General features: G+C 38.9%; 1 protein-coding gene across 1 annotated transcript; it reads right to left on the reverse strand.

The window, feature by feature from the left end:
- Nucleotides 1-21797: 21797 nt before the first annotated feature.
- Nucleotides 21798-32396, reverse strand: LOC140014622 (uncharacterized). The gene is made up of 4 exons (XM_072065695.1): nucleotides 32205-32396; nucleotides 23035-23639; nucleotides 22862-22917; nucleotides 21798-22771 (listed from the first exon to the last, which is right to left on the reverse strand). Exons 1-4 carry the CDS (start codon nucleotides 32394-32396, stop codon nucleotides 21798-21800), a joined length of 1827 nt encoding a protein of 608 aa, XP_071921796.1.
- Between the last annotated feature and the right edge of the window lie 39693 nt (nucleotides 32397-72089).

Consider the following 72089-nt stretch of genomic DNA (forward strand, 5'->3'; position numbering starts at 1 on the left):
AGTACCTTGTATATGTTAAATGGGTACTTAGGCGAGGGTTTACTTTATCTCACTCGACCAAAACCCATCCTTTGTTCTTGATTTAATATGTGAGAATACATGCCTTGTGTTGAGTATCACCCTTTTGCTGTGTGTTGTTGGGGTGATTACATGATTTAAGTTGAACCCCTTGTGCTGTGTGCTGTTGGGGTGAGTACTTTGTTATGTACTTTGTTGAGAGATATCATCTATTGAGAGATTGGATATCTTAGGGCTTGGTTCCAGCCCGGTTCCAAGGGTAGACGGACTATTCGAGCCAGTCGGGGTTTGGTCGAAGTTAGTTCCATGCTAACCTTGGGATTTCGTTCTTTGTTAAAGCTTTGATTAAAGTTAAGTGATTTTGTTTCGCTCGAGCTGCTGTGTGCTATTGACTGGCCAGCGGGGAGTGATAAGCTGAACGGGGAAAGTAAGTGGAGTCTACGGACCATGAGTATTTTGGTGGACGGAGTGTCAACAGGCGTTCAAGCTCGAGGAAATGAACTGGCTTTGAAGCTACCCATATCCTACCATTGTGATGTTACATTTCTGTCTATTGATGTGAAATATCTTGGTTTACATGTTTATTTGGATGTGATTTTACGTTTTACCCCTGATTATTCACTAAGCATATAGCTTACCCCATTCCATTTGTTTTCCTTAACAGGGGCCGATGCGGGAAAGCTCAGGAAGGTGTATAGACTTTTGGTTTATAGAAATTAATTTTGCCCTAGTACTTGTTATAAGTGGATTAGTAAGATGTATATATTTGTTGTGGTGGTTATAGTTAGTAACTTTTCTAGGATTTACTTTCTGGTACTAGTGGTATGTATGGCTTGATATAATAGTTTATATAACTTTTGAAGATGTAATAGTGTATATAGAACTTTCTTTTAGCGTGAAATTTATTTTATCGTTTTTGGAATCGAGTCCTGGCGCGAGCTAGGCAGGCGATCCGTTAAGCCCTTTGGTACACCTCCGGGTACGGTGGGGTCGTCACAGGTTCGCTAACCTCTAGGGTACGCCCTAGGGGAAGGTGGGGTCGTCACAGGTAGTATCGGAGCCTAGGTTTTATTTGGTCTGGGTAGAATGAGTGAATTGTACTTGATATGGCTTATGTACGAACATCTAAGTGTGAAACCCTAGAGAGTAGGTGGCTAATTTAGCTTTACTTGTTTGAATTGCTTATTCTCATAACGTTACTTGTGCTGTAGGCAATGGAAGGAGATGGCGAGAATGGGAGTGCTGAATGATCTCGGCGGGTGCTTAGCTATCAGGAACATCCAGGAGGGCCGGTACTTCAGTGGGCCCTGGGACGTGGGGTAAGGCACTGTGATTGCTGGACAACCTACACATGTCCCGATAGGGTGGTTCTTGCCATAGAGGACGAGAGGGAAATTTTGGCCAGCGCTAATCGTAGCGCCCAAACTGAGATCGAGCACCTGAGGACAATGCTGGGAGAGCAAGGTGCTAGAATTCGAGAGCTCGAGACTTCTATTCTCAAGGAACAAGAGCAAACCAATGCTTTTCAAGAGCAAGCACAGGAAGCCAATGGTCGCCTTGTTCGAGTGGTGAGGGAAGTAAGGGATTGAACTGATAACATTTTAACTAAGTGTTGGGCACTTGTGGGGGAAGTAGTACAGATGAACTTGGCCGGGGAAGGTTAAGGGTGTGACAGCCCCACCTCTCCCTAGGGCGAACCCTAAGGTATCAGCGGACTGCCTGCCCAACTCTCGTCGGGACTCAGTCGTTCAAAGTACTAATAACACAAATGAAACAGACGAGATATCTTCCAAGCAAGGGAATGAAACCCTGATTGAAATATAATCACTAATCCAACATTCAGGTTTAGTATTTAGATAACTAATTGTCTACTACCACTCCATACTCAAAATAACATAGCATAAGTCGAACTTACGGATACAAGCTTACCAGTCTGCTTAAACAAAAGTTACAACCTCAAAACACAAGTACAAGCAAAATAAAGCTAAGAAAGCTCTTGATCAAGTCCCTTCCCGATCTGTTAAGGAAAACAAAGGGAATGGGGTGAGCTAAAGCCCAGTGAGGTTCCAAATAAAGAAAATAAACACATAACCACATAAGGTCACAAAGTAACCAAATAAACACCGTACAGTAAAATAACAGTTTAATCACAGTTCAATTCAAGGATACGGGTGGCTTTCAAAAGCCAAAGATCCACTTGAGCTTGATCATAATTGCCTCCTGTTGACACTCCGTCAACACTTGTATGCACAGTATATAGGGTCCGTAGAACACCACTTTCACCAATCTCCGTCCACCAATCAACGCCCTACCGGGCCCGCACGCCACAAACAGTAATTTGGTAATACTCGAGTATACCAGGAATCCAAGATTCCAAAGAAACAGTATCAAGTCGAGGATTTTACCACTGGTGGTGCTGGGCAACACAACAAGCAAGCACAATGGCTATACTTCACCAGGGACCTCCAAACATCAGTCCCCAAGGTTTATCGGCCTTCTCGACCAAGCCCTTGCTGGCTCGATACAACCGACTCACCTAAGAAATTGGGTACCCAAACAATAGCAGTAGTTGATGGGATATCACCCAAACAACTCAAACACAGTCATATCTAAAGAAATCACATCTCATAATAACAGTATACAGAGCCTCATTGAAAAACAAGGGAGGTCGAGTGCGATAAAGTACACGCTCGCCTCCATTTTATCAAAATAGTATTTGGCTCCAACAGTCACATAAGGAATATAAATGCAAAGGCATATAATATGTGATTTAAATCCTAGGGTAAAACAAGTAATTTGGAGAAATTGTGTTTTAAAGTGAGGGTTCTCACAAAGGGAACGTAGCTTCTAGTGACTCAGGAGCCAGCCGCACCTGAAGAGGTGGTGGAGTCGGCTGGATCGGTGACAAACTAAGTTAGAGATTTAGGGTTTGGGGTTTGTACAAGGTAGCTAGGACATAGTATAGGATGGTTGGGATGACACGTCACCTTTCTTGTTTTGCTTTTCATATTGACGTGTTACGGTTGATATATATATAGCGTACTCTTTTGTTCTATGTCCTTTGGTTGCTATAAGTACTTGTTTTTGCTAGGTTGATATGTACAGTACTTCATGACTTGACATGTGTATTGCTATTATATATATAAAGAAAGTATGTTATTTTAAATATGCTCTATTATTTTCATTTTCTGATTTGAAAATACTTTTATCAAGCTTTATAGCTGCTTTATTTTGCTTTGTAACCCTGTCTTTTAGCTTCGAAACAGTGGGTTTTTCACCTTCATCCGACAATCGTAGCGCCTTTGGTACCATTACCGCAAAATGACGTCAAAACTGTTTTTCTGGTTTTGAGCTTAACTTTCATTTCCTGACTTTTCCCTAGCTTGACTTGTACTAGTACTACTTGGAGCTTGCTGAATGGCTATTGGATGAACTTGTTGTTGTGTGTGTACCTTTGGGTTGGAATGAGGAAATAATGAAGCCATGATGGCTGGAAAAGTTAGCAAATTCAGGGGAAGTGCTGTCCGAACTTTGAAGGGATTTGTTTGCATTGAGTTTGTGATCTAAGACTTGGATTTGCGCAAGGCAATGTTATATGATGGATGATTTCTGAGCCATGGAGGTGAGTGACCCTAAACTGTTTCCAAAGTTATTTTTGAAATGTTTCTTGTATTATTTACTCGACGGCATCTCATGCGTGCTTGCATGTGAATTCATGATATGATTTTGGCTTCAATGAGTTCTGGGAAAGTCTTGTGCTGGACACCAACGTCTCCACTCTGTTTATGGTTCATGTTCATGTTTAACTGGAGCTCAAAAAGGGGCTCCCTCTCAATGTTAATGTTAAATGATCTATTTGAGCGTTGGGTGTTCAAGTGCAATGATTTCACTGGCTCACGAGAGCAATAAACGTACATTTGATCTTGGAATCATGACATCATTGAAATGCATTATTGTGAAATATATTTGATGACTGCTTTTACTGGTTACTCGCTAAGCTTCTAGCTCACCCCAAAAATATTTTATTCCCCTCCACAGGGCTCAAGGCGAAGGAAGGACTTGTAGTACTTATTCACATGTCTGGATGGCCTATATCTTGTACAGTTTTGATTTGGAATCATTTTATGTATAGTTGGGAATTGTTTCCGCTTCGCTTATGACATGTAATTTTTGGAGAATTTGATGTATATTGGAGATATTTGAGGTTTATTCTTGTAATTCATTTGAGAATTGTAGTGAAAGACTGAGTCCCGGCGAGAGTTGGGCAGGCGGCCCGCCGAACCCTCTGGTTCGCCTTAGGGGGAGGTGGGGCTGTCACAGAGCGCACATAAAGACACACTCGCCTAGCCAAAATCAAGTCACAAGTAAGCTCAGCATGTCACGTTTTTCATGCATTTCAAGTATTTCAATTCAAGATACAGGTCACATGTAAATCAAATTACTTGTACATACATAAATGAGATATCAAAAGTTTAGTCAAGTTAGGTCAAATGCAATAAAGTACACACATGCCTAAAAAATGATAAATCGAGTGCCTAGCAATTTTAGCAACATGTAGTTGGAACACTCACCGGTTCCGAGTTATGCTCGTGTTCACCGCCAAACCCTAAGAGCAACCAGGAAAAAATATTATTGTCCAACCATCCAAAGTTTAGGTGAACCAAGTTCACATCTTAGACTAACTATGAGTCAGAATTCAAGTTGGCCTCCTAAATTCACAAGGGTTCAAAGGCAAATTTGAAGGTGCAAATGTCACGACCCCACCTCCCCCTAAGGCGAACCAGAGGGTTCGGCGGGCCGCCTGCCCAACTCTCGCCGGGACTCAGTCGTTCACTAAAGTCCTCAATTGAATACAAGATACAATCTCAAATATAAATCAAATATCCCAAAACTTTACATATCAAAAGCGAAGCGTCCACGCTTCCACTGCGCCACTCTGATCCTTGATACCAACTATTATACAGGAGAAAGTCCAAAACTAGACTATTACACAACCAATCAATTCTAAACGTTCAATACAATCCCAATATGAACCATTACGCAAAAAGGAAATCCAAATTCAAGCCACACATGAGATAATCCATGAATAAACACTACAAGCCACTCCTTCGCCTTGAGCCCTGTGGAGGGGAATAAAACATTTTGGGGTGAGCTAGAAGCTCAGCGAGTAACCAGTAAAATCAGTTATCAAATCAGTTTCACAATCGTTCATTTCAATAATGTCATTTCAATATGGAGTATCAATAATTCAAGAAACATTTACAATGGAAAGCGATAGTAACATTCATGAAAAGGATACGTTCGTTCTCCTGTCATTTCATTACATTTTGGTTTCATTCGTGCATTCATTCACCCCGTCCCTGGCTTTTGGCCAGGCTCCACCAACCTACAAGGTAATACTCGAGTATACCGAAACGTTCACCCAAGTTCCTAGTCGCCTGACCGAGTCCGCTTCTGGCTCGAGACGACCGGTAACAAGGGGCAATGGCCAGTTCAGCCCAAAAGGCTTACATTCATGCGCAAGTAGCATTCAATCATTAATCATTGAAAATTTCATATTTATTTAGGTCGAGTGCGATAAAGGACACACTCGCCTAGAAAACTCGTTTTAACAATCATTGAAAGCAAAATCAATAATAACAAGACACTGATATGCAAGCACGCATGATATGTAAGAAAACAGTTCCAACATTAAATTGGGAAACAGTTCAAAAGTAAATAATGCAAGAAACGGTTCATAAATAATTTTAGAAATAGTTTGAGGTCACTCACCTCCATGGCTCAGAAATCATCCATTAAATATCATTGCCTTGCTCAAATCCAAGTCTTAAATCACAAACTCAATGCAAACAAGTTCCTTCAAAGTTTGGACAGCACTTCCCCTGAATTTGCTTACTTCCAGCCATCATGGCTTCATTATATCCTCAGCTAGTCCCAAAGGTACACACACAACAACAAGTTCATCCAATAGCCATTCAGCAAGCTCCAAGTAGTACTAGTACAAGTCAAGCTAGGGAAAAGTCCGGAAATGAAAGTTTAGCTCAAACCAGAAAAACAGTTTTGACGTCATTTTGCGGTAATGGTACCAAAGGCGCTACGATTGTCGGATAAAGGTGCAAGATACACCGTTTCGAAGCTAAAAGATAGGGCTACAACAATGTAGAAGGCCACTCAGTCCAAATCCTAGCACAACTAGATCAAATATGCAAAATACCAAACCAGAACCTTAATTGCAGGTTTACAAATTACACTATGCTGTAATTAGTCCAACTCAGTCTATACAGGTCCGAATGCAGAAATTCCAAAGGCATATGATAGCTAGGACATCAAGCTACATTTCATCAGAAGACCTTAACCACCAAATCCAAATAAATTCTAGTAAAAACAGCCGATTACAGGCGCAGTTCGGCCATCCTGATGAACCCAGAACAGCAATAGTAAATTCGACATTTCTCACTCTACACTACTCCAAATGACCTGAAATTTTACAGGCACTTCAAAAACATCAATACCTACAACTTTCATGTTTTAAGCCAAGGCCAATTAGGCCTCTAACCATATGATACAAAACCGGACAGAAAAGGGGGTTATGAAACCCTAACTTTCTCAAATTCCTTCCAAACCCAAAATTGGTTGCAATTACCAATCATTTATACCTACTAGAGTCATTACCCCTCATTACCAACCATCATAAATAACCACAACATCATGATCACATTAAACCATAAAATTCATCAATAAATTGAAAACTTCACCAATTCATCTCAAACCAAGAAATAAGCCACAAATTTCAGCACTTTAGCTACCACTAAGCACATCTTACGCTTCATTAAGTGTAGGAGGAAGGTCAATCACCACTTACCTAGTAAACAAGAGAAGAGGAGTTAATGGACACCTTAACTTCCTTGAACACTTCCACAAAATCACTTACTAGCACCAAATGGAAGGATTTTATGGAGTAGAAACAAATTTCAGCAATTGGTTTGGATGATTTGCACTAGATGCTAGCTAAAAGTTTGAAGAGGTTTCTTCCTTCTTGAGCTCAAGGTGGCCGGCCAACATAGAGAAAGAAATGGTGATTTTTGTGGTAATTTTGTGATATTTAATCAAATGGTAAAGAAAGGTCAAAAGGTGAATAGTTGTCTTAGGCTTCAACCAATGGAAGAGTGACACTTGTCACTCCATTCAATGCATTCCTATCCCTTTCTTTTCCTCTCACATCAATCACTTCACCTCCTCTACTTATCTCTTAACACCCGATAAATTTCAACCCGTAACCGAAACTTAACCTTATTGGCCGAATTTTTCTGAACTTTCGCACTAGTGGGTCCCACGTCCGATATATATATCCTTAATTTCTCAAAAACTAACCGATACTAGAAAATCATTTTAAAACTATTTGCTCATAAACTTTATCTGGGGAATTTTTTTCTAATAAAGAAAATGTAGAAAAAGCGGGCGATTAAATAAAATAAACCCTAGAAAATTAGAAAATTTCCGGGTTCTCAAACTCATTTTTTTTCGGGGCGTCACAGCAAATCAAGGAAAAATCCAAGCACATACCAGGGCAATGATTCAACTATGGTTTTGGAGTAAAAGGAAAGCATTTGGACCCAAAAAGTGAGCAACCAAAGAGTTCCACTTTTCATTTCATTGCTGGAAATTTCCAGCAACCACACGGTCCTCCAAACAAGAAGTCCAGCCACAAAAGTCAAGATTTTCACCATAAAACTCACATTCTTGCTAAGATTGAAGTGTTTTAAGCTATATGGAGTCAAGATATATCAATTTACAGCCCAAGTTTTAGATGTAAAGTTGGAAACATCTCAGTTTCCCTCTCACGAGTTCTAACAAAAATTTCAGCAAACATCATTCCTTTGAAAAATCATAACTTGAGTTATAAATGTCAAAAAATTATACAACTTGCCCCGTTAAAAGCTAGACTCGAAGCACTAAAAATCTTTAGAAGACATCTCAAAGCGATTCAGTTCATAAATTGGTCTAAATTGAGCCACAATCTACTACAACATATCAATTTTTACTTGTGCAGGGCAGAATTATTAGTCAAATTTGCCGATTTTCTGGTGTATATATAAAATGAACCACATCTCAAATTTTATAGCGTTAGAAAGCTCTCTGAGTCTAGTTTCAAACGCAGCAAATAGAACTCAATTCCGACTTTCCTATACGAAATTATAGTCAATTTCCCAAAGCTGCTCAGAGCTTCCTGCGAAAATTTCCAAATTGCTAACAACTTGAGAAAATGAAACTTTTTTTTAACAAAATTTCACTCCCTTGGCTCAAGTTCAACATGTATTTGAAAAATTAAGGTTTAACAAAGTATCTTAAGCAAAAACTTTGCTAAAATCACCATAAAAATGACTAATATTTCCACATAGAAGCATATATCAAACTCACCATAAAGTTCCCCATCAAAGCTACTAAGGATTTCATGGAACGTACCTAATCCTTCTTCTTTATCATATAAAGAGGCATATAGCATGATTTAACAAAGAAATCCACCAAAATCCACATATAAGGCTTGTAAACTAATGATTGAACCAAACAATAAAGCTGAAAATTTTCCAGCAACAAACTATCAAGAAAAAACTTGCAAACAACTAAAATCCTCCATAAAATTCCTCCCTTTTAACTCCTATCATCCATACATCAAGTATACTCAAGTAAAAGAAGAGAAAACTAGGTTTTCTAGAAATTTTTACCTCCTTCCACACAAGACTAAAGTTGGAAATGAAACAAGAAGTCCTTTCTCCAAGAACTCCTCCAAGCTTCCTTCCAAACTTAATTCAAGGTTCTATGGAGTGGATTAAGATTTTTCTTTGGATTTCCCAAAAATCAAGCAAGAGATCAAGGCTAGAACTTGAGTTATTTTCTCTCCCTTTCCCTCTCAATATTTCGGCTAGCCATAGAGAAAAAAAGAACATTTGGATGCTTGATGAAATGGAAGGTTAGTTTGGATAAGTTTAAAGCTAGTCTTGGTCAAGAGGCTTTGGATGCTTGACAAGTGGCAAAACATAAACTAATGTCTATCTAATAACTCAAATATCTCTATTTCTCCTAATTATCTATTAACACCTCTATTCTAACAATTCCTTTTGCACAAAACTCCCTCTAATCCTTCAAATTTATCACACACACCTCACTAGTCGATTACACTAATATAATGCACTATGAAACCTAACATGTACCAAATTAAGCATGCACCAAATTAAATAATACAATAGGAGAAAAGTCATGATTCAACCATTAAAGCAATCAAGAATTTAAGGCAAGTAAGTTCAAATAAGAACTATAAAGACAAGCAAAATTTTGGGGCCTCACAATTTTGCCTCTTAAAATTTCCTTTTTTGTTTGGAGAGTATTGCTGAGTTGTGTTCCATTGAATATGATGTTTAAGAAGCTAGGGTTGTGCTTAGTTTCCAAGGAAGCTTTAATGCATGATTAGTGATTAGAAATGTAGATAATTTTCTTGAATAGCTTGGTGTTGCAAGTGTTTATAACAATCACATTATAGAGGTGATATGGATTGCAGGTTGTTTCGGGTTGTTGTTCATAATTAAGAGATGGATTATCAGATTATTTCTCATCTGCAGGAACAAACCATTGCTGGGACACTTCAAAATTAATACAAATGCAAGTGTGTCTAATAAGAAGGTTAGAGGTGGAGGACTGGTTCGAGATCATGAGGCCATTTACTCTTTGCTTTCGACAAAGAAATTGGTGATTTTGATATCTTGGCTGCAAAGAGTATACCAATCGTTCTCCCAGGGTCACCAAATCGCCCGACCGAGTCCGCTTCTGGCTCGAGTCGACCGGCAACGAAGGGCAATGGCCCAGTTTAGCCAAACGGCTTACATTCATGCGCAACTAGCATTTAATTATTTAATCATTGAAAGATTTTACATTCATCTAGGTCGAGTGCGATAAAGTACACACTCGCCTAAAAAACTCATTTTAAGCAATCATTGAAAACATATCATTCGTTCATAACAAGTCATATAATCAAGAACAAGCCACATAGTCAATGAAACTATAACAAACAAGAAACACTCACCTATTTACGCAAAATAACGTCCAAAATATCCTTCTGGATAACACCCTCAATCACCAATGTATCATAATATAATCAAACGAACACATTATGCTTCAACCATCAAAGATGTAAGTGAGTCAAAGAAAAGTCGAATACGTACTAGTACAAAGTATAAATATGGTTTTGGTAGTGAAAAGAGTACATTGAAACCAAAGCACATAAGTAAAATATTTGTAAAACTTAGACTCACTTGTAAAACTTTAAAATCGCTATTTGAGTCGAAGTGGCAAAGAAAACGTAAATACCCTAGATGGTGCACGTGGTATTCACTCTCAAGCCTTACTCAAGTCGCAAGTATATCGACCTAGTTCTCGAGCGTAAATTTAGGCAGCACGCCCTTTGTATTTACCTATTTTCCAGCCATTTATGGCTTCATTTTTTTCCTCAATCAAACCCAGAGTCATATACAAAATCATCTCATTTCAATAGCCATTCCATAGGCTCCAAGTCATACAAGTACAAAATCAAGCTAGGAGCATGTGCGGAAATGAAGGTTGAGTCAAGAAACAAAAGACAGATTTGACGTTGTTTTGCGTAACGGACACAACCGAAGCTACGCTTATCGGATTGGGGTGAAATTTATACCTTTTTGATGCTAAGACAAAGGCCTACAACTTTGATGAAGACCACTCAGTCCAGTTTGTAGTGTATCTAAGTCAGAATCTCAAATAACAGAACCAGAATCTCACATTCGGGCTTGTTAACCGCCTTATGCGTAAACGACAATAACTCAGGTTACCGAAGTCCAAAAGAGGTGATTCCAGGGGCATTGGAAAGCTAAGACATAGAAATACAACTTTCATGTTTTGGCCAAAGGCTAATTCAGTACACATCAGGGTGAACAGACACGGTTAGTGTTGTGAAATATCAAAATTGTCCACTGGACTAAACCTATGAGAGTCAGGGGTATTTTTGTCTTTTCACAGGCTACATTGCTCCGATTGAGTTGAAATTTTGCAGGAAACTATAAAAAATCATTCTATACAACTTTAATGTTTTATGCTAAGTCTAATTCGGCCTCTAACATCATAAACTGGAACCGGGCAGAACTGAAGCTTGAATTTCCAGAAATCTGGACTTTTGTTATAGTCAAGCTATAATTCACATTTTTACCTTAAAATTACCACTAATTTCTCCTTTACAAGATTATATACCATATATATACACCATATAACACTTAACCCACAAGAAATATGAGTGAATAAATCAAAACCTTAACTCAATATTCCTCCCTCCAATCATCAAAACCATTTGAAACAAGCATCACAAGCACATCTCTAACATTAATACCCAACTTAATCATGATTAATGGAGAAAGAAAGAGTGATCAGCCATTATACCTCAAGACAAGACCTTGCAAGAGTGATCCTCCACTACTCCTTGAAATTTTTGGTTCCTTAAGCTTCCCAAGCTTCCAAACTAATGATTAATCGGTTTAGTTTTTCTTGTTCTCACTTACAAAGGTTGGATTCAAGGTTGAAAATGGAAAACTCTCTTCACTCTCCTCCCTCTCCTTGCTCTCGGCCAAACCAGAAAAAAAATGATGAAGAATGAACTCAAATGAAAGATAAGAAGGCAAGACAAAAGGGTTTGGTCAAAGGGCCATAGATGGCCAACAAGTGGCACCACCAAAATCCATCCAAATTTTTTTTCTTTTCCTTGCATTTTGAGTCAACATTTTCGGCTATAAGGGTTGAGGATGAGGGACATATTTTGCAACAATATCAAGGGTATGTGGTGGTAGGGAAGTGGTAGTCAAGTGGTGTGTTCAATCGATAGTGAACGTTACCCGTCGGTTCTAGCCGTTTTTCCTTAAATCGCGTATACTAGGGTTTTATCTTCTAATTCACTAACTTATTATTATCACTTCTAATCACACACTTAATATCATCTAAAACTCACTCTTAATCACCACATTTATCACACTAGCGGGCCCCACATCGATAATGCGTTTCAAATTTAACGTCCACTAACTCATACTAGAAAAATGAATTTAAAATTGTACTTGCTTGTAAAAATGCATAGAAATTTTAATATTTCCAAGGAAAGTATAAAATGTAGGCAAAGAAATAAAATAATCCTAGTTTAATTGCCGTGCTCAACCGTACTTCCAACACATACACGTATATACATATCGTTCACCCAAATACACGTAATATCAAAACCTTCCTTTGTTGAAAACAAATGGTTAACACATTTTCACTTCACAAGGGGAAGTGAGAATAAACAAAAGGCTAAGAAAATGTGAAAATTTTAGGGTTCTCACAGGGATACATAGAGTTCTTGTTATTCGCGAACCTGGCATCGGTCATCAGGAACCGTTGATTGGTACCAATGTCTAGGCAGTGTCGTCTTCTTACATTTTACTTGCGACAGCTCGATAGGATGATGATCTTTTGAAACATGTGCAATCAAAGGTGCTATCTGTTCCAGTTGGATAGGCCTCAGCAGTATGTGTACAACAAAATGGAGAGCAAGCTGGGGTGGTTAAATCGGTTATGCTTGAGATGTTGGAAGGGCAGGCCACTGATTTTGAGTCAAATGATGAAGCTCCATATAGCTTTTGACTAGTCGCGAACTACATATTTCTAATTCTTTTGCTCTTCTGGAGCACGTTATAGATGTAGAATTCCAGCTGAAGTTGGATGAACATGTGGTATCCACACATTCATCTCCAATTGCTTCTCTGCGGGCAGGAACTGGTAGGTCATCTACTGCTACGCTTACTTTGTTATAGCATTTATTTGAGTTCAAGAGTCGTTTGGATCAGAAATTACAGAAGGCTACGGGACTGATTGATTTTGAATGTTTGAGAACTACTGTTATTGACGCTAAGTATATTCAATTGCTGAACAAATTGGGTAAATCCAAAGCTGGTCATCCTATTAACTATAATAAGAAGTTATCTGCTTTTCTTTCTCAAACTGAATCCTCGCTTCAACAACATGATTAATCACTTTAAAGCATTAGTATGGAATATTAGGGAGGTTTCTAAGAGAGACTCTTAACGGTACCTTAAGGAATTATGTCGTAATAATTCAATACGTTTTCTTATTTTTCTGGAGCCGTTGTCTAGAGTAGAATAGGTGGAGAATGTGCGATTTTTTTGCGTTTTGTAAAGGATCAATCTTTTCTTGAAGGGAAGATTTGGATATTTTGGATGGCTAATTTTTCCGAGTCTTGTCGAGAGTATGTTGAGCAACTGGTACATGTTACGCTGTCACTTAGCTCTAGTACGGTGCTCAGTGTTTCAGCTGTCTACACAAAATATACTAGGGTTGGAAGAAGAAGTCTTTAGAGTGCTATGGAGGATATTGGTTTGGCTTGTCGAGGTCTGTGGTTAGTGGCAGGGAATTTCAATGTTGTGTCTACTGTGGAGGAGAGACTTGGTAGGGGAGCCTGTGAGGATCCGAAAATTCCTTTAGAATTTCATCCCATTTCTTGAAAAATTTAATTTATATTTCCTTCTATGTTTCTTTACTTAATTAATTAACTATTCACTAGCCCTAAATTTCATAGTGATTTCATTAGTTGAGCCAAGAGTTTTACTTTTACTTTTCAAGTTAGAGTAAGTTAGGGCTTTGGTGTATTTTGGTAGTGTGATTAGTTGGTGAGGTGTGTACTAAATTTGGTGGTTAAGAGTGAGTTTTACATAGGAGGAAGTGTATGATTAGAAGTGATAATAATAAGTTAGTGAATCACAAGTTAAAACGCAAGTACGACAGAGTTAAGGAGAATAGGTTTAAACCGACGCGCACCGTTTGCTACCGATCGAGTACCCCACTTGACCATTACTTTCTTGCCCTAATCCTCTTGGTTTTATTTCATCTAATCAGCCCCTAATTAACCCTTAAAGCAGCCGAAATATTTGACCTAAAAACAAGAGGAAAAGAAACCAAAAACATGAAAAATTTGGTGGTGCCAAGTGTTGAACATCTATGCAACTTTTGACCAAGACTTCTTTGGTCTTTATCTTGGAATTTTGGACTAAAAATCTCTTCATTCCTTGCTCCTCTTGGCCGAAAATATTGAGAGAAAAACCAAAGAGAGACCTTCAACTTCAACTTCAACTTCAAGCTTGAATCTTGAGTTTCAACTGTTAGTTTTGGAAACTACTCCATAAAAGTGCTAATTAATGTGGATTTCAAGGTGTTGGTGGAGTGATTTTGGAAGGAAAAGCACTAAGCTACCAGGTACTTTGGTAGGAAACTTCATTTTTCCTTCACATATGTGTAAATTAGTGGCTTAAGGTTGTAGTTTTGGTAACTTTATGAGAAAATTTCATGGTTTGAAGTAGTGTTATGGTAATTTTCAGTTTTATAGTGAAATTTCAGTTCTGCCCTGTTTTTGGCATCAAGTTGGGCTGCGAATTTCTCCATGTTTTAGACTAAATCAACTTTTGCACAAAACATGAAGGTTGTAGGTATTTGAGTCAAATTCCTACCTGCAAAATTTCAACTTAATTAGAGTATTGTAGCTTGTGAAATGACTAAAATACCCCTGACTGTCCAAATGCCCTGTTTAACCAATAGCTTTCTATTTTCTCTGAGATTTCAATTTTTGACCATGAAAATGCATGATTTGGCTCTATAGGTCTTCATAATAAATGTAGGCCTATGCCTTAGCTTCGAAACGCCATAAAATTTGCCTCAATCCGATAAGTGTAGCTTCAGTTTTGGTCAAAATATCAAAGGATGACAAAACTGCCATTTATCAGTTCTTCTTTGAACTGGTTTCCGGCTTTGGTCCATAGTGATAAGTTATTATTTGGTTTGTTTGGTTGGTTTTCAGGCCTTGAATAGATGAATGTTGTTGGTTATCACTTGTGGTTGGATTGGAGGGTTGTTGGCTCGTGAATCCAAGCTGTACTTGGATGGGAAAAGTAAGAAAATAGGGGAAATGCTGCCCAAATTTCTATTACTTGCTCTTATGAATATTAGTGAGATGTAAGGTTTGGTTTTAAGGTTAGTTGGATCTTAAGTTACATATGTATCCTTGAATGCACTTCAATATTGGGTTAGTTGGATCTTAAGTTACATATGTATCCTTGAATGCACTTCAATAGTAGTATATGAGTTGTTTTTTACCAAGATTTAGTATCAACTAAGATGAAAAGTGTTAGTTTTATCTCAAAAACTTTGAATTACATTTGCTCACTTCAATTTGGGATTGGTTGTTCTTTCAACTACTGATTCCTGGAATTTGAGAAATGACTCAAGATTTTCCGTGACTTGGAAGTTCAAATGTTATTATTCACTCTAAAACTGTATTTTCATATTTGCACTAGTAATTTCTGGATTTTTTATGGTTCATCTAGATTTTGATTAGTTGAACCATAATACTTTATTTTGATTGATCTAGGTTTCTTTGGTGATCCGGAGTGCAACTCGGAAGGAAACTTTTGACATATCTCTGTAGACACCAAAATTTCATCATTTTTATTTTATTTTTATTCATATTTTTGTTTATTTTATTTATTTTTAATTTATTGTGTTTCCTTTTATATTTCTTGAGGAAAATCATTTTAGAAAATCGAAAAAGAATTAGAAAGAAAGAAAAACAGAAATGAAATGAAAATCAGTTTTTGTTGTTAAAAAAAATTATTAAAAAAAAAAGGATACCGTTATTTCTTCATGCCAACAGTGCTACAGTACATAAAATGCAGCAGCAAAGCAAGCTCTTTCCTCACTCTTTTCAGTTGTTTTAGCTCCGTTGGATTGCTTTAGTACAAGCCATCTGGCTCTAATCTAGAAATCTCGAATGTCTTGGGTATCAAGAACCAATAAACGGTTCCAAATGGTGATCGAGAAAAGAGTTTCATCCCATCGTCCAGCCAAGGGTTTAGGGAGTTTCAAAAGAAAATGCAGCAAGAGTGAGAAGGAGACAACTAGAGGAGAATCGAATGGCGGCTGGAGAGAAAGAAAACGAGAGAGGTAAGCAAGAAAGCTGAGGTCTTCGGAAAAAAAAAACTGAAAAAAAAGGAGAACAACTGGGGCAGAGAGTTTTGAGAGACTGAGGAAGACAAAGAGCCAGAGTGAAACGGAGAGAAAGGAAAGAGTGAGAGCAAGAGAGTTTCGGAGTGTTGGAAAGGAAGAGCTGAAGCAGAAAGAAAGGAAGCAGAGTAGAAATTAAGAGAAAAAGAAAGAACTTTGCGGCTGGGGTAGAAAGCTACGAGAAGGTTTCTTCATCAGAGCCTGGGGTTGATCTCTTCATCAAACTCAAGCTGAGGTTTTAGATCCAAAGGACATAAAACAGGTAATCCTCAACCCTCTTTGCTTGTTCGTCTCAATCCCAAGTAGAACTAGATCTGCTAAACTGAAACTTGGTTTCGTTTCATTTGATGGGTCTTTGTTAAACCAATATACATCAACGCTGCATCTGAATTTAGTTAGAACTGAACTTGCGCATGGCTGCTGTCCCTCATTGTTCCCGTTCCTTTCTCCCCTTTTTATTTTGTTCAAAAAATTTACTTATTTATCCGTGAGTTTGAGAACCAAGATGATGCTTGACAATCTTGTTTGAATCTGTGGATTTATGAAATAGACAGCCATCCTTTCGCTAATTCTCAGGTGTTGTTTGCTCTTGTTTGTTGCTTTCGTTTTATGGGTTCCTCTCGTTTCATGCCTTTATTTGACTAACTGGTCGAGTGTTGGAGTTCTCATGGATGAGTGTTGAGTCATGCCCGAAATGAAAAAAGAGACTTTGCTGGTTTGCAGATGCTAATGTGTTTCGCCATTTCTTTGTCAGTAACTTGTATGTCTACATTTCCGTCCTTGTTTTCCTTGCTTGCGATCTTCTCGTGATGACCTAGTTATGTCCCTCATGCCTTAAGGTCCTCCATTGTTGCATAAAATAGCCAATTCCATATTTGCTGGAACCATTTCTTGTCCAAATGCCGCGCGGTTCACAATTCATGAAGTCCGTAGCTTCTAAAGCTGTTACACAGCAACTCATAAGCTCCACACTCATTTGTATTTGTTAGCATTGAAGTTTATCATTTGGTTTGCGATTGTTTCAGCATATTAGTTTCCATTTCTCCAAGTGTATGAAGAAAATATTGCTGTTTTGTTTTCATTTAGCTCACCTGCTATTTCTTTTATGCTGATTCAATAAGCTGCTAAGAGGATTGCATTCCTGTGATTGCATTTTGTTACTTGTTTGGATGTTAAAATTCTATGTTTTGTTACTTAGAGTAAGGCTTTGATGTTTGGTTGAGATTAGTTGTGTTGGGATGGAAACAGTGGCAGAGCTAGGAATTAACTTTTGGGGGGAGGGGTAGAGTCTATAGCAATGATGTGAGGACCTGAAAATTTTCTTATTTTACTGGCTTAATTAATTAATTAATTCGACTATTTAAAATTCATTTATAAGGAAAAACGCCTCTATTATGTTTTTAAAGCGTTTTGTTAGAAAATTACTTTTCAAAAACTCATTTAGTTCGGAACAACGAGTACACGTTTTTCAAGACTATATTTGAATTGAGAGTGTATTAATTTTGAAAAAGTAAGAATGATCAATAGTAAATTAAGAAAAAGTCATGAGGACTCGCAAAAATTTATTTATTTTTAAACTCTTGTTACGAGTTTATTAAAATATTTAATTGCATGTTTGCCCCGAATATTATTTTCTAGTCTCTTGAGACCTAATTACATTGATCTATGACTTACTTATATTTTTAGAGTGGCTCGTTTCAAAAATTAATTTCTTGAAACCCGTTAAGTGAAAATAGTGAATACGTAATTGGAGTAAATAATTGATTCGAGGATACAATAAGTTTGAAAAATTGGAGACTTGTACATTAGTCTCAAATTAGGTATTTTTATGTTTAAGTGCTCAAGTATTAGTTAGTAATACAATCGTTATAAGAATTTCTTGAAAGTTAAGCGTTATCGCGCAAAATTGGAAGTACGCGTTTTTACGTGCGCGATCAATTAAGGGACTTAAGGCCTTTATTTTTTGACCATTAAGAGTGAATAATAATAGTATGAATATAAGTGAATTAGAGATTTAGTGCACAAGTGAAACAAATCCGAGAGGAAACGAGCACAAACGCGCACTCTTCTTAGTTGACTTTTGGAGCATTTTGGGCCACACATTCTTAGGCTTCTCAAGGGAGCATCACACCAGATCAAAACCCTTCTCTTCTCACCTCAAGTGCCGGCCAAACACTCTCTTTTCCCTCCCAAAACAGCTGACTAAACAACAAAGGAAAGAAAGGAAGAAAAGCTTCTTCATTCTTGCACCAATCTTCCTCCATTTCATCTCAAAATTTGCATCCAACTCACAAATCACTTGGAGATTTCATCAAGCTAAGAAAGAGGACTTCTTTCCACAGTTTTCTTGGACTTCATTTGGACCAAAATTTCTGTCCTAGTTCATCTAAGAAGGTAAACTACGATCAACTCTTAAAACCTTGCTTTATGGAAGTAGTATTGCACATTTAAGGTCATGCATGCATATAGGTAGCTTGTTTATGTTGGAAAAATTGTTGTGTGGGCTCTATGAACTCCCACTTTGATTGGATGGACTGATTTGGTGAATGATGATGAAATTAATGTTGGGTTAGTGCTTATATTAGTGGAATAATGTTGGGTTATTGGTAGAAAGTCAAGGAAGATGCAATGAACAAAAGTGACCATTTTACCCCTGCCATGTTCGTGCACTTTGGTGCAAATTTTTGAGGATCTAATGGCTTGTTTGTGATATATATATATATATGTTATATGGATGGTGTAGAAAGTTTCATTGAAAAATAACATGATTTGGTTGGTCAAATGTGTTGATTTCCAAAGTTTGGCAGAATTGGAAAATTTTCCCGGATTGCCCAGGCAGTCATCTTGTTTTGGTTATAACTTCTTACTCCGATGTCAGAATCGAGTATCGTTTGTGGCACTGGAAACTAGACATCCCTAGATTTCTATTGGTATAAAATGCACGTCCTGGTTCCACTTGAGTGAGCCAAACCATTCATTTAAAAATTGCTGTCCTGTTTCGTTGGTTCACTACAGGGCAGAACATGAACTACAACTTGATGCTCAAATGCGGGCTAGTTATGAACGGATTTTGAAAATGGTTTCTTCTAAGAAATTGTAGCTTTATGAATTTATTTTCCAATGCCACCAACCACGCTCAATTCAAAGTTGAATTGAGTGATTTGTGACCAAAGTTTGAAACTGACTTAGTGATGGAATTCTTCATTTTGGACTGATCCTTAACTAATCTTGGTTTGGGACTTGTTATTCGAAATTCTTGGTGTAAACCACCTACCACACACATATTGGATGAATATTAGACCTTTTCTACACTAATGATCCATGTTTGAGGGATTTTCCTTGGCCAAATGCTTGAAAACGGCAAAATGGAAGTCCAAGGCAGATTTGCCTTGGAACTCCTTAGAACTCTAGTGGTTTCGTTAATCATCTTTCCGTATGTATTTTTCTACGAAATTTTACAGAGAAATAGTCCCTATATGGTAGTATTATACTGCTAAATTTAACACTATTCCGAGTCCGTTTCGCTGCTCAACTAAACTTCCAAAGTTCATGAGTTGAGTTGGGAAAACCCTTGTTTATCAAGGAAATTCTAGTAACTTTGAGCTACCATATCTTGGTGCTCAAAACTCCGATTCTTGATCTGCTTGTTGTGTTTTAAACCTTGTTTACAAAACTAATTGAGTGACAAATTTCAGAGGCTGGTTTGTACTGTGTGAATTTTACCGAATTTTCAAAGTTGGCCAAAAACCAACCTAAACCTGTCTTCAATGCCCAAAACAGCAACTTTGAGCTAATTTTTGAATACTTTCCGTTTGGAATCATGGAAAAGTGTATTCTAGGAACTTTTAGTACTTTGGAAGAGGATTCCAACGGTACCAAGTTTTCCAATTTTGGACTTGTAAAGAGTGAGATACGATTTTTCAAAGATCTCGTATCAAAACTAAAATTTCCGAATCTTAAGGAAATGGAGCTTTTCGAATTCTCCTTTTTCCTTCGAAATTACTTGAACGTTTTATACCAGATTTCAAAGATGAAAACTCAACTGCTCTTGTATTTTAAAACCCCATCTTTGAGCCTCGATTTACGAATAATTAGGGTTCATTTTCATGAGATTTCCTTAGGTTGTGCACTAGTGCAATCTTCTTCGATAATTGGGGTTTATGAGTGATGAATCATTATTAATTACTCAGGCTCGTGCGAGGACCTTCAAGAGGATCCCACGGTGGACACTTGAACTCAAAGAGACTTTTCTTCTTGTTTACTTGGTGAGTGTCAAGTGCATGTTAAATGCTTATGTGATTGAGATATTAGTCGTACGAGTGTTATACATGATACGTAAACTTACCAAGGCGAGGGTGTACTTTATTGCCCTCGTCCTCTTTCTCGTGTAACTACGTGATACTTAATATATGAATGAATATGATTGACAATTGTACATGGATATTACGTGCTCGATTATTATTAGTGCATGAATAGTTGAAATCCTGTGAACTTGATACGTGCTTACTTGATATCAATGACTTGAAATTTTGGAAATGGAGTCGAGTGTGTACCTTACCATACTCGTTCTCATTTGAAATAAGTGACTCGTGTTTGATCTAAATTGAATCGCTTGACCTGACTTGAATTGCTTGACCTGACATGACTTGACTTCGGAAAATATGCTATGGCTGCATAAGTCGATTGGAGCGATGTCTCATCGACCTCTGAACGATAGTAAGTACCACACCGATTCGGGTGGGAGGTACCTCTCGAATCGTCTCAGAACCACAAAGCATTCTTAGTCGATTAGAGTGATGTCTCATCGACTTCTGAATGATAGTAAGTACCACACCGATTCGGGTGGGAGGTACCTCTCGAATCGTCTCAGTACCCTAAACCCCTGAACGATAGCAAGTACCACACCGATTTGGTGGGAGGTACCTCTCAAGTCGTCTCAGAAACATAAATTGAATAAGTGAAGTGCTATGAATTTAATTACTTACCCAGGTGACGGGGTGTCATCACAATAATGTATTGAATTGAACCTGGGGCAAATCAATTGAAAAATTAACTCCTGAGAGCTCCTGCATCCTACTCCTGCACCCTACTCAAGTGTGTTTATTATAAATTGTGAACTACTCGAATGTTACAGTTTCTATTATTGTGTAAGTGTTATTGTTATTGAACTACTTGTCTTGCATGTTTTCTTGGCCTCACGAGCATCCGCTCAGCCCGTTAGATTTTTTTTCCTTAACAGGAGCTGAAATGGAAGGAATTATGAAGAAGCTTACTTGATGGCTCAATTGATTAGAATTTTGAATGCAATTGTTTAGACAACTTTTGGAAGTTGTATATTTTGGGAAAAGTAATTGTAGGTTTGAAATTGTGATGTAAGACTGAATATTTACGTATGGAAATGACTTCGTACTTTTATTCTGATTTTTATTGTTAGTATTAGATTTTAAGTTTGAATTGAATTTGTACCGAGTCCTGGCGAGAGCTGGGCAGGCGTCCCGCGGATACCCTTGGGTTCGCCCCTGGGAGAAGTGGGGGCATCACAAATGAAAGTAAAATATATTTACAAAAAAAATAATGTGAACATATATACCACAAGATTAGAAACAACCTTATATAGAATGAAAATTACTTATATGCTTCACATATACAAAAATATCATCATATTTACAAATCTATTTGACTGTGTGGGACATATGAAATTGTGCAAGACGACTTTTAATTTTATCAAAGTCATCAATGATTGAATTTATATCAAAAGTTCTAGCAATTTCTTTCTCAATATACATTATCATAGAGTTGGCAAGAAAGTCTTCCTCCATCCTAGAACGCAAACAAGTCTTGATGATTTTCATAGCAGAAAATGCACGCTCTGTTGTAGCTGTTGAAACAGGAAGAGTCAAAATAAGACGAATCAATCTATCAATAAGAGTATAGCACATTGACTTTCTTGTCTTTGCTAACACTTGGCAAAACTCCTGAAGTGATGACAAATTATGAAGCTGAGAATTACAGGAAAACTCAATCTGGAAAAGCTCTAATTGAGTTCTTAAGTGCAACTTCTCTTTATCTGTGAAGTCAGCTGAATAAAACCTGTTTGTAAGTTGACAAATTTGTTCAATATTGAAAGCATGAAAATTATCTTTGGGGTGCAATGCTGAACTAAGAATAAGCAACTCTATTACATCTTCCTTAAACCTATTCTTCATTTCAAGTATTTGAGAATCAACCGTTGCCAAAAACACATCAATCCTGTAGTGATGCTCCATGGTAATTGGATCATTTTGTTTTCGAATTCTTCCTCGACCTGCTTTATAAATGACATTCATATCAGGCATCTCTGTATTTCGTGCATCACAAAATGCCTTTACATTGGTGAACAATTCATTCCATCCATTATCTCTGTAACTTTGAAGTCGATCCTTTGTTATTGAAACCAATTTAAGGGCATTCAAAATATCTTGAGATTTGCATTGTAAAGCTTGAGAAAGTACTTGTGCAAATCCTAAAATGTCCCTCATCATATGCATAACAAGAACAAAATCAAAGGATGTCATGAAATCGTAAACTCTGTCAGCTTCACTTCTTTGAGTTGATGTATTTCCATAATTGATAACATCAATTAGGACAGAGCAAATGTCTTCATATTCTGTGAATAAGCTACAGATAGAACTAAAATGAGACCCCCATCTTGTAGTCCCTGGCCATTTTAAGGTACCAATATGATTTTGACCCGTACCAGTCTCAAGTTCATCAATAGCAATCAATTCAGCAATTCTAGTTGCTCTAGCAACTCTAAGTTGGTCCACCAGTTTGCAAGAAGATGAAATTAAATTTATAAGAAGAGATAAGTATGTAAAGAATTGTTCCACAGGAATTAGCTCTTGAGATGTTGCTACCAATGTTAATTACAGTCGATGAGCAAAACAGTGAATATAATATGCATAGGGGCACTCCTGAATAAATAATGCTTGCAGTCCATTCCATTCTCCACCCATGTTACTAGCTCCATCATATCCTTGGCCACAAATGTTTTGCACACTAAGATTATGGCGAGAAAGGACATCACATATCTCCTTCTTCAAAGTCAAGGAATTGGTTTTGTGCACATGAACAATGTCAAAAAACCTCTCTCGAATATAGCCTTGCTTGTCCACAAATCTAAGAACAATAGCCACTGGCTCTCTTTTTGATCTATCTTGAGCCTCATCAACAAGTATAGAAAATTTTGAATTACTAATCTCCTCTCGAATATACTTTTGTATCTTGCTCGACCCAATGGACAATATCTCCTTTTGGATCGTAGGAGAAGTATAAGATGCATTTCGAGGAGCATTATCAAGGACCACAGCAGCCACTTTTTCATTATAAGAAGACACATGCTTGATCAACTCAATAAAATTACCTCGATTGTTAGAATCTAAACTTTCATCATGACCCCTAAAAGCCACCACTTGAAATGCACACCATTTTGCAGCATCTATGGAAACTTGAAGTTGCAACCGATTTTTTGCAACCTACTCAGAATTTTGCTTCTCAATAATTTTATCAAGATGTTGCAATGAGTTTCCCAAATCATGATAGCATTGCATTGCCACTTTGTGTGATGAGTTAGGATCTTTTCCAATGTGATTTAAAAAAGCACAATGTTTTCCATCATTTACCTTCTTCCATGATCAAAATCCACTAGTTGTGAAGGCCATTGATCCAAAATGGTCCGTTGGCTTGGAAAAAAGTGAGCAAGGAAGACAAAAGGCAGCATTCTTTGTTGGAGAAAATTCCAACCAATCTGGAAACAATTTATACCAAGAGAAAAGGAAACGTCGGCCCTTCTTGTCAACAACCATTGATTCAATCAGAAGCTCTGGTTGGTATGGCCCAAACTTAATATATGCTCTTCGTACCTCATCCCTTTAATGCTCTAGATATTCCCAAATGGATTTTCGCTTTCCAGGATCACGTTCCATGGATGAAATATCAAACTCTAATGATTCAGCTCTACAAAATTTCTTTGTTTGATGCTTAGGAGAAGAATCACAAAGAGGACAAGGAGTTTCACCACTTCCACTTGTTTCTAGACGTCTTTTCTTGAAAAAAAAATCAATTGTCCTGTTGTGTGACACCCCCACTTCTCCCAAGGGCGAACCCAAGGGTATCCGCGGAACGCCTGCCCAGCTCTCGCCAGGACTCGAGACAAATCGATTCAAGTTTAACAATATACAACAATTTGTACTAGTCTAATAAGGAAAAGTCGCTTCCATAATCGAATATCCAAGTCTTGCACCACGAGTTCAAAATACATTAGTTATCCAAATATATACAACAGCCAAAATGTCTAGTCGATTACATTAGAAACCCTAATACAAAAGTACATCCAAAGGGGTTCCACCGAGTTTCACTCCATCCATTCCTGTTAAGGAAAACAAATCTTCGGGGTGAGCAATTGCTCGTGAGGCCAAGAAAACACACATGCAAGCACGTTGTCCAAGTAACAATCCCAATATTCAAGTAAATTACAATTTGAGCGAGAAAAGTAAACAGAAACAATTCAAGGATATAGGAGCTCTCAGGAGCTATTTTCCACTTGCTTCGCCACGGCTCGATCCGATACCCCCTCGTGATGACACTCCGTCATCCGGATGGGTATTATATCCATAGAAACTTCACTTATTACTTCCTCTGACCAACATTCCACCCTCTCGGATCCGAAACCAAACACGCACGAAAAAGGCGATACTCGTCAAGTATGCCGAACGAGATCTCAAGAGATCAAGTTTTGATTTTTAGAACACGCACGAAAAGGGCAATACTCCATGAGTATGCCGAACAAGATCTCAAAAGATCAAGTTGTGTTTTGTTATTCTCTTGATTTATCAAGCTTCTCGACCAAGCCCATGCCGGCTCGAGTTGCAAGATTGGCTAAGAGAATTTGTCGTCCCCATAAGTCGAGGAGGTTCACTCCACCCGACAACAAGACACACACGACATGCACGACACGCACGACAACACGACATGCACACGAAAACAAGTATATTTTAGTCGACGAGATTCACTCAAATCGACTTTGAAAACCAAGTTAATGCAAGTAAAGTTTGAGTAAAGGAGAGCGAGTGCGATAAAGTACACACTCGTCTCATCAAGTGATATTCACATATATAAATAAGTAAATCAAGTAAACACGACAAGTCATGCACTTGGCACTCACCAATTCAAAGTAATTCGAGCGAGAAAAATCTTTAGTTGTCCCCTTCGGGATTCTCTTCAAGACTCGCTTGAGTACCTGAAGCAATTAACAAGCATTTTTCTCTCATAATCACGCATTAATCAAGAAAGGAGTTACACTCATCCAGACTAATCAATACCTCAAACCAAGAACCTTAACCACTCAAAAAAAAGGTTCAAAAGTAAGGTTTCATTAACACAAGAAAAACTGATTTCCTTCATGAAATCGAGTTTAAAGCGACCAATTATCGTCAATAAGGAATGACGAGTTCTCAAAATTTCATTTTCTAAGAAATCGGTAAATTTCAGCTTTGTGCGTCAACTTAGAAAAATCAGATCTTGCACTCAATAGGTCCAAAATTGGAAAACTTGGTACCGTTGGAAACTTTTTCCAAAGTACTAAAAGTTCCTAGAATACACTTTCCCATGATTCCTAACGGAAAGCATTCAAAAATTGGCTCAAAGTTATTGTTTTAGGCTTGCGAGACAGTTTTGAGGTTAGTTTTTTGCCAACTTTGGAAATTCGGTAAAATTCAGAGAATTTGAACTAGCCTCTCAGATTTGAAACTCAATTAGAGTTGCAATCAAAGTTTAAAACAAAGCAAGCGGAACAAGAATTGGTGTTCTGAGTACCAAGATATAGTGGCTCAAAGTTGCTGAAAAATTGAGATGGTTAGGCAAATTTCCAGGTTCAATTTACAAACTTTAGGACTTTGTTTGAGCATCGAAATGACCTCGGAATGGCACCAAATTTAGCAGTATTATACTACCATATGAGGTCTATTCCTCTATCAAATTTCATGGAAAAATATACACGGAAAGTCAGTTAACAAAACTGTTGAAGTTTCAAGAATTTCCAAAGCAATCTGCCTTGTACTTTTGTTTTCCCTTTCTCAAACATTTGGCACACAAAAACCTCTTAAACATGGTTCAGTTGTGTAGACATTGTCCAGGAAACATCCAAGATGTGTTTGGTAGGTGATTAGCACCAAAATTTCGCAACATCAAGTCCCAAGCAACATTTGCTATAAATCAGTCCAAAGTAAGGGTTTTCAATCCCTAAGTCAGTTTCGAACTTTGGCCACAACTCACTCAATTCAACTTGGAATTGAGCAAGGTTTATGGCATTGAAAACTAGATTCATAAAGATACAATTCCTTAGAAGAAATCATTTTCAAAATCTGTCCACAGCTAGCTCACATTTGAGCATCAATTCGCTGCTCAAAACAGAGCTCCCATGGTAGACGTGAAACGGGACAGTCATGTTCAAACGATTGGTATGGACTACTCAGGTGGAATCAGAATGTGAATTTTATACCATTGGAAATATGTGAATGTCTAGTTTCCAGTGCCACAAACGGGACTCGATTTCAACATCGGAGTAAAAAGTTATGGCCGAAAGAAAAGGACTACATGGGCAATCCGGGAAAATTTTCCAGTTTTACTAAAGCTTTGAAATCACTACGATTGACCAACCAAATCGTGTTATTTTTTAATGAAACTTTCTACACCATTCATATAACATATATACATCATAAAAAAGTCATTAGAACCACAAAAGTTTGCCCTAAGGCCCACGGCATGTACAGGGGCAGAAATAGAAAATTTTCCATCTTCACTCCCTTTGAGTTTCTATCCAAACCATCACTCATTTCTACTAATTTAACCACTAAACAAACATTAATAACATCATAACTCATCAAATCAGTCCATCCAACCATAGTGGGAGTTTATAGAGCCCACACATCAATTTTCCAATATGAATCAAGCTACCCACATGAACATATATGCTTATATGTGCAATATAACTTCCATAATGCAAGGTTTGATGGGTTGATCGTCCATTACCTTCTTAGATGATCAAGACAGAAATTTTCGGTCCTCCTTAGCCCAAGAAAAACCGTGGAAAGCAAGCTCTTTTGTAGCTTAAGATGTTCTCCAAGTGCTTAGCAAAGTGTGGTTGAATTTTGGTGTGATTTGGTGAAGATTTAGTGGTGAAATGGAGAAGAATTTGGAGCTGTTTCTCTTCTCCCTTGGTTCGGCTGCCTTGAGCAAGAGAGTGAGAGTTGTGTGGTGATGAAAAAGCTTCTTGAGGAAGCTTAAGTGTGTGGTTAAAGTGGCCTCAAAAGTCAACTCTCTCCCCGCGCGCACAAGCGCGTTTCGTGCTCGATTCCTCTCGAGTTTGTTGCACTAGTGCACTGAACCTCTAATGCATTTTCATTCATATTATTATTATTAACTCTAAATAGTCCCAAAATAATGGTCTAAGGTCCCTCAATTAATCACGTACGCGAAAACGCGTACTTCCGATTTGTGCGCGATAAAGTGAAATTTCTAAGAAATTCTTATAACAATAGTGTAACTAACTAATACTCGAGCACTTAAACATGAAAATACTTATTTCAAGACTAATGTACAAGTCTTCCAATTTTCCAAGCTCATTGTACTCTCAATTCGTTTATTGCTTCCAAACGCGCATTTACTATTCTCACTTAACGAGCTTCCAAAAATTAAATTGTGAAACAAGTCACTTTAAAAATATAACTAAGCTATAGATCCATATAATTAGGTCTAAAAAGGCTAGAAAATAATATTCGGGGTAATTGGCCAAATAAATAATTAAATGAGCTCGAAATAAGAATTTAAATAAAAAAAATTGCGAGTCCTCACATCCTCTCCCCCTTAAGAGAATTTCGTCCTCGAAATTCACACTTAGGATAATAGTCATACCCCTTAATAGTCACGCTTATCAGGTCAATCAATAACTTACACTCTGCAACCCATTTTTCACAATTTCTACTCACCCAATTAGTAGTCAAACTTTGATTCTATCTCATGAATCTAGGGTTTTGTAAAAGTGTGTGTCGTACTATGGTTACTAGAACCTTAATTAAACAATAGTAAGCAAGAATCATACCTCCAATGACCTTAGCGGGATTTGAAACCTGTTGATAGCCTAATGTATAAACCCTAGCTGGTGCTTTAGATCGACTTCCTCCAGCACTAGACTGCTTTGCGGCTGACTTTTCAAGCCTTTGAGTACTACCTCCTTCTTTCGGTATACTCGGACAGTTCGCGATATGATGTTCAGTGCTGCCGCAATACAAACACTTTCCTGATTTCTTCCAGCACTCACTCTCTGTATGGTTAGGCTTGCGACAATAACCACAAATAACTTGAGGAGCCACAGGCTGACCACTTGGAGGTGTCTTCCTCGGTTGATCTCGTCCGTTGTGGCCTCCTCTTGATTGAGTCTGTGAGAACCCGTAATTTTTCCATTTCCTAGGTTTTATTATATTCAATGGCTTGTTTTCTACATTTTCGTGATTAGGAAAATTTCTAGATACTTTTAAGGAGCAGATATAGTTTTTAGATGATTTTTCTAGTATCGAATAGTTTTTGAGAAATTAAGAGTATATATCGGACGTGGGACCCGCTAGTGCGGGAAGTTCGGAAAAATTCGGCCAACTAGGTTAAGTTTTGGATACTGGGTTTAAATTATCGGGTGCTAACAGATAATTAGAGGTTGCTATTTGGATTGGTGAAAGAGGAAACAAAGTGATAGAGATGCATTAATTATAGTGACAAGTGTCACTTAGAGAGTGGTTGGACTTGATGACCACTATTCACCTTTTACCATTTGACCAAATAAATCACAAAAATTACCAAAATTTCACCATTTTCTTCTTCTCCTTGGCCGGCCAACTTCAAGAAAGAAAGAAAGAAAACTCTCCAAGTTCTTGCTTCCATTTAGCTCAAATCCATCAAAACAACCACTTAAACTTACTTTTGTTCCATAAAACCTCTTCACTTAGGGTTGGTGAGGTGATTGGTGAAGTTGATTGGAAAGCTAAGGTGTCTAATTGCTCTCTCTCTTGTATTACTAAGGTGAGTAGTGAAGGACCTCTCTCCTCCCTCTAATGATGTTTAATTCATGATTGGTGGTGGTATAAGAGGCAATTTTATGGATTATATCTTGATTTTTGGTTGAATTGGTGAAGTTTTATAATTATTGGGGATTTTTCTGTTTTCATATGAATATGATTATGTGGTCATGTATGATGATTGGAAATGATATTTAAGGAAGCTAGAAGGTGGAAAAAGTGGTTAATTGCAAGCAATTTCTGTTTTGGAAAGAAAATTGAAAAGTTAGGGTTTCATTGTTCTTCATTCTGCCCGGCACTGTAGATCATAGTTAGAGGCCGAATTGGCTTTGGGTTAAAACATAAAAGTTGTATGGAATGATATTTTAGAGATGCCTGTAAAATTTTAGGTCAATCGGAGTAGCGCAGCTTCAGAAAAGACGGAATTACCCTTGCTGCCCTGGTTTTACCCGAATTTGATAGTTGCGTCTGTAATTGGTTATTTTGGTTAGGCATACTTCGGAATTGGTTGTTCAGGTCTTCTGATGAATTGTATCCCTGTTTCTTATCTTTCGGATGGCTTTGGAATTACTGGATTTGGACTTAGGTAGCCTGATTTATGATGTTTGCACCAGAATACGATTAGTGAACCTGTTTTTGCGGTTCTAGTGTAGTATATTGTATTTTTGACCTGGTTACACTCGAAACTGGGCTGAGTGACCTTCTGAAACATTGTAACCCTATCTCTTAGCTTCGAAACGGTGTATCGTTTACCTTCATCCGATGATCGTAGTGCCATTGGTACCAAAACCGCAAAATGGTGTCAAAAACTGTTTTTTTTGGGTTAACACTTAACTCCATTTCCGGATTTTTCTGGTTTTCTCTAATGCTTATGTATGCTTATGGAACCCTATTTTGGTAGTATTTGGCATTGGTTTATGACTTGTTAGCGAGTCTCATTGTACTTGTTTGCATGTTTTAGGGCGTGACGGTGGTTCACGACGCTCCTTTGACGGAGGTGCATGAAATATCATTTTCAAGCTTGGTGAGTGTACTACTCACTTGTGTGTTACTCTATGGCTTTGATACTTGAACTTGATGTGTTGAATGTTTATTGCACCTTCGATATTGATTTAAGTGAGGGTGTACTTGATCACTCTCACTTATATGCCTTATACCATTGTTGTTATTGGAATGTTACATGAAATGAAAGTACATGACTTGGTGTCGTTTGGATGAGTATCCAACGACCATGATTGTTACCATTGAGCTCAACCCCATTGGTAGTTGATTGAATCGAGCCGGCGAGGGCTTGGTCGTGCCATTTAATAAACCTTGGGGACTATTATATGGAATCTTGTAGTATGAGAGACTCTCGATTCCGGTATACTCGAGTAATACCACATTGCAAGTGTTCGGAGTTCGGGCCCGGTAGGGGTATGTTGGGTGGAAGGAATGGAAGTAAAGTGGAGTCTACGGTTGGTTACTTTGAAACATTGATGGAGAGTCAATGAGGTTCGATCAAGAATGCAAACGAGGAAAAGGGCTCTTGAGAGCCGCCCGTATCCTTTTATCACCACTATTGATGTATGCCTTTGCTTACTTTTGATGTATTGGAATGAAAAGCTTGATGCTTATATGAACTTGGTTGCTTGAGTGGTATTATCTCACTGGGCGTAAGCTCACTCTATTTCCTTTTGTTTTCCTTACAGGAATTAAACACTTTTGGAATGACTTTTGATAGTTGGTTGCCGAATTGAGCTAGATGGACATATCTTTTGTATAGCTCATTGATTGAAACCCTAAATGTACTTTTGGGTCCGTTTTCTCTTTTGATTTGGCGAACCGTGCATGTATCAACTTTTGTATAACTTTGGTATGCCATTTTGGCTTGTAAATGCTATATGTCAAGCCGTATGTGTGTTTTTGATGTTTGGTTGGCTTTGCGGACAAGTTCGGCTTTCAAACGACAAAAGAAAAATTTTTGGCGGGAACGGTCTGGGTTGAATCCGGCCAGGAATCCGGCCAGTTGTCGGCCGGATTGCTTTGGGAATTTTTGGAAATCCGGCTTTGCTCACTGGCCGGTATCCGGCTAGGAATCCGGCCGAATTCTTCTGTGACTGGCACTACTCATGTCGCTTTTGTTTTTTTCATTTTTTTTTATTTGGTACTTTGGCTTGTCCGAGCGCGGTTTTATTTTCCCGAAGCATTTTAGATCGCGTGTTTCTGCTCGTTAGTCCTGGCGAGAGGTGGGCAAGCAGCCCGCTAACCTCTTCGGTTCGCCTTAAGGGAAGGTGGGGCTGTCACAGAGTCCTTTTTGTGTACTAGATGTCTCTACTCCTCCCGTTCCATTTTCCTTTTTAGAGGGTGGGGCACCCTTATCTGCTTGTCCAAGAGGGTGACTAGAAGTGCCCCTTTTCTTGGCATGAAAATCCTTAACTTGCAGCCTTGTACTTTCGACTCTCTGCACCTTCTCTACAGCTTCGGTGAAAGTAGAGATTTGGGCCGCAGCTAACCCCTCTTGAATCTCTACGTTAAGTCCCTGTACAAATCGCCATATCCTTCTCCTCTCAACAGCTACCAATTCTGGGGCGAACCTAGAAAGTTTAGTAAATTTTCCTTCATACTCGGCCACACTAAACCCCCCTGCTTCACTTTTATGAATTCGTCCTCCCGTTTCTCTTGAACCAAGGGAGGGAGAAACTTCTCATTAAATTCTCCTAAAAGGTTTTCCCAGGTCCAAGGAGTTTGTGTTCTTTCCCATTTTCCCCTTATCATATCCCATCAAGCACGTGCTGCACCCTTAAACTTTAAAACAGCAAAAGTCACTCGCCTTTCCTCCGCATAATCTAGGGTGGCGAAAATGTTAGTCATTCTTTCTAGTCAATTCTCCGCTACCTCAGGATCAGGCTTACCAGTGAACTTAGGCGGGTTGAATTTAAGGAACCTCTCCAAGGCTCTATCTTCCCCTCTATCCTAGCCCCTGGGTTGGTTAACTGGCACTGGTCCCTGTCTCTCAGCCAATCGTTCTAGGATGTCAGTCATCCTATTAACGGCAGTAGCCATTTGGTTAACCTCTATATTCTCTTGTCCTTGGGTCGGTCCAGTTGCCGATCCTTGTTCATCCCCTTGAGGGTGGGCTTGCCTAGACCCTCGCCCACGACCTCGTGCACTCCTTTGTCCGTCCATAATTCTAGTGATGCCTAGTGCAAGAAATAAAAGTGGTCACACGAGAAATTTCTTAAAACAATAGCCGATCTTGAAAATATCCGAGATAACATTAATTAACATGTATTTACACTTTAAAATTCATAAAATTAGCAAGTCATGGGGGAATTACAAAAATATAGTACACAAGTGCCATAAAAGTACTTTTAGTCACATACGACTAAAGTAAAGTCAAGTGCCTCGAAAGTAGGCCACACAGTCATACAAAAATACAATGGCCTTGGCACTAGGATCATCCCAACTAATTCTAACTACATCAGTCAAAAGGGTCTAATTTTTCTCGTTCCTTTCCGACTCATACCAAACACTTGGATCCTATTGAGTTACATAGGACCATCCATCAATCTTTCTCTACCTATCTCTCTTAAGCTCAACTACATTCCACTTCTCTCTAGTCAATATTGTCCCACACTCGGTTAAAATATTTTCTGTCTGATGTCTCATTTCTCTCACTACATGAACTAGACATCCGTTGACCTCTTGTACTTGCTCTCACAAAACATTAGTCCGTTCTTGTTCCTCGCAAATGGAGATCTCAAGTCCTTAGCATTGCCCTCAACTCTTAAATACTTGGGTACAAGAATCCGAAATAAGGTAATTCACAACTCGAGCTGGCTAGTCCCAAGAGTAAATCACCACATTTGAAATTCCTACCCAGCATACATATCTAATCTTACCCAAGTATCAACATAAAGGATTTATACCTATCACATTCATGATTCACAGCTTACGATCTAGAAGAGTACTTAGGCCTTTACTCATTCACATAGTAAGGACCATAACAACACCTGGCCCAAAATCACGCGAAGCGGCTCCGATTTTTATCCCTACAAGCAGTCACTTAACTTTAAAACCAGTCCCACAGTCCGGCATCCTAAACTTTTAAGCCTTGGATCCTCTACAAAGATCTGCAACCTAAGCTCTGATACCAACGGTGACGCCCCCACTTCTCCCAAGGGCGAACCCAAGGGTATCCGCGGAAGGCCTGCCTAGCTCTCGCCAGGACTCGAGACAAATCGATTCAAGCTTAACAATATACAACAATTTGTACTTGTCTAATAAGGAAAAGTCGCTTCCATAATCGAATATCCAAGTCTTGCACCACGAGTTCAAAATACATCAGTTATCCAAATATATACAACAGCCAAAATGTCTAGTCGATTACATTAGAAACCCTAATACCAAAGTACATCCAAAGGGGTTCCACCGAGTTTCACTCCATCCATTCCTATTAAGGAAAACAAATTTACGAGGTGAGCAATTGCTCGTGAGGCCAAGAAAACACACATGCAAGCACGTTGTCCAAGTAACAATCCTAATATTCAAGTAAATTACAATTCGAGCAAGAAAAGTAAATAGAAACAATTCAAGGATATAGGAGCTCTCAGGAGCTATTTTCCACTTGCTTTGCCACGGCTCGATCCGATACCCCCTCGTGATGACACTCCGTCATCCGGGTGGGTATTATATCCGTAGAAACTTCACTTATTACTTCCTCCGGCCAACATTCCGTCCTCTCGGATCCGTAACCAAACACGCACGAAAAAGGCGATACTCGTCAAGTATGCCGAGCGAGATCTCAAGAGATGAAGTTTTGATTTTTAGAACACGCACGAAAAAGGCAATACTCCACGAGTATGCCGAACAAAATCTCAAAAGATCAAGTTATGTTTTGTTATTCTCTTGATTTATCAAGCTTCTCGACCAAGCCCATGCCTGCTCGAGTTGCAAGATTGGCTAAGAGAATTGGGCGTCCCCATAAGTCGAGGAGGTCCACTCCACCCGACAATACGACATGCACGACATGGACGACACGCACGACAACACGACATGCACAAGAAAACAAGTATATTTTAGTCGACGAGATTCACTCAAATCGATTTTGAAAACCAAGTTAATGCAAGTAAAGTTCGAGTAAAGGAGTGCGAGTGCGATAAAGTACACACTCCTCTCATCAAGTGATATTCACATATATAAACAAGTAAATCAAGTAAACACGACAAGTCATGCACTTGACACTCACCAATTCAAAGTAATTCGAGCGAGAAAAATCTTTAGTTGTCCCCTTCGGGATTCTCTTCAAGACTCGCTTGAGTACCTGAAGCAATTAACAAGCATTTTTCTCTCATAATCACGCATTAATCAAGAAAGGAGTTACACTCATCCAGACTAATCAATACCTCAAACCAAGAACCTTAACCACTCAAAAAAACGGTTCAAAAGTAAGGTTTCATTAACACAAGAAAAACTGATTTCCTTCATGAAATCGAGTTTAAAGCGACCAATTATCGTCAAGAAGGAATGACGAGTTCTCAAAATTTCATTTTCTAAGAAATCGGTAAATTTCAGCTTTGCGCGTCAGCTTAGAAAAATCAGATCTTGCACTCAGTAGGTCCAAAATTGGAAAACTTGGTACCGTTGGAAAATTCTACCAAAGTACTAAAAGTTCCTGGAATACACTTTCCCATGATTCCTAACGGAAGGCATTCAAAAATTGGCTCAAAGTTATTGTTTTCGGCTTGCGAGACAGTTTTGAGGTTGGTTTTTCACCAACTTTCGAAATTTGGTAAAATTCAAAGAATTTGAACCAACCTCTCAGATTTGAAACTCAATTAGAGTTCCAATCAAAGTTTAAAACAAAACAAGCGGAACAAGAATTGGAGTTCTGAGCACCAAGATATAGTCGCTCAAATTTGCTGAAAAATTGAGACGGTTAGGCAAATTTCCAGGTTCAATTTACAAAATTTAGGACTTTGTTTGAGCATCGAAATGAACTCGGAATGGCACCAAATTTAGCAGTATTATACTACCATATGAGGTCTATTATTCTATCAAATTTCATGGAAAAATATGCACAGAAAGTCAGTTAACAAAACTGTTGAAGTTTCAAGAATTTCCAAAGCAATCTGCCTTGTACTTTTGCTTTCCCTTTCTCAAACATTTAGCCCACAAAAACCTCTTAAACATGGTTCATTTGTGTAGACATTGTCTAGGAAACATCCAAGATGTGTTTGGTAGGTGATTAACACCAAAATTTCGCAACATCAAGTCCCAAGCAACATTTGCTATAAATCAGTCCAAAGTAAGGGTTTTCAATCCCTGAGTCAGTTTTGAACTTTGCACACAACTCACTCAATTCAACTTGGAATTGAGCGGGGTTTGTGGCGTTAAAAACTAGATTCATAAAGCTACAATTCCTTAGACATTTTCAAAATCTGTCCACAGCTAGCTCACATTTGAGCATCAATTCGCTGCTCAAAACAGAGCTCCCATGGTAGACGTGAAACAGGACAGTCATGTTCAAATGAGTGGTATGGACTACTCAGGTGGAATCAGAATGTGCATTTTATACCATTGGAAATATGTGAATATCTACTTTCCAGTGCCACAAACAGCACTCGATTTCGACATCGGAGTAAAAAGTTATGGCCGAAAGAAAAGGACTGCCTGGGCAATCCAGGAAAATTTTCCAGTTTTACTAAAGCTTTGAAATCACTACGATTGACCAACCAAATCATGTTATTTTTCAATGAAAATTTCTACACCATTCATATAACATATATATATCATAAACAAGTCATTAGAACCACAAAATTTTGCCCTAAGGCCCACGGCATGCACAGGGGCAGAAATGGAAAATTTTCCATCTTCACTGCCTTTGAGTTTCTATCCAAACCATCACTCATTTCTACTAATTTTAGCACTAAACAAACATTAATAACATCATAACTCATCAAATCAGTCCATCCAACCATAGTGGGAGTTTATAGAGCCCACACATCAATTTTCCAACATGAATCAAGCTACCCACATGAATATATATGCTTATACGTGCAATATAACTTCCATAATGCAAGGTTTGATGGGTTGATCGTCCATTACCTTCTTAGATGATCAAGATAGAAACTTTCGGCCCTCCTTAGCCCAAGAAAAACCGTGGAAAGCAAGCTCTTTTGTACCTTAAGATGTTCTCCAAGTGCTTAGCAAAGTGTGGTTGAATTTTGGTGTGATTTGGTGAAGATTTAGTGGTGAAATGGAGAAGAATTTGGAGCTGTTTTTCTTCTTCCTTGGTTCGGCTGTCTTGAGCAAGAGAGAGAGAGTTGTGTGGTGATGAAAAAGCTTCTTGAGGAAGCTTAAGTGTGTGGTTAAAGTGGCCTCAAAAGTCAACTCTCTCCCCGCACGCACAAGCGCGTTTCGTGCTCGATTCCTCTCGAGTTTGTTGCACTAGTGCACTAAACCTCTAATGCACTTTCATTCATATTATTATTCACTCTAAGTAGTCCCAAAATAATGGTCTAAGGTCCCTCAATTAATCGCGTACGCGAAAACGCGTACTTCCGATTTGTGCGCGGTAAAGTGGAATTTCTAAGAAATTCTTATAACAATAGTGTAACTAACTAATACTCGAGCACTTAAACATGAAAATACTTATTTCAAGACTAATGTACAAGTCTTCCAATTTTCCAAGCTCATTGTACTCTCAATTCGTTTATTGCTTCCAAACGCGCATTTACTATTCTCACTTAACGAGCTTCCAAAAATTAAATTGTGAAACAAGTCACTTTAAAAATATAACTAAGCTATAGATCCATATAATTAGGTCTAAAAAGGTTAAAAAATAATATTCGAGGCAATTGGCCAAATACATTATTAAATGAGCTCGAAATAAGAATTTAAATAAGAAAATTTGCGAGTTCTCACATCCTCTCCCCCTTAAGAGAATTAGTTCTTGAAATTCACACTTAGGATAATAGTCATACCGCTTAATAGTCACGCTTATCAGGTCAATCAATAACTTACACTCTGCAACCCATTTTTCACAATTTCTACTCACCCAATTAGTAGTCAAACTTTGATTCTATCTCATGAATCTCGGGTTTTGTAAAAGTGTGTGTCGTACTATGGTTACTTAGAACCTTAATTAAACAATAGGAAACAAGAATCATACCTCCAATAACCTTAGCGGGATTTGAAACCTGTTGATAGCCTAATGTATAAACCCTAGCTGGTGCTTTAGATCGACTTCCTCCAGCACTAGACTGCTTTGCGGCTGACTTTTCAAGCCTTTGAGTACTACCTCCTTCTTTCGGTATACTCGGACAGTTCGCGATCTGATGTTCAGTGCTGCCACAATACAAACGCTTTCCTGATTTCTTCCAGCACTCACTCTCTGTATGGTTAGGCTTGCGACAATAACCACAAATAACTTGAGGAGCCACAGGCTGCCACTTGGAGGTGTCTCCCTCGGTTGATCTCGTCTATTGTGACCTCCTCTTGGCCAAATGAATAATTAAATGAGCTCGAAATAAGAATTTAAATAAGAAAATTTGCGAGTCCTGACATGTTGGCCATTACCACTATATTTGCAACAAAACAACAACCTGTAATCGAAATAAAATTGATTGAGAAATGCTGGTTATGGCCTATAGAGATGGGAATTTGACCAATGCAAAAGACTGGTTTCCCTAATTCCCTTACAAATTTTGGCCATTCAGCCTGACTGAAAAGCCCGGCCATCACCCAAGGAAGCCAACAGGATCCTCAAAATAAAATTAGTATGAAAATTGGAAAAGGAAACCAGTCTCAAAATCAACTAAAATAAATGCTTATCACCCGAATTCAGAAGGCCAAGTACGAAAAACAATACAAGTCCCCCTCGAGCAATTCATCAAACAACTGGCGGGCGAACTTTTTACACCCACATTTCACTAAATAAATGCAATTTCAAACTAACCTGGTAAATGGTAATAGCTACAATAGTCTGAAATGGTATTGATGATCAGTGTTAGTTTATCTGGCATTGCAACTTACAGGTCAATTTAAGCAACCAATGTCTAATTCATTAACCTGCTCTGATGATACAAAAATATGAAACAACCCCTTTACTTCCTAAAAAAAAAGATACACGTTCAGCAAATGCTAAAAGAAAAATTACCTAGACCATGCAAAATGCAATGGTACAATTCTTAGCCATGTGCGGGGGAAGGTCTTCACAGGAGAAAGTTCTTCAAGCCTTTAATGGTCTCTACTCGATGAGATTATGAGAAGCCATGACTTTGTGAGCTCACAAGGATCAATTCCAGTAATTAATGATGTATCATTTGAGCAGATTTGATACATCTCTGCGGAACAAGGTGAGAAGATTTTGACGTTTCTACTTTCTAGGAAGAAGAACTGTAGCAGAGTCAATTGCCAGGTTAACTAGCTATCTTTTCTTTGCACTTGTATGAAGCCCGTTAAGAAAAGTGGCAATTCTCTGTTATTTGAACTAAGTCCAAATAACTTTCAAACATTATTGTTTGGGCCCTTGGGGGGGCAAAGTGAATTTTTTGATCAATTTTTGGGGGGGTAAAACATAATAATAAAAAAATTTTACTTAGAAATTTTATGTTTTAACCGCCCCCCTTCCCTCCGCCCTTGGATGGAAAGGAGATTGCATTCAAGTAACCCGAAATGAAGTTGCAGAAAGAAATTGCATGCGAAATGCTATTAAGGGAAGCTTCTTCTACGTAGTTTGCATGCAAATCAAAAAGAAAAGTTGCCTTAGACCCCTTAGTTTCTATCTAATGTTACTAAGGCCCATAAAAATTGAAAAATTAATTAATCTGTCCCCTTAACATGTTATTTCTTTCTTTGATATGACTTAATGTGACTTTTGGATTGGTTTTTAGTGAATTTTATGATGTTTTTGAAGGTTTAACATTTGTTAATAGAATTATGATTTGTGATTTGGGTTTTTAGCAAAATTTTAAGTATCTTTTTTGTCTAATTGTAACAAATAGTTTTTTCATTTATTTTGTGAGAATTTTGGCTTTGGTTTGGGCTGGGTTTCACCTTGAGTCTTTAATTTATTTCCTTTCAGACCCTTAATATTTATAATAAAAAGAATTTTATCCCTCGAACTTCTTCAATTCTTTTAAATGGGTCTTTGTTTGTTTCAATTTGATGAATATGGGTAGCTTAGTTAATTTGAATGCTTTGAGTGATTCAATTTCGTATTTATTTCCATTTCATGTGGTTATTTGTTAATTAAAGTGATGCCTTGACCTTTTCTTTATTTTTGGAGGATTTGTGAGACCCCGATTAGCCCTTAAGTTTGATAAGAGGCGAGGCGAGTTATTTGGGCAGTAACATTAGGTTTTGGGACTAATTCGAAAATCCTAAGTTAAATATAAGTTCGAGTTGTAGTTAAAGGTAGTTATTTTAGTGTGTGTTGAAGCAGGTACGTATAGGATTTGAATTGTTTTACATAGGTTAAGTAGGTTTACGCAGGTTAGAAACCCTAAACTAGCAAAACCTCTAGTGTTGCAATGTCTTAGAAACCGTAAGTTGGGTTTCAAAACCCTAATTTTGCTTATGACAAAAGGTTGTTGTTTAATTGCTTTGATGCAGGATAAAGTATGTTTAAATATAGGTGATTAAGATAGAAAAGTGCTTAGTAGAGAAACTAAGTAAGATTAATGAGATTGGACTAGATTAAGTTTAAGTCCTATGGAGTAAATTGTAAGGAGTTCAAATGTTCAAGGGCAAGAGTGGAATAAAAGGTAAGTTGAAGTGTAAGGGTTAAAGGAGCAAAATGGGAACTTTTATGTGATTGGGTGGTAAGAAAATATCTTCTCATGTCTTGACTAGGCTTATGACTAAGCTTATATCTAGAATATTCAAGAGAAGCCAAGTTATTCAACAACAAAAATAAGAAAGAAATAGAGAGAGAGAGGGCCGAACCTTGAGAGGAAAAGAAGGAGAAAAATTTCTTCCAAGTTTGATCAAGTTTAACCACTCATCTTGGTTGTGGAGCTTGGAGTAACAACTTGAGCACTTGATTGTTGTAGATTAACCACCAACAAGGCTTGTGTGAAGGTAAACCATCTTGATTGAAAGTTAAACTCTTGATGACTATGTTTTGAATCCATGAAAAGTGATGTTTTTGTTGTTTTATGATCTTATATGATATAGATGGAGATTATATAGAGTTTAAATGGTTCATCTTGGTGCTATTTTGCTGCTGAAATTTCGGTCAAACCAAGAGATATTAGGGCTTCTTGTTATAGGTTTTCTTAGTTGATTGGGTTGGTGATTAGACTTGATAATGGAACTTATGGTGTAAATAATTCATTTGAATGGTGAATTCTTAATAAAATCAGGTTTGGTTATGAAACCCTAATGTAAAGAGGAAATTTGTGTGGTTTAGTTAGAACTTGAAAGGTTAGGGTTTGATTGGCTAGAGTTTTGAAGTTGGTAAAGAACTAGTAGAACTAGAATCTAGATTATGGTTGGTGTTTGGTATTTTGGGGAAGGAATTTCGGACCATTGCTAGGTATTTTAGAATCTAGTATAGGTAGTATTGTTTGGTTTGAGTTTGGCTAGAAAGTTTGTATGAGAACCATAGAAACGGACTGTGCGGTTGCGGCGCGCGAAACCAGCAAAACTGGAAACAGGGCAGTCCACAAATCCGAAATTGAGTTCTGTTTTTCTTTATGCTTCGTGCTGATTCAGAAGTTTCTCAAAACATGAAAGTTGTAGCCTATTAAGTCCTTAATGTGCCTACAAAATTTCAGGTCAAACGGATCAGTGTAGCCTGAGTTGTGGCTAAAACAATCTCTCCTGTTTGGAACACTGGATTGTGTTACATTTTCAAATTTGGCCTCTGACCATGTTCGGTTCGCCCTGATAACGTGCGAACTGGGTATTGATACCTTCATAATAAATGTAGATCTTGGTCTTAGCTTCGAAACGGTATAAAGCGCATCCAAATCCGAGTTCCGTAGCCCCAGTTATGACCAAAACAAGATCGGTTGTCAGAACTGCCTTCGAATTTGGACAGTTCTGACAGGAACTTTGGGCCCATTTTTCCCTATGCTCTGTCCTGATTCAGCTTTTGGTCAAAACACAAAAGTCATAGCCTTATAAATGATATTTCTAACGCCTTTGGAATTTGTTGATTCCAATTTCTGAGTCGTGAGTTATGGTCTTTCAAACAGGGCCTGTTTGATAACCCGAAATGAAATGGCTGGAACTGTTTTGTGCATTTTTGTCCTAGTTTCATTGAGATCAATCTTGAGGTGTCTTCATGAAAGTTGTAGCTCTTCTTCTCAGCTTCGCAACGGTACCTCATTCACTTCGATCCGATAACCGTAGCCTGAAATTTGATCAAAACGGTTCTAGGTGCCAAATCTGCCGTTTCCGTTGCCGGCCGTAGACGTTTTCGTTTGCCGTTTCCGCGCTTGCGTGCGCCAATTTTGCCGTTTTGCTTGATTTATGCATTCTAGTAGCCGTTTGTGGAATAATGTGATACGATCTTTTATTTCAGACGGTGACGGGTTAGACGGTGCCAGTGGGGCCTACTAGCGGGGATAAGTGACTTGATCTTCACATTTTTGCTATACTTGATCTTTGTGTAAGTACTCAGGCCGTTTGTTTGAATAAGTTGCTTATGTGTTTTGATATGAATGTAAGGGTACTTAGGCGAGGGTGTACTTTATCACACTCGACCTAAACCCTGATTTGTACCTGTGTTTATCTATGAGATGCATATATATGAATCATTTTGATGCTGTACCCTTTGAGCTTGTAGCTCGGGGTGACTTTTGTGAAATTTGTGAAATATGATGAAGTTGTGAGCCCGGTCTCAAGATCTAGACGGACTATTCGAGCCGGCCAGGGCTTGGTCAAAGCCAGTCCAACCTAGTCTTAAGATCACCAAGTTTGTGGTTCTGTGAACCAAGTTTGTGAACCGAGCTTGCAAGGCAAGTTCAATTTCGTTTCATTCGCTCGAGCAAGTTTGTGAGGTGACTGGCTAGTGAGGGTGATAAGGTGTATGGTGGGAGTACAAGTGGAGTTCTACAGACCCTTATATGTAGTCGACGGAGTGTCGGCAGGAGGTCACACATAGCAAACGACTTGGCTTTGGAGCCAACCTGTATCCTTCACTATGTTGTTACTTTTATACTTGTGATTTGACATCTTGGTGACGTACTTGTTCGTTTTAAATGTCAAATTTACGTTTTACCCCTGTTTACTTACTAAGCATATAGCTTACCCCTTTCCCTTTGTTTTCCTTAGCAGGGGCCGATGCGGGGAACTCATTGGCACATTCACTAATATAGTTAGGTTTGCTTGTAATAGTTGGATAGTTAAGATAGTTGTCCTTATTTTAGTGATCTGTGTAAGGACCTTTCTTCGGGTCTATTTTCTGACTTTGGTCATTATCATAAGGTGATGTCGTGGTTGGATAACTCCTTTTGAGAATGTAAATAGAACTCTTTTGGGGTTGTGTATACTGTAAATAGTACTCTTTTGAGTTATCTAGCTTTTATTGTTTTGCATTTTTGAGTCCTGGCGCGAGCTAGGCAGGCGTCCCGCCGATACCCTCGGATTCGCCCTTGGGAGAAGTGGGGGCTTCACAGGTGGTATCAGAGCGCCTAAGTTAGAGGATTTGGGCAATGGGGACATACGTGATAGGCACTAGGCATATTTGATTCTTTTAAAATGAATGGTACATTTTAAAGCTGAAATGCCGGTGAACTAACGATTTAATATTTTGTAGGTATGGATCCGGGCAGTTCTAGTGGTGCGGGACCCAGCGGCGTAGGATCTAGACCGAGACCGAGACCTCCGAGTGCGGGGGGCCCGGTGAACCGGGTATTGCGTAGGCGGGAGATCCGATATCAGAAGAGACCTGGGGAGCCTTACACTTTGTATTCACCCTTTGGTCGGATGCCGCACCGATCCTGCGAGTGTCGCCATACGTATGGCTACCCTGACGAGGTCGTCCTGGCGGTGGATGACGAGCGGCGTTACCTGGGGAAGGCGGCCGATCGCTTGGTTAGACAGCTGGAGGAGGCTAGAGCGGTTGGCCACGGGCAGGCTATGCGCATTAGGGAGTTAGAGCGGAGCCTCCGAGTTGAGATGACAAAAGGTTGTTGTTTAATTGCTTTGATGTAGGATAAAGTATGTTTAAATATAGGTGATTAAGATAGAAAAGTACTTAGTAGAGAAACTAAGTAAGATTAATGAGATTGGACTAGATTAAGTTTAAGTCCTATGGAGTAAATTGTAAGGAGTTCAAATGTTCAAGGGCAAGAGTGGAATAAAAGGTAAGTTGAAGTGTAAGGGTTAAAGGGGCAAAATGGGAAATTTTATGTGATTGGGTGGTAAGAAAATATCTTCTCATGTCTTGACTAGGCTTATGACTAAGCTTATATCTAGAATATTCAAGAGAAACCAAGTTATTCAACAACAAAAATAAGAAAGAAATAGAGAGAGAGAGGGCCGAACCTTGAGAGGAAAAGAAGGAGAAAATTTTCTTCCAAGTTTGATCAAGTTTAATCACTCATCTTGGTTGTGGAGCTTGGAGTAACAACTTGAGCACTTGATTGTTGTAGATTAACCACCAACAAGGCTTGTGTGAAGGTAAACCATCTTGATTGAAAGTTAAACTCTTGATGACTAAGTTTTGAATCCATGAAAAGTGATGCTTTTGTTGTTTTATGATCTTATATGATATAGATGGTGATTATATAGAGTTTAAATGGTTCATCTTTGTGAGGACCCGAAAAAAAATTTCTTATTTTTATCGAATATTAATGGTTTAATTAAGTATTTATCCACCTGTTTTCCCAAAATAATTTATTACGACCATTTTAAATCCATTCGTATGGAATAATGTCTTCATTATGCTTTTAAAGCGTCCCGTTAACAACTTCAATTTTCGGAGGATTGTTTAGGTGAGAAATAATGAACACGAGTATTTCAAGGTGATATTATCTTAAAGAGTATGATTATCCTGGGAAAATTAAGAACGGACAATAGCAGATTAAGAAAAGTTAATCGAGAATTAAAGGTGAATAAGTTCTAAGTGAGCATATACTACTCACGCGTGGATAGTTTTCCAAAAGACGCATGGATACAAATTTATTGGAGATTTGAGGAGTTAATACTCGACTCATGTGAGGACTCGTAAAACTCCTATTAAAACCCTATTTTGAACTTATTTAATTATTTACTTGTTCATTTATTCCGAGTATTATTTTCTAGACCTATTGAACCTAATTACGTGGAAATATAGTTTCATTATATTTTTAAAGTGACTTGTTTCAAAAATTAATTTCCGGGAGCGCGTTTAGTGAGAACAGTGAATAGTGCTTGGAAATTTTACCCGATTGAGAGTACAATAGGCTTGGAATATTAAAGACTTATACAATGGACCTAAATTAGGTATTTTAACGATTAAATACTCAAGTGATAGTTATTAATATTATCGTTATAAGGATTTCTTGGAGGTTTCGCGTTATCGCGCTTAAATTGGTGGTACGCGTTTTCACACGTGCGATTTTAATTGAAGGACTTTAGACCCTTATTTTGGGACAATTAAGAGTGAATAATATTTATATGTATATAAGTGCATTAGAGGTTCAGTGCACTAGTGAAATAAAGTCGAAAAGAATCGAGCCCAAAATGCGCGCGTACATGCGCGAGAGAGAGTTGACTTTCGGCGAATTGTGCCCACACATTTAAGCTTACTTTAGAAGCTTTATTTCAGCATATCACACGCCTCTTTCCCTCTCATTTGGCCGAACCATCAGCTGCAACAAAACAACACCAAGTTTTGCAAATTTCATCTCCAAATCTTGCTCAAACCTTCACCAAATTCAACCAAAATTTAACTACAGTTAGCTCAACACTTGGGAAGTTCATCTAGCTACAAAAACAAGGAGCTTTCCACGGATTTCTTGGAGCTTCTAAGGACCGAAAATCATGCCTAGTTCATCAACCAAAGTAGGTAATGATCCAACACTCTAATCTTGGTTTATGGAGGTTGATTAACACCTTTAAGCTCTTGTATTCATATGGGTGGTTGTTATTGTTGGAAAATTTGGAAGGTGGGCTCTATGAACTCCCACCCTTGTCTTGATGGCTGATGTGATGATTGATGATGGATTTAATGTTGGTTTAGTGCTTAAAATGGTAGATTAATGGTGTATTATTAGTATAAACTTCAAGAAATGCATGGTGTAAAAAGTTCCAATTCTGCCCCTGCTTTGAACGTACCTATTTCTGCGGAATTTTGAGGTTGTGATGACTTATATATGATGTTTATATGTTGTATAAATGGTGTAAAAAATTTCATTCAAAAATATTGAGGTTTGGTGGGTCAAATGAATCGATTTCACAAAGCTAGTAAATCTGGAACTGTTCCTGTAATGCTCTGACCAGTTTTCGTGTTTCGGCTATAACTTTGTGCTCCGACGTCAAAATCAAGTGCCGTTAGCGGTATTTGAAACTTGACATTCCCACCTTTTCGAAGGTATAAAATGCACATTCTGGTTCCATGTATGTGAGCCGAACCAACCACTTAAAATCGGCTGTTCTGTTTCTCTGTTTTCCTGGAACGAAATGCTGAGGCTGCAACTTGTGGCTCGAATTCGAGCTAGTTGTGTGCCAAATTTCAAAATGATTTCTTCTGTGAAATTTTATCTCTATGAATGTGTTTTCCAAATCCATAAACCATGCCCAATTCTGAGTTAAGTTGAGTGATTTATGATCAAAATGCGGGACCTGCCCTGCTCTTGAAAACCCTAACTTTTGGACAGATTTGATGCAAGGCTTGGTGTAGACTTGCTAACTGAATATTTTGGTGTTAAACACTTATGAAATGTGCCATGAATGTTCCTTAGGCTTTGCCTACACTAATGAACCATGTTTGAGGAATTTTTCCTTGACCAAATGTTTGGAATGGAAAACAAAAGGCTCAAGGCAGTTTTGTCTTAGGATTTTCGAAACTTTGGTTGTTTGAGTGACTACCTTCCCGAAGGTATTTTTCCATGAAATTTGATAGAGGGATACTCTTTATATAGGAGTATTATACTACCAAATTTTGTACCAATCCAAGTCCATTTCGATACCTAACTAAAGTCCCAAAGTTGGAAGCTCAAATCTGGAAATTTGTTCACTAGTTTTGAATTTTTCCCTAACTTTGAGCTACCGTATCTCGGTGCTTGAAACTCCGATTCTTGATCCACTTTTTCTGTTAAAAACATTACTTGCAACTCTAATTGAGTTATAGATTTCAGAGGCTAGCTCGCAACGTGTGAAATTTGCCGAATTTCCAAAGTTAGCGAAAAACCAACCCCAACACAACCTTAAGTACTCTGAAACAGTAACTTTGAGCCCATTTTTGAATATCTTCCATTTAGAATCATGGAAAAGTGTCTTCTAAGAACTTTTAGTACTTTCAAAAAGGTTTCCAACGGTACTAAGTTTTCCAATTTTTGACATGTAGAATGTGAGATACGATTTTTCAAAATATCGTATCAAAACTGAAAATTTTTCGAATTCCAAAGGAAGGGAGTTTTCAAGCACTCCTTATTCCTTCGATATTACTTGAACGTTTTATACTTGATTTCCCAAAATGAAAACTTGATCGCTCTTGTACTTTAAGAAACTCTAATTGAACCTCGATTTACGAGTAATTGAGGTTCGTTTTCATGAAATTTCCTTAGATTGTACTAACATACAATCTTCCTTGATAATTGGGGCACGTGAATGATAATACATTATATTTTGCTCAGATGCACTCGAGAACCTTCAAGAGGATCCTACAGTGAACACTTGAACTTCCAAAAAATATTTCTTCTTGATTTGCTCGGTGAGTGTCAAGTGTATGGCTACTTGAACTCTATGGACTTGATTCATACTTGGCTTACCTGATTACATGCTTAGCCTACTTGGTTTTGAAAAATGGAGCCGAGTGTGTACTTTATCGCACTCGTTCTCATTTGAAACAAATGACTCATGCTTAACATGCTTTGCCTGGTTTACATGACCTGAAATACATGCTTAAACCTGTCAAATGCTTGAATACATGACATGGTATGCTATGGCTGCATACGTCGTTGGAGTGAATCTCCTCGACACTTACATGATACATGGAGGGGATGAGAAGTAAGTGGTGGTCTACGGTTTGGAAATATCAACCCGGTAGACGGAGAGTCATCGTGGGAAGATATACGAATGAACTGGCAACGCAAGTGGAACTTAGCTCCTGAGAGCTACTATATCCTTGAATTGTTTCTGCTTACTTTCACTGGCTTTATTAATTACTTGTAATTATCTCTTGAACTGTTATTTGGGATTGTTATCTGGACTACGCGCTTGCATGTGTGTTCTTGGCCTCACGAGCGTTTTTGCTCACCCTGTAGATTTGTTTTCCTTAACAGGATTGGACTTGGAGAAATGTTGGAGAAACCCCTCTTGGCGTACTCTTGTTTTAGGGTTTCCGTTGCACTTTGGGGCTAGACTTGTGATTGATGTATATTTTGAATATTGATGTATTTCGAGGTCCCGATGTAATGATTGGACAGATGTTGAATATTGATAAGCTTGAATGCTTACGCACTGATTGTATTTATGATATTTAATCGTAACGTCTAGTATTGTATTAAGCTTGGACGGAAATTGCTTGAGTCCTAGCGAGAGCTGGGCAGGCGTCCCGCGGATACCCTTTGGTTCGCCTTAGGGAGAAGTGGGGGCGTCACAATCTTGGTGCTATTTTGCTGCTGAAATTTCGATCAAACCAAGAGACATTAGGGCTTCTTGTTATAGGTTTTCTTAGTTGATTGGGTTGGTGATTAGACTTGATAATGGAACTTTTGGTGTAAATAATTCATTTGAATGGTGAATTCTTAATAAAATCAGGTTTGGTTATGAAACCCTAATGTAAAGAGGAAATTTGTGTGGTTTATTTAGAACTTGAGAGGTTAGGGTTTGATTGGCTAGAGTTTTGAAGTTGGTAAAGAACTAGTAGAACTAGAATCTAGATTGTGGTTAGTGTTTGGTATTTTGGGGAAGGAATTTCAGACCATTGCTAGGTATTTTAGAATCTGGTATAGGTAGTATTGTTTGGTTTGAGTTTGGCTAGAAAGTTTGTATGAGAACCATAGAAACGGACTGTGTGGTTGCGGCGCGCGAAACCGGCAAAACTGGAAACAGGGCAGTCCACAAATCCGAACTTGAGTTCTGTTTTTCTTTATGCTACGTGCTGATTCAGAAGTTTCTCAAAACATGAAAGTTGTAGCCTCTCAAGTCCTTAATGTGTCTGCAAAATTTCAGGTCAAACGGATCAGTGTTGCCTGAGTTGTGGCTAAAACAATCTCTCCTGTTTGGAACACTGGATTGTGTTATGTTTTCAAATTTGGCCTCTGACCATGCTCGGTTCGCCCTGATAACGTGCGAACTGTGTGAGAACCCGTAATTTTTCCGAGTTTCTAGGTTTTATTCGGGTTACTGGCATGTTTTCTGCATTTTCTTTATTCAAAAAGTTTCTAGATAATGTTTATGAGTAAATATAGTTTTTAGGTGAGTTTTCAAGTATTAGTTAGGTTTTAAGAAATTAAGAGCGTATACCGGACGTGGGACCCACTAAGGCGAAAAGTTCAGAAAAATTCGGCCAACTAGCTTAAGTTTTGGACACTGGGTTTAAATTATCGGGTGCTAAGAGATAATTAGAGGTTGCTATTTGGATTGGTGTAAGAGGAAACAAAGAGATAGAGATGCATTAATTATAGTGACAAGTGTCACCATAAGATTAATTCTTAAGTTTGACTACTATTCATACTTTATCCTTTTACTAAAACAACTCAAAAAATTGACCAAAATTCACTCCAAATTTGCAAGCTCATAGCCGGCCCTCTCCAATAAAGAAAGAAAGAGAACTCTTCAAGGTTTTGCTTCAATCTTGCTCAAATCTACCAAATCAACCACTTAATCTTGCTTTTGTTCCATAGAAAACCTTAAGTGAGTGATTGTGAGGTGTTTAGTGGAGTTGTTTGGAAGGCTAAGGTAATTAGTTGCTCTCTCTCTTGTATTACTAAGGTGAGTAGTGAAGGACCCCTCTTCTCCATCTAATGATGTTTAATTTTAAGATGTAATTTTATGGATTATATCTTGATTTTGGTTGAATTGGTGAAGTTTTATAAATATTGGTGATTTTTCTGTTTTCATATGATTATTGTTATGGGGTCATGTATGATGATTGGAAATGATATTTAAGGAAGCTACAAGGTGGAAAAAGTGGTTAATTGCAGGAAATTTCTGTTTTGGAAGAAATTTGGAAAGTTAGGGTTTCATGTTCTTACATTCTGCCTGGCACTGTAGCTCATAGTTAGAGGCCGAATTGGCCTTGGGTTAAAACATCAAAGTTGTAGGGAATGATATTTTAGAGATTTCTACAAAAGTTCAGGTTAATCGGAGGAACTTAGCTTGAGAAAAGACTGAAATACCCCTGCTGCCCTGGTTCTAACCGAATTTGATAATTCCGTCTGTAATTGGTTAATTTGGTTGAGAATGCTTCTGAATTGGTTGTTAAGGTCTTCTGATGAATTGTATCCTTGTATCTTAGCTTTCGGATGGCTTTGGAATCACTTGATTTGGACTTAGGTAGCCTGACTTATGATGTTTGAACCAGAACGCGGTTTGTGAACCTATTTTTGCGGTTCTGGTGTCGTATCTTGCATTTTTGACCTGGTTACACTCAAAAATGGGTAGAGTAGACTTCTTCAACATTGTAACCCTATCTCTTAGCTTCGAAACGGTGTATCTTGTACCTCCATCCGATAATCGTAGTGCCAATGGTGCCAAAACCGCAAAATAATGTCAAAAACTATTTTTTTTGGGTTAGAGCTAATTCCATTTCCGGATTTTCCTGGTTTACTCTAGTGCTTATGTATTCTTATGGAGCCCTATTTTGGTGGTATTTGGACTTGGTTATGACTTGTAATTGAGTCTTATTGTGCTCAGTTGAATGTTCTAGGACGTGACGGTGGTGCAAGACGCTCTTAGGCGGAAGTGCATGAAATATCATTTGCTTGATTGGTGAGTGTACCACTCACTTGTTGTTTACAATGTGGCTTTGGTATATGTGAACTTGATGCCTTGAAGGCTTATTTGCTTCGTTGAACTTAATAAGTGAGGGTGTACTTGATCGCCCTCACCCATTTGGTATCTCATATGATTGTCTACTGTTTTACTGCAATGATTGAATGATACATGAAATACTGAATTGGTTCATGAATTTGGTGTCGCTTGGACGAGTATCCAACGACCATTACTAATACGATGGTAGTCGATTGGATCGAGCCGGCGAGGGCTTGGTCGTGAAAATTAACGAGCCATGGGGACTGTTATATGGAATCTTGTAGTAGTGAGACTCTTGATTCTGGTATACTCGAGTATTACCAAATTGCTACTGTTTGGAGTTCGGGCCCGGTGGGGGTATGTTAGGTGGAAGGAATGGAAGTAAAGTGGAGCCTATGGTTGGTTACTCTTCAACATTGACGGAGGGTCAATGAGATCCGATCAAGAATGCAAACGAGGAAAAGGGCTCTTGAGAGCCGCCCGTATCCTTTTATCACCACTATTGATGTGTGCATTTGCTTACTTTTGATGTATTGGAATGAAAAGCTTGATGCTTATATGAACTTGGTTGCTTGAGTGGTATTATCTCACTGGGCGTAAGCTCACTCTATTCCCTTTTGTTTTCCTTACAGGAAAATAAATACTTGTGGACTGGATTTTGATAGTTGGTTGCCGAATTGAGCTAGATGGACATATCTTTTGTATAGCTCCTTGATTGAAATCCTAAATGTACTTTTGGATCCGTTTCTCTTTTGATTTGGCAAACCGTACATGTATCCACTTTTGAATAACTTTTGTATGTCACTTTGGATTGTATATGCTTAATTTCAACATGTAAATATTTGCTTGATGTTTGGTTGGGTTTTGACGTGTCGGTTACTATTCATGGCCGACTCCGGTTTTCATTTTCTTTATTTTGACATTTTGACTTGTTTACGCGCGTTTGTAAGTTCTAGAACGTATTAGATCGCTCTACACTGAACTGTTAGTCCTAGCGAGAGCTGGGCAGGCAGTCCGCTGACCCCTTTAGTTCACCTTAGGGGAAGGTGGGGCTGTCACAGGTGGTATCAGAGCCTAGGTTTGAATTGGCCTGGGTGTATTAGAAATGCTTGATTTGAGGATTATTTTGGTTACGTCCTTTAAGCTTATTATGCTTATTTCTTCTTTTGGTGTAGGATGGACGGTCATGGTGAGCCTAGTAGTCCCCCTGCTGGAGAGTTACCCTGTGGGGTGCTTTCGGTGATTCCATACCAGATCCGGCCCAGAGGGGCCGTTGTGCATTGGAGCCCGGCTAACCGCCTCCGACGTTGCGAGTGTCGACACAAGTACGCTTACGCTAACGCTCTGGTGTTGGCCGTGGCCGAGGAGCGTAAGGAGTTGGCCGAAGATAAGGCTAGGCTTGAGGCCGAGGTAAACCAGCTTAGGGCGGCCAATGAGAAACAGGCTGAGCGCATAAAGGGGCTGGAGTACGACGTGCTTGAGGTAGAGGATAGGGTGGATGACCTCTGCACTCCGCTTAGGGAGACATGTGAGCGCGAGTCTAAGCGAGCTCGAAAGGTGAAGGTTCGAGCCGCATCGATCCTGAACCTCTGCGCCGACGTGGTCGAGGGAGTGAACGACGAGGCGTCGTGCACAGGGGCCGAGGAGTCGGGTGAATCCATCCCGTCCGGTGGGTCCACTAGCCCGACGACGGACTAGGTTGTGACTCCTAGGATCTTTTGGGATAGTTTTGTGTCTGTATATAGGACGGATAGGGAAAAGAGCCTTAGCTAGCCTTTTTGTATGTCGGATTAGCTACATGTATAATCTTTTGATAAGGCCATTCCCTGGTGGCTTTTCTATGTTTCGACTTGACTTGACTGTACTTGATTTGACTGTACTTGGCTTGACTGGTTGTGATATGTGTGTTGTTTGCCTTGTTTGGAATATATCTATATGTTTGTAAAACTTTTAGGTTTTACTTACATGCATTGTTCTTATATTGGTTTAGTACATTTGCCTATACCAAGTAGAGTTCATGGAAGGTACACGTAGTGGACGGGGACGTGGGCGCGGAAATAGACAACCCACACCGGACAGGGGTACTGGGGAAACCTCATCTGGACCTAATCCTAACCCCAACGTGCAAATAGCTGCCGCTATGCAGCAAATGACCAACTTGCTGGCACAAGTGGTGCAGCAACAGGGCCAAAACCCAAACCCTAATCCTGGAAACCCTGGCAACCATTTCGAGAGCGAAGACAGAGCTCTCGAACGATTTCAAAAGTTTGTTCCACCCAAGTTCATTGGGGGGCCCGATCCGGATGTCGCCGAAAGGTGGCTCGAGAAGATGGTCGATATTTTTACGGCCTTGCACTACACCAAAAAATGGCATGTGACTTTTGCCGTTTTCCAGTTGGAAGGGGCGGCCCGTTCCTGGTGGAACGTAATACGGCAAAAATGGGAACGGGAACAAACGCCCAGGACTTTGGTGAATTTCATAAGGGAATTCAACGCGAAATTTTTCCCTCCTCTAGTTCAGGAGAGGAAGGAAGATGAGTTCATCCGACTCCGCCAAGGGACTCAATCTGTGGCGGAATACGAGAGTCAATTCACCCCCCTGTCCAAATTTGCGCCTGAGCTGATCATGACCGAGCAACGGCGGATCTGGCGCTTTATCCAGGGCTTGAATGTCGAAATCCAGAAGGACCTCGCAGTGGCTCAAATCAATGCTTTTAGCGAGGTCGTGGAAAAGGCCCAACGAGTAGAGAGTGCTAGATTGCAAGTCCGGAACTTCCAGACAAAGAAGCGGGGTTTTCCTGGGAGTAGTTCAGGACAGGGTGAGAAGAGTACCCCCTCCAAGTTTGGATGAGGAATGGGAGGTGGACGACAGTCGGGTACAGGCAGAGGGACTCCGTCTAGGGGTGGCCAAGTTGGGCGAGGCCAAAGAGGAAATTTTCAGGGAGGCTCAGCTTCAGCACCTCGCGGTCCCTGTGGGCATTGTGGGAAGCCAAACCACACAGAGGATAATTGTTGGAGGAAGGAAGGCAAATGTCTGCGTTACGGAAGCGCAGACCATCAGTTGGCCACTTGCCCGGTCTTAAAACAAGACGGAAAGGGGAGTCAACCACCGTCGAGGACCAATGCTTGACCAGCTAAGGGAGATGGGTCCAAACCTAAGGTGCCAGCTAGAGTGTATTCGTTAGAACCCCAACAGGTCCCAGATTCCTCAGAGGTCGTAGAAGATACGATCCCTATTTTCCACCGTTTTGCCAAAGTTTTAATTGATCCTGGTGCCACTCATTCCTTTGTTAACCCTGATTTCATGTGTGGCATCGATATAAAACCTTCTAGTTTACCATACGACCTAGAAGTTAGTACACCTATGGGGAATCAACGTTTGGTTACTAGTATGGTTTATAGGGATTGTGAAGTGTGGGTAGGAGAGAAGAGATTGTTAGGGGATTTAATTAGTCTGGCCATCAAATGGTATGATGTAATTTTGGGTATGGACTGGCTAGCCAAGTATAATGCCCAACTGGATTGTAAAACGAAAGTGGTAGCATTCCGTATTCCGGGTGAGGCAACCTTAAGGTTGGATATAAGGGGTAGGTTAGCCTCATCTGCTTTGATTTCGGGCATTCGGGCTAGGAAACTGCTAAGTAGAGGGGCGCAAGGATTTTTAGCGTTTCTGATTAACACCCCCTCGGATAAGTTAAAAGTGGAGGACGTGGCCATAGTAAAGGAATTTCCGAATGTATTTCCTGATGAGTTAGTAGCCCTACCTCCGGAAAGAGAGATAGAATTCAAGATAGACCTGCTACCTGGAACCTCACCTATATCCAAAACACCATACCGAATGGCCCCTGCAGAGCTCAAGGACCTAAAGTTACAATTGCAAGACCTTCTGGAGCGGGGATTCATTCAAGAGAGTGAGTCTCCTTGGGGAGCTCCTGTCCTGTTTGTCAAGAAAAAGGACGGAAGTTTGAGGATGTGTATTGATTACCGGGGCCTGAACAACGTCATGGTTAAGAATAAGTATCCACTGCCCCACATTGATGAATTGTTCGACCAGCTGCAAGGAGCAGTGGTCTTCTCGAAACTGGACCTCCGACAGGGGTACTACCAATTGATGATTAGGAGAGAGGATATTCCGAAAATCGCCTTCAACTCGAGATATGGGCATTACGAGTTCGCAGTTATGCCCTTTGGATTAACCAATGCTCCTGCCGCCTTCATGGACCTAATGCATAGGATTTTTAAGCCCTATTTAGACCGATTTGTCGTTGTTTTTTTTGATGACATTTTGGTCTACTCCAAAACACGCGAGGAGCATGAGCAGCATTTGAGAGTGGTGTTGCAGAGCCTAAGGGAGCATCAGTTGTACGCCAAGTTCAGTAAGTGCGAGTTTTGGCTGGAGAAAATCGCTTTCCTAGGGCACCTAATCTCCCATGAAGGCATCTCGGTTGACCCAGCGAAAGTAGAGGTCGTGACCAATTGGAAGAGGCCAGAAAACCCCACAGAGATCCGCAGTTTTCTAGGGCTAGCTGGGTATTACCGACGTTTCATTAAAGACTTCTCCAAATTAGCAGGTCCTTTAACTGACCTGACAAAGAAACATGGTCGGTTCTTATGGAATGCCCGATGTGAGACGAGTTTTCAAGAATTAAAGAAAAGATTGACCATGGCTCCAGTGCTAGTCTTACCAAACGGAGTAGACGGATTTGCTGTGTATACTGACGCGTCACGAGAAGGCCTGGGTTGCGTGTTAATGCAGAACCGTAATGTGATCTCTTTTGCCTCTAGGAAGTTCAAACTTCACGAGCAAAATTACCCGACCCACGATCTGGAGCTAGCCGCCACTGTTTTCGCGCTGAAAAAATGGAGACACTACTTATATAGGGTGACCTTTGAAGTTTACTCGGACCATAAAAGTCTTAGGTACCGCTTCTCCCCGAAGGAATTGAACATGAGGCAACGACGATGGATGGAATTTCTGGAAGATTACGACTATACAATCAATTACCATCCAGGAAAAACGAACGTGGTAGCCGATGCCCAAAGTCGCAAAGCTCAGGTAGCAAGCTTAATGATCAAAGAATGGGATATGTTAGACTCCGTGTGTGAGTGGAAACCCTGCCTTGGGAGCCATAAAGTAATTTTTGGTAACATTAAGGTAACCTCCACCCTCTTGGAGAGGATTAAAGAAGCTCAGAAGGAGGATTTGATGGTACGAAAGTGGGGAGAGAAAGTGGGAAAAGGAGAAACCACTGATTTCAATTTTAGTCCTGAGGGTATTTTAAAATACCGAAACCGAATAGTGGTGCCGAAAGATGAAGCGTTGAAAACGGAGATTCTAGAGGAAGCCCATCGGTCCAAGTATACAATCCATCCGGGTAGTAGTAAGATGTATCAGGACCTGAAAGGAACCTATTGGTGGGATAATATGAAGAAGGAAATCGCTCTGTACGTGCAAAAATGTCTCGTTTGCCAACAGGTTAAAGCAGAGCATCAAAAACCATCGGGCTTGTTACAACCCCTTGAGATACCCGAATGGAAGTGGGAGAACATCACAATGGACTTTGTTTCGGGTTTACCACGAACGCAACGAGGACACGATGCCGTTTGGGTAATCGTCGACCGGTTAACCAAATCGGCGCACTTCCTGCCGGTAAACATGAAGTATTCCAAGGACAAGTTGGCCCAGCTGTACATGGACGAGATCGTAAGGCTACACGGTGTTCCAGTCAGTATCGTCTCCGATCGAGATCCACGTTTCGTAACTAGGTTTTGATAGAAATTCCAGGAAACGCTAGGGACGAAACTCAACTTGAGCACGACCTATCACCCTCAGACAGATGGACAATCGGAGCGAACCATCCAAACTCTCGAGGACATGCTACGCACTTACATTCTGGATTTTGGAGGCAACTGGGGTCAACACATGACCTTAGTAGAGTTTCCGTACAACAACAGCTACCATTCGTCGATTCAAATGGCCCCATACGAGGCACTATATGGACGAAAATGCCGATCACCGATCTACTGGGACGAAGTTGGCAAGAGAAAGGCATTAGATCCAACCACTATTCCATGGATGGAAGAGGCTCGAGAAAAGGTCAAGTTGATACGGCAACGACTCCAAACAGCTCAAAGCCGACAAAAGAGCTACGCAGATAATCGAAGAAAAGACTTGGAATTCGAAGTTGGAGACCATGTGTTTCTCAAGATCACACCCTTACAAAGTGCACAGCAGGCAAAGGAAAGAAGCTCTAACCGAGGTTCGTTGGATCCTACAAGATTCTCCAAAGAATAGGTACGGTAGCGTATCGGTTAGAACTGCCATCCAGTCTCTCTAGAATTCACGACGTCTTCCACGTCTCGATGCTCAAGAAGTACTATCTCGACCCATCCCATATCTTACAACCAGAGGAGATCGACGTAGACGAATCGCTTGCTTACGAAGAGAAACCTGTCCAAGTGCTTGATCGGAAAGTCAAAGAGCTAAGAAACAAACAGATTCCGTTGGTTAAGATACTGTGGAGAAACCATGGGGTAGAGGAAGCTACCTGGGAAGTGGAAGAAGAAATGCGAAAGAAATACCCTGAACTTTTCGTGAGTTAAGGTGAGAAATTTCGAGGGCAAAATTATTTTAAGGGGGAGAGAGTGTGAGAACCCGTAGTTTTTCCCAGTTTCTAGGTTTTATTCGGGTTACTGGCATGTTTTCTGCATTTTCTTTATTCAAAAAGTTTCTAGATAATGTTTATGAGTAAATATAATTTTTAGGTGAGTTTTCTAGTATTAGTTAGGTTTTAAGAAATTAAGAGCGTATACCGGACGTGGGACCCACTAAGGCGAAAAGTTCGGAAAAATTCGACCAACTAGGTTAAGTTTTGGACACTGGGTTTAAATTATCGGGTGCTAAGAGATAATTAGAGGTTGCTATTTGGATTGGTGTGAGAGGAAACAAAGAGATAGAGATGCATTAATTATAGTGACAAGTGTCACCATAAGATTAATTCTTAAGTTTGACTACTATTCATACTTTACCCTTTTACTAAAATAACTCAAAAAATTGACCAAAATTCACTCCAAATTTGCAAGCTCATAGCCGGCCCTCTCCAAGAAAGAAAGAAAGAGAACTCTTCAAGGTTTTGCTTCAATCTTGCTCAAATCAACCACTTAATCTTGCTTTTGTTCCATAGAAAACCTTAAGTGAGTGATTGTGAGGTATTTAGTGGAGTTGTTTGGAAGGCTAAGGTGATTAGTTGCTCTCTCTCTTGTATTACTAAGGTGAGTAGTGAAGGACCCCTCTCCTCCATCTAATGATGTTTAATTCAAGATTTGTGGTAGTTTAAGATGTAATTTTATGGATTATATCTTGATTTTGGTTGAATTGGTGAAGTTTTATAATTATTGGTGATTTTTCTGTTTTCATATGATTATTATTATGGGGTCATGTATGATGATTGTAAATGATATTTAAGGAAGCTAGAAGGTGGAAAAAGTGGTTAATTGCAGGAAATTTCTGTTTTCGAAGAAATTGGAAAGTTAGGGTTTCATGTTCTTACATTCTGCCTGGCACAGTAACTCATAGTTAGAGGACGAATTGGCCTTGGATTAAAACATAAAAGTTGTAGGGAATGATATTTTAGAGATGCCTACAAAATTTCAGGTCAATCGGAGCAACGTAGCTTGAGAAACGACTGAAATACCCCTGCTGCCCTGGTTCTAACCGAATTTGATAATTGCGTCTGTAATTGGTTAATTTGGTTGGGAATGCTTCTGAATTGGTTGTTGAGGTCTTCTGATTAATTGTAACCTTGTATCTTAGCTTTTGGATGGCTTTGGAATCACTTGATTTGGACTTAGGTAGCCTGACTTATGATGTTTGAACCAGAACGCGGTTTGTGAACCTGTTTTTGCGGTTCTGGTGTCGTATCTTGCATTTTTGACCTGGTTACACTCAAAACTGGGCAGAGTAGCCTTCTTCAACATTGTAGCCCTATCTCTTACTTTCGAAACGGTGTATCTTGTACCTCCATCCGATAATCGTAGTGCCAATGGTGCCAAAACCGCAAAATAATGTCAAAAACTATTTTTTTTGGGTTAGAGCTAATTCCATTTCCGGATTTTCCTGGTTTACTCTAGTGCTTATGTATTCTTATGGAGCCCTATTTTGGTGGTATTTGGACTTGGTTATGACTTGTAATTGAGTCTTATTGTGCTCATTTGAATGTTCTAGGACGTGACGGTGGTGCAAGACGCTCTTAGGCGGAAGTGCATGAAATATCCTTTGCTTGATTGGTGAGTGTACCACTCACTTGTTGTTTACAATGTGGCTTTGGTATATGTGAACTTGATGCCTTGAAAGCTTATTTGCTTCTTTAAACTTAATAAGTGAGGGTGTACTTGATCGCCCTCACCCATTTGGTATCTCATATGATTGTCTACTGTTTTACTGCAATGATTGAATGATACATGAAATACTGAATTGGTTCATGAATTTGGTGTCGCTTGGACGAGTATCCAACGACCATTACTGATACGACTGAGCTCAACCCCATTGGTAGTCGATTGGATCGAGCCGGCGAGGGCTTGGTCGTGAAAATTGACGAGCCATGGGGACTGTTATATGGAATCTGGTAGTAGTGAGACTCTTGATTCCGGTATACTCGAATATTACCAAATTGCTACTGTTTGGAGTTCGGGCCGGTAGGGGTTTGTTGGGTGGAAGGAATGGAAGTAAAGTGGAGACTACGGTTGGTTACTCTTAAACATTGACGGAGGGTCAATGAGATCCGATCAAGAATGCAAACGAGGAAAAGGGTTCTTGCGAACCGCCCGTATCCTTTTATCACCACTATTGATGTGTGCCTTAACTTACTTTTGATGTATTGGAATGAAAAGCTTGATGCTAATATGAACTTGGTTGCTTGAGTGGTATTATCTCACTGGGCGTAAGCTCACTCTATTCCCTTTTGTTTTCCTTATAGGAAAATAAATACTTTTGGACTGGATTTTGATAGTTGGTCGCCGAATTGAGCTAGATGGACATTTCTTTTGTATAGCTCCTTGATTGAAACCCTAAATGTACTTTTGGGTCCGTTTCTCTTTTGATTTGGCAAAACGTACATGTATCCACTTTTGAATAACTTTTGTTTGCCACTTTGGATTGTATATGCTTAATTTCAACATGTAAATATTTGCTTGATGTTTGGTTGGGTTTTGACGTGTTGGTTACTATTCATGGCCGACTCCGATTTTCATTTTCTTTATTTTGACATTTTGACTTGTTTACGCGCGTTTGTAAGTTCTGGAACGTATTAGATCGCTCTAAACTAAACCGTTAGTCCTGGCGAGAGCTGGGCAGGCAGTCCGCTGACCCCTTTGGTTCGCCTTAGGGGAAGGTGGGGCTGTCACAAACTGGGTATTGATCCCTTCATAATAAATGTAGATCTTGGTCTTTTCTTCGACATGGTATAAAGCGTATCCAAATCCGAGTTCCGTAGCCCCAGTTATGACCAAAACAAGAACGGGTGTCAGAACTGCCTTTGAATTTGGACAGTTCTGACGGGAACTTTGACCCCATTTTTCCCTATGCTCTGTCCTGATTCAGCTTTTGGTCAAAACACAAACGTCATAGCCTTATAAATGAGCTTTCTAACGCCTTTGGAATTTCTTGATTCCGATTTCTGAGTCGTGAGTTATGGTCTTTCAAACAGGGCCTGTTTGATAACCCGAAATGAAATGGCTAGAACTGTTTTGTGCATTTTTGTCCTAGTTCCAGTGAGATCAATCTTGAGGTGTCTTCATGAAAGTTGTAGCTCTTCTTCTCAGCTTCGTAACGGTACCTCATGCACTTCGATCCGATAACCGTAACCTGAAATTTGATCAAAATGGTTCTAGGTGCCAAATCTGTCGTTTCCGTTGCCGGCCGTACACGTTTTCGTTTGCCGTTTCCGCACTTGCGTGCGCCAATTTTACCGTTTTGCTTGATTTATGCATTCTAGTAGCCGTTTGTGGAATAATGTGATACGATCTTTTATTTCAGACGGTGACGGGCTAGACGCTGCCAGTGGGGCCTACTAGCGAGGATACGTGACTTGATCTTCACATTTTTGCTATACTTGATCTTTGTGTAAGTACTCAGGCCGTTTGTTTGTATAAGTTGCTTATGTGTTTTGATATGAATGTAAGGGTACTTAGGCGAGGGTGTACTTTATCACACTTGACCTAAACCCTGATTTGTACCTGTGTTTATCTATGAGATGCATATATATGAATCATTTTGATGCTGAACCCTTTGAGCTTGTAGCTCGGGGTGACTTTTGTGAAATTTGTGAAATATGATGAAGTTGTGGGCGCGGTCTCAAGATCTAGACGGACTATTCGAGCCGGCCGGGGCTTGGTTGAAGCCAGTCCAACCAAGTCTTAAGATCACCAAGTTTGTGGTTCTGTGAACCAAGCTTGTGAACCGAGCTTGCGAGGCAAGTTCAATTTCGTTTCGTTCGCTCGAGCAAGTTTGTGAGGTGACTGGCTAGTGAGGGTGTGAGAACCCGTGGATTTTCTTATTTTCTAGACTTTATTTTATTTAATTGCACGCTTTTCTGTATTTTCTTTATTAGAAAACTTTTCTAGATAATTTTTATGAGTAAATATAGTTTTTAGATGATTTTTCTAGTATCGGTTAGTTATTGAGAAATTAAGAGTGTATACCGGATGTGGGACCCGCTAGTGCGGTAAGTTTGATAAAATTCGGCCAATTAGGTTAAGTTGTGTATACCGAGTTTAATTTATCAGATGTTAAGAGATAATTAGAAGTTACCTAAATGGATTATTATTGGAGAGACAAAAGGATAGAGATGTATTAAATGAAAGTGACAAGTGTCACTTGAAGATTAATTCTTACTTGTTGACCACTATTCATGACTTTACCAAATAAATCAAAATTGACTAAAATCACTCTTCATTTTCAAGCTTCATGGCCGAACCTCTTGCTTGAGAAAAAGAAAGAAAAGCTCCCAAGTCTCTTGCTCCAATCTTACCCAATCTCACAAACTAACCGTTTAATCTTGAATTTCTTCCATAAAACCTCTTAGTTTAGTGCTTGTAAGGTGATTAGTGAAGTGGTTTGGAAGGCTAAAGTGCTAAGTGGTCTCTTTTCTTGAGTTGATACGGTGAGTAACTAAGAAACCTCTCTTTTCTACCTAATGATGTTTAATTGATGGCTTGTGGTAGTTTAAGAGGTGAAATTGTGGGCTAGTTCATGATTTTGGTTGCAATTGTTGAATTTTTCTATTTAATCATGATTTTTATGTTTTTATATGATTACTATTGTGTGGCCATGTATGATGGTTGGAAATGATCTAGAATGAAGCTAGAATGCGTAAATTGTGGTTGTTTGCGGAAAATTTCCGCATTGAACGGAAAAAATTCGGATTTAGGGTTTCAATTCAACCATTCTGCCCGGTACTGTTCCTCATAGTTAGAGGCCGAATTAGCCTTGGGTTAAATGATATTTTAGAGTTTCCTGCAAAATTTCAGCTCAATCGGAGCAACGTAACCTATGAAAAGACCGAAATACCCCTACTGCCCTGTTTCTATCCGAAACTGATAATCAGCTTCTGTAATTGGTTATTTTGACCGGGAATACTACTGATTTGGTTGTTGATGTCTTCTTAAGAATTATAACCTTGTATCTTAGCTTTCAAATGGCTTTGGAATCACTTGAATTGGAGTTGTATGTGCTGAGATATGACTGAATGAATCAGGACTGCCACAGTAAACTTTGAACTGGAAAATTTGGGGTTGTTTTGGTAAATTTGACCTAGTTAGGGTGAGAACTGGACTAAGTAGTCTTCATCAAAGTTACAGATACCTGTCTCAGCTTCGAAATTCCATAAGATTCATCTTAATCCGATAAGCGTAACTTAAGTTGTGATCGAAACACCGAGACACATCAAACCTACTTTTAGGCCTATTGTCTTTCAAATTGGTTTTCGGTTGCATTATTAACCTTGTGTTGTAATTGACTATATATGAAGGGTATTGTGACCCTAATTAGATGTTTTTAATAGCTTGTGAATTATATTTGAGGTTGTGGTTGATTTGGGTTGAATTTGGTGTTGAATTGTAGGGTGAAAAGTAAGAAAAAACAAGGGGAAATGCTGTTAAAATTTTCGCAGGAACCCCGGAGCAGTTCTGGGAAATCTACAATAGCTGGATGTCGAAATAGCGGAATTGAGTTCCGTTTGTTGTGTTTTAAACTAGATTCATAGGGCTATGAACCGTGTAAATTTCAGTTTCTGGTTTGGTCTGTGGGATTTATGGTGATTTTTCAAAGTTAACCGAAATCGTATACCTGCTCTGCCTTTTTCTGGTTAAGACAAGCAATTTGAGGCTCGAATTTGATTGGCTTGTGATCTGAATCTTCTAAATATGTCTTCTGAGAAATTTTACCCCTTTGAGTCTATTTTCCAACGGTGTAAATTTTACCAATTTCGGACTTAAGAATCCTAAGATATGATTTTTCAATCAGGGGTGTGCAAAACTGAAAAAAAATCTGTTTTCTTGGAATTATTCTCACTTTCAATTTCACCTTGAGATATGAGCTAGTACATCATTGTAAGTATGATTTTGAGAGGAGTGAGGGGTTTTGGGGTCATGTATGTCCTTAGGACCAACCGTTTTCTTTTATTCTTAAGCTGTCTTTTATTTTTCGTACTAGTATATAACTTGGAGAGGTATCTGACTAGTAATCGAACCTCATTTGTGCATCCCATTTACTCGGTTTTGGATGAAGAAATGTCAACTGTTTTACCTTTGTTATTCTTAGGGTTTCACGGTGATTAGGCCACTTTGGGTGGAAATTTTTGGAAGTACCTGTACTTGAACTGGTGAGTGTACCACTCCCCTCACTTGTTGCTTAACTTGATTTCTGCACTTGCAATCTGTGATCTGAATGATTGTACTATCTATTTAATCTGTTTGAGACGAGGGTGTACTTTATCACACTCGTTTTCTTGTCTGTCTGTATGCCTCTTGACTATATGTAATCTGTTATCTGTATCTGAATCTGTTATCTGTATCTGAGTCTGTTCGGACGTCGTTTGGAGACTGGTATCCAACGACCTTTCTGTGACCTCTGAGCTCAACACCTGTGGCTAGTTACTCAAGTCGGGCCGGCAAGGGCTTGGACGATTAGATAACGAACCACGGTAGTCTGTTTCAGGAATCTTTGGATATTGAGACCCTTAATTCCAGTATACTCGAGTATTACCACTTCTGTTCTGTTCGGCGTTCGGGCCCGATAGGGGTATGTTTGGTGGACGGAAATTGGTGTAAAGTGGGGTCTACGGATATGTTGGTTTTATGTACGTTGACGGAGAGTCAACGGGTTCGGATCAAGTACTGCAAATGGAAATCTGACTCCTGAGAGCCACCTGTATCCTTCCTATTTGAATCATTGTGTCTAACTACTTTACTTTACATCTGGCATGTGTACCTGATTTGTTAAATGTGAAATGCCATGATTTTACTGCTATATGTCTAGTACCTCATTGAGCGCAAGCTCACCCCTTTTTGTTACCTTTATTTTCCTTACAGGGTTCCATGTTTTGAAACCAAGATTTTTGGAAGAAAAGAGTTGAGCTAGTTGTAGGACTTCTTTTGTTTATGCTCCTCTGTAACTGAAACCCTAATTGTATTTTGTGTAGCGTGAATACTCTGGCGTGTATTTAGTTCATTGGTTCAAGCCTCCGATGTAAATATATGTATAAGTGTTTAATCGACGTCCTGTACTTCCGTATGGTTTGGTAAGCTCTGTTTAACCCTTGGTGGTCTCCAATTGTTCGTTTTCGTTGAGTTCTCACGCGTACTATATAGGGTTTGTGTGAATCGACTCCGTAGTCCTGGCGAGAGTTGGGCAGGCAGTCCGCCGAACCCTTTGGTTCGCCTTAGGGTGAGGTGGGGCTATCACAGAGGGTGATAAGGTGTACGGTGGGAGTACAAGTGGAGTTCTGCAGACCCTTATATGCAGTCGACGGAGTGTCGGCAGGAGGTCACACATGGCAAACGACTTGGCTTTGGAGCCAACCTGTATCCTTCACTGTGTTGTTACTTTTATACTTGTGATTTGACATCTTTGTGACGTACTTGTTCGTTTTAAATGTCAAATTTACGTTTTTACCCCTGTTTACTTACTAAGTATATAGCTTACCCCTTTCCCTTTGTTTTCCTTAGTAGGGGCCGACGCGGGGAACTCCTTGGCACATTCACCAGTATAGTTAGGTTTGCTTGTAATAGTTGGATAGTTAAGATGGTTGTCCTTATTTTAGTGATCTGTGTAAGGACCCTTCTTCGGGTCTATTTTCTGACTTTGGTCATTATCATAAGGTGATGTCGTGGTTGGATAACTCCTTTTGAGGATGTAAATAGAACTCTTTTGGGGTTGTGTATACTGTAAATAGTACTCTTTTGAGTTATCTTGCTTTTATTGTTTTGCATTTTCGAGTCCTGGCGCGAGTTAGGCAGGCGTCCCGCCGATACCCTCGAGTTTGCCCTTGGGAGAAGTGGGGGCGTCACAGGATTAACAAGTAATTTCATTTCATTAGGGCACCAATCCAAGGGAGGTACATTCTACCCCTTATTTTGATTTTTACTTGACCCTATGTACCCCTATGTGACTTTATGTGCTTAATTGTATGCCTTTTGAATGTTTTCATTTCATTTATTTATTTATTCGCTTCATTTTGTTTTAATTTGTTCAATTTCGATTATTTAAGGGACATTTAAATGCCAAGTTGTAATAGTTAGGGGGTTCAAGATCTGTATTTAGATAGTATATATAATAGTTAGGTATTTATTTATTTCATTTTTTCCCCTTATATTGTAGTAGGGCTCCCCTAATGTAATAGTTAGGGCTTGTTTGCTTTATTTGCTTGGTATGTTTTGGATGCTTATGTGTTATGTGTTATCCGCTTTCTTAGGGCCTTGCATCTAGATATCATGATTATGTGTTATGTGTTTATGTGATATTATGTGTTTACTTGCTGTATTATACTTTATATTATTTGTTTAGTTATAATCACCACACTAGTCCAATGCTAGTTGTGGTCCATTTCCCGAATCCACCCTAATCCAACGCTAGTTGTGGCCCTTTGTTCCGACTTTTCTCACTAATCCAATGCTAGTGAGAATTCATAGACATGGGCTAGCCCAACGCTAGACCCTTAGGAGCCCTTCGAGCGTTAGATCATGATTGTGTGATAAAATCATTTCATGCATATTTTACTTTCTAGGGCCTTTTATCATTTTTTGCATGTTCCCCTTATACATACATCCCTTATCCCACATTCCCCCTTATATATATCCCCTATCCCATATTCCCTCTTATATCCATATCCCCTATTTTTATATAATCCTATGCATGAGAACATGACATTAGATTTGCATTTCATATAAGGAAAATTAGAGATAGGTTAGTACATTTGCTTGATTAGATTAGGGAATACCCCTTGAGTATGGGATATGGACGAGTTTGGCTTTCTAACCTTAGCACGCTCGTATTCCCTCTATTAAAGGGAAAATTAAAGTCACTAGTATTAGTCCCCGCACCCATTATGATGCATTCATCTAGGTCATGTATATATGTATAATTATTTTCTTTTCTTTTCTTTGTGTCTCATATTTCGCATATTCATGACCTCTTCAAATAATTACTTTTGGGCATTGTAATTAATGCGATTGGCACCAACTAAAATTCGAAGAGACATGTTGATCCCGATACATTGGGTCTAGGGTTTGCATTCATATAGTACATCCAAATGTGATAAATTTTTAGGTTAAAATAAGAAAATCTTTGACTAAATCACGCAACTAGCCTTGGCTAGGTTGAAAGGGTGCCTTAGATTTTTATCCTTGCCTTCCCTTTCTTCAAATGTGACTCCCGAACACTTTCTCTGATTTTCGTAGATTTGGAGTCGTTTAAAAAGGGTTTTTTAACTTTTTCTTTAAAAACTCATTTTTAGGTGACTTTGTACATCTTAACTCGATACCAAATAGTGACTCCAATTTTTTTATTCAAAAACCCTTTTTAAACTATAATTTGGGCCAAAATCGTCGCACTTTCAAACCCCATTTAGGCCCTTTTTCATTTTTCTTTATTCATTTTCAATAAAAAATAAACCAAAATTCATTTTTATAACACTTTCATTTTTATTTTTCAAAAAATGGGGCGCGACAGTTGGCGACTCCACTGGAGACTTAGAGGGTCCGAGCATTTGATTTAGTCAAACTTTTTCTTCTTTTAACCTTCTTATATATCACACTTGGAGGTTTTAGGTTGCATTCTCCCTTTTCCGTTTCCTTTTCTCCTTTTAGGGATTTTTGCATTTGCGACGTTCGTAATCGAATCACTCCTTGCACAATATGCATGTGATGAATGGATTGTTTCTTTGCCTTTATTTGTATCGCGAGTGCATTATTTTTTTGGTGGGGGGTAGCCACCTTAGAACCTTCTCCCGCGTTTAATGGTATTTGATCCTTCCTTTCGATAGGGGCACTTCATACGTGCATACGTTTCATTTTATGAAACCTCATTTTCTTTTTACTTTCAGTGGTTGTCACACCACTCCACCCATTAGGATTAGGATTGATCCACTTGGACATGTGGCCGTGGCACGACGTGCGCGTAGCAGTGTTCGAGAAATCACTCAAACCACCGACTCTTAGGCCTTGGGATTGATGACCCTCCGCTTTTGGTCTGAAGGTTTGGGAGCCTGAAGCCTTATCGAGTCTAGGTGCATTAGTGAACCCAACCTCATGCATCCATGTTAGAAATCGCCTAAGATAGAGTCGACCTTACCCTAATTAAGAACACTAGGCACGAAGGGAGGGATCACACCCCTCTTTCTTTAATTTTCTTTTTACTTTTTGTATCATCTAGTTGCCCAACGTGTTATGTGATTATTTGTTGAACTAACATTTTCTTGTTTTCTCGTCTTTTGCATTCACAAATGCTAGAAAATAAGAGTTTTGGCATGATACTCTTTTAGAACCAACCCTCTTAGATAGGTTATTGTACGTTTAAATTCCAATGAATTGCATTTGTAAGTTGATAAGTGCACATCATTTTAATCCCACCCTGGCATATAAAGGGTTCCTTAGATCATGTTTCATTTCAAATTGTGTATTTAATTGCTTTGATAAATTGGCATCACGCATAAACCTTAGAGGGAATGCCATTTAGGGGATCCCACGATATGAATAAGCCACCTTGTGTCTCGGATATGTAGTCCAATGAGACTTGAACGTCTATATTTATTGTATCATCCAAAGGGGTAGTGCACAAGGTAAGGTAAGATCCGATCTTTTCGAATACGGCAAAGCAATTTTTCCACATTAGAATATGAGCATCTAATAATCATCTTTTGGCCATTTTAATATAGTTGGTAAAATTCCCTTGCGTAAAGGACATTAATTTGAAGAAATTCACAAATAATTTCTCATTGTTGAGATGATAAATAGATCGAGGCCAAATCTTGATTTTAGAAGGTTCATAGACTAATGCATTGCAATAAATTTTTTGAAACTACCAATGGGAAGACAATTCAATCGATTTTTAAATAAACCATCAATTCCTTTCAATCCATTTGACCAATTTTCATCCAATCCATTTTATCAATCCATTCATTTTTAAGACAATCTGGTCAATTTTGAATAAATCATCATTTTCATTCAATTCATTTGATCAATTTAACCATTTTTAGGGTGATCTAGTCATTTTTGAATAAATCATCAAGTTCACACATTGTTTTGACATGTTATTCTCTTTTAGGGTTTCGGTCTAGGATTCACTGAATAAACTGGTCGAGACATTGCAATCTTTTCAAGAGTAGGCTCTTTCACACATCATTTTATGTGTCGATCAAAGCAAGCAATCCATTTGGACTTTGTCCTCATTTTTAGGACAAATGTCTCTTCTCATTCCAATTGGCCAAATTTTTCAAATTATTTTTTCATTCATCAGGTATTGTATGTGCCTACCCTAGAGGATTGCATTCTCATGTTAGGCCTACCCTTGGCATAAAAAGGGCTCCCCAATAGGACATGCATCTGAATTATTTTAATTTTTACTAACTCGTGTCTTTTTCTTTTTCTTTCTTTCTTTTTTGTCAACAGTTAATCAAGAGAGGAATTTAAATAGGATTTTTTCCTAAATTTTCAAATAATTGCACAAAGAAAGCCCCATTATTACACAGTCATATAACCGAGATTCAAGAAATAGTGTAAACATGAGTATACATCCTGAATCGTCCGAGGTGCTGAACAAATTTCAATGGAGATGACTGCACAACGGCGCGTCGCACAACATGATCCCTTACGTGCTGGTCAAACTGAACCGCAATCACTACCCCTACCCTATACTCAAACCCTTTTTGTTCCACATTGTGTAAATCAACCTGAGGAAGTTTTCACATATCCCTACCACATACCTATACATCCACTATCCCCATCAATTCTCCTCACACTCAAGTTCCTCAAAAATTGTCCACCTGTTGGACTATTGATTACCTTCCCTTTTGAAGGGAATTTCGATAAATTTGGGGAGTTGTCTTTGGTCAAAATCCATACATGCGTGTGTCTTTTGTTTAACTATGTTTTTTGTAAATAGTTTTCAATCAAGTGACTTTTGAAGACACGTCTCGTTTAAAAAGTGACATGCTATTAAGTTTGATTTTTTTCTTGAAATTCAATAAAATGTACAGTTTTCTATATACTGTGTTACTTACGCATTCTTTTTAAATGGCCAAGAATAAAATCCTCTGACCTTTTTGGATATCACTGTTCTGAAGTGTGATGGTAGCAATATCTCACGAATGTGAATTTGGGTTTCAAAATGAGATGAATAGCAAAGAGACACTCGAAAATATTTCAAAAAAGCCCGAATGGTATAAAGAGAAACTCAAGCCGAATTGGGATCAAGATTAAGCAATAAAGCAGTGATTACTTGATAAGAAGCAGTTAAATGCAGTCTGTCATGGTCAATATTATCAAAAGAAAAGGATTGGCTCGGGCTTACAATAAGAAGGGCAAGTCACGACTATTCGAAGAAGGAGACAAAGTGCTGAAACGAATTTTGCCAGTGCAAGAGGAGGCTAAGGGCAAGTTTGCACCAAATTTGGCAGGGTTCTTTTATTATCAAAAAAATATTGCCTGGTGGAGCACTTTTTCTTGCAGAAATGGATGGACAAATTTTCCCTCAGCCGATCAATTCGGATATGTATAAGAAAATTTTCATTTAGAAGTTTCCTTTTAGGATTAATGCGAATAATGGAATGAAAGTCAGACCCTCTTCCTTTCCCATTGAGACATTTTATCTCTAGTTATCCCTTTTGAACCTTCAGAATAAATTATTTCATTTGGCAACCCCTGAGAATCGCAAACCCCACACTGGGGCAAGTTTGAGTTGGAAAGAAAAGTTCAAGAGATGAAAAATGAATAGAAGAATGAAAGGAAATAAACAAAAGAAAACCTCAGTTAAAATAGACTGGGGCAAATTTTGAAAATTTCAAAGGAATGGCAGAAGGCCGAAAAAAAAAAAGAAAAATGAAAGAGAGCCTCAATTGAGAATAAACTGGGGCAAGTTTTTGATTTAACCCTGAAATAGGGTTGGCACAACAATGCGATCTCAGATCATTTAAACCACTTTTTAAAATCTACCTTCAAGCCTTACCTTTTCTTAGCACTTCACCTGACCACATTACAAAAAACTGAAAGTCCTGGCTTCCATTCTTTGCACTACCTCTTTTAAGGAAATTTTATAAGTCACATGGCAAATGATGTCAATACACCTTCACCAATTTTGCAAGGGAAGGTTTGTCGCACTGATGCCATCATTTCTTAAACACATTTTGAGTTGATGAAGGCTCTCGGCAGGATTGGTTCATTAGTGAAAACCGAAAAAGGCACCTTTGAAAAGCGGAAACGAAGAAAGTGAAAGGAGAAAATGAAAAAAAAAAAAAGAAAAGAGAAAGGAAGGAAAAAGAAAAAATAAAAAGGTGGGGGTAGCCTTAGTGAAAACCCGAAAGGGCACTAAGGTAGGGTTCCTGATGAAAGGTGAGATTGGAATGAAATGACTGGAGACTCTCATTAGAATCTCTCTTCACATTGTGGTTCTATTGCCAAACATTGAACGCAGGAGGAATGATATCCAAAGGGTCAAGTGTGGAAATTTGTTCAAGAATCAAAGTGTTTTGGTTTCTCAAACATAAATTGTTAAGTTTACAGGTTTATTTCTCTTAAATTAATTTTCTTTCAAAATAAATGATTGTTTTCATGTTACTGAGATTTTCATCATTGTCGTGTAAATAAAATATTCTTTCATCTGTTTCATAGTCTCCTTTATCTCTTTGGATTTATCAAATGGCAATCCCTGTGATTTATTGAAGTTACCTAGATACCAAATGTTATAATTGATAGGCATTGGAAGTTAAGAAGATTTGGTGTAGTTCACAGAGCAAAGTTGAGCTTTGCTACATCGAGGACTTATCGAATGACAATCCCTGTGAATGACCTGGATACCAAAATTGCCTGCATACCAAGAGTTTTGTCAAGTTGAGGAAATATGATACGGTTCGCAAACTACATCGGAGAAGAACGTTCATATACTCATGTTTACACATTTCTTAAAGAAAGGGGGTGATCGGATGGTGGTGGCATTATCTGTTATTATGATTATTTCCATTTTTTGCAGGTTTGAATACCAAAAAAAAAAAAAATAAGACTGGGGCAAATTATATTTGAAAAGATTCTCCTGAAAAAAAAAAGAAAAGAAGAAGAAGAAAAATCAAAATCAATCAAATCAAATAAAAAAATCAAATTTAATTTCCTGTTGGTGAAGTCTCAGCGTCCACCGCGCACCCTTCTATCCCCCCTTCTTGACAAAATCAATTTAATTTCCTGTTGGTGAAGTCTCAGCGTCCGCCACGCACCCTTCTATCCCCCCTTCTTCATAAATTTAATTTCTTCTTGGTGAAGTCCCAGCATCCACCACGCACCCTTCTATCCCCCCTTCTTGACAAAATCAATTTAATTTCCTATTAGTGAAGCCTCAGCGTCTGCCACGCACCCTTCTATCCACCATTCTTGATAAAATCAAATTTAATGTCTTGTTTAATTTCCTATTGGTGAAGTCTCAGTGTCTGCCGCTCACCCTTCTAGACAAATTTATCTTCAAATTTAATTTCCTGTTGGTGAAGTCCCAGCATCCGCCGCGCACCCTTCTCTCCCCCCTTCTTGATAAATTTAATTTCCTGTTGGTGAAGTCTCAGCGCACCTTTCTATCCCCCCTTCTTGACAAAATCAATTTAATTTCCTGTTGGTGAAGCCTCGGTGTCCGCCGTCCCCATTCTTGATAAAATCAAATTTAATGTCTTGTTTAATTTCCTGTTGGTGAAGTCTCAGCTTCCGCCACGCACCCTTCTATCCCCCATTCTTGATAAAATCAAATTTAATGTCTTGTTTAATTTCCTGTTGGTGAAGTCTCAGCGTCTGCCGCGCACCCTTCTATCCCCCATTCTTGACAAATTTATTTTCAAATTTAATTTCCTGTTGGTGAAGTCTCAGCGTCCACCGCGCACCCTTCTATCCCCCCTTCTTAACAAAATCAATTTAATTTCCTATTAGTGAAGGTTCAGCGTCCGCCGCGCACCCTTCTATCCCCCATTCTTGATAAAATCAAATTTAATGTCTTGTTTT

This window comes from Coffea arabica, chromosome 9e (genome assembly GCF_036785885.1).
Source record: "Coffea arabica cultivar ET-39 chromosome 9e, Coffea Arabica ET-39 HiFi, whole genome shotgun sequence".
Classification (NCBI taxonomy): Eukaryota; Viridiplantae; Streptophyta; class Magnoliopsida; order Gentianales; family Rubiaceae; genus Coffea; species Coffea arabica.

What these genes read in the sequence shown, in the direction of transcription:
- LOC140014622 (XM_072065695.1), bottom strand. Translation starts at nt 32,396, where the DNA reads ATGGACGGACAAAGGAGTGCACGAGGTCGTGGGCGAGGGTCTAGGCAA. An exon ending in CACTGTTTTGCTCATCGACT is followed by an intron (nt 22,918 to 23,034) that starts GTAATTAACATT and finishes GGACCAACTTAG; the next exon opens with AGTTGCTAGAGCAACTAGAA. An exon ending in TATTGATGAACTTGAGACTG is followed by an intron (nt 22,772 to 22,861) that starts GTACGGGTCAAA and finishes GCTTATTCACAG; the next exon opens with AATATGAAGACATTTGCTCT.